Genomic DNA, 72089 nt, shown 5'->3' on the forward strand with positions numbered 1-72089 from the left:
ATATATGGGGAAATATACGTGAATCAATACCCAACGAGTTGACAATTCTTTTAGCTTTGCCCCTTTACGCTTAGACAGAACCCGGTCGCTAAAATGGCCACGAAAGGGGCACGAGTCGCTATTCGGCTTTTATTAGCTATTCTAACACGAGCTGGTGACGAATGACCGTTTACGACTGAGCACACACAGTGTGTATAAGATATATTGGTAGGAATTTTTCTAATGTTGGACTAATGTATTTGTTAGACTTGAACTGTTATATTTGTTGGACTTCTTGATCTGATGTATATTTATAGGACAGGGTGTAATGAGGTGAGGTGAAATTGGGTTTAACGTCGCGTCTTTGATTATTGCACTTATATAGCGACGTGCATGCACGTGTGTGTGTGTGTGTGTGTGTGTGTGTGTTAGTGTGTTAGTGTTAGTGTTATGCCTAGCGCCAGACAGGTGGACGCTCTCCTGGGTGTATTTTGGTAGGTATACATAGTCGAAACACTAACGAAGTGAAAAATGAAAACAATACGAAATCTCTAATGTTCTTAATAACATATATTGTTTTTATTACAACACCCTAACAACGATGCCCCAATTCCCCGTGAAAAAGATAGTTGCCACACATAGGTTTGTCCAATACCACATACCACATACCACGGGCCACAGGCCACAGGTCACAGTGAATACTGTGCAGTGACGTTTTGTAGATAGCGAGTTAATAACACAACAGCTTCAATTCCTGACTAGTTTCACGTCTCCACTCCTCAGATCACAACCATACAGTCGCCAGCCACTGACACAACTCACTGTCTTAGGTGTGATTCTTTTTTCCAGGGGGGCACGGGTGGCCCAGTCGTCTAAGGCGCCGCGATTCGCTGTGCAGAGTTGCGTCCCTTGGGCACGCCAGAAACCTATGATTGTGGGTTCGAATCCCGGTTCGCCCCAATTATGTTTCTAGGTTTGTCAGCACCATACCCGTGCTCGTGGGTTTCACCGAAGTGGTAAACGTCTGAGACCTGCATCACTTCGGGCTTTCCTCCCACATTAAGCTGACACGCCGGGATATAACTGGAATAATGTTAAAAGCGGCGTTAAAACCAACTCACTCACTCACTCTTTTTTCCAATTTCGAATTATACCAATCTAAAATGTTTTGTCCTGTTCCTGATCCTACATGTTCGTAACCCTGCAAAATCATGACCTCATTTGTGATAATTGATCTTAATAAGCTTGACCGTCACCCTATTCATGATATTCACATATGTCACGTTGTCTGAAGCATAGACATGACCTTATTCGTGCCGTGGGAGTACATGAGCTTGACCCTGTTCGTTAACCCCACGTCAAACGTGACCTAATGTGTGAATCGCGACCTTGGACGTTAATGACCTTGACCGTAACCCTGTACATGATCTTGTCCGTACACCTATTCATGACCTTGTACCAGTTCAGTCACACAAGAACCTCCATGATCAGTTTCTGACTTTCCCCCTCTGATGCAGTCCTTCTCTGCTCCCCCATCCCCGGGGTTGCCTCCCTTTTCCGGAACACACTATCAACGGACTGTGACCGGCGGGCCCTAGGGGGTAAAGGTGGGGGGTCGGAACTCTCTCTTGACATAGGTAGGGTTTTCCTTCCAACCCATGACTTTGGGGGTCTCTCCGGTGGTTTGTCAGTCGGTTGTCTGGGTGGTCTACCCCTGGGGGGCAGAGCTGGCGGCTCGTCACTACAGGCATTTGGCTGCTTTGCGTTATTCGTGAAGGATATTCCGTCGGGGGAACTACTATGGCTGGGAGATTGAAGCTTAAGGGGTTTGGGTGGACGCGCTGGAGGTTTGTCCGGGGAGTTCTTTGGAGGGGGTTTAGGGGGACGGCTGCAGAGTGGGGTTGAAGAGGTTTCAGGCAGAAATGATTGTTCATATGTGGATTTACTTATTGTCAAATGTGATGGGCGTGATGGTGCTGACAGAGAACTTGTGCGAGGACGATGCTCGGAGAGAGAAGCCTCCAGTGACTGGTCATTCCTGACACTTGGAATGGGTTCTACTGGACAGGGTTGTGCTCTGATTGGAGACGATGTCCGTTGCAGGTGATACCTCTTGGCTGGCGGTGTGTTAAGTATTAATGACTGTTCTTCTGTGTGGCTATGTTCTTGGCCGTGGTTAACGGCGCATTCCATTGCACGAGGCTGTGCTGATGGAGAAGGGGTTCGATGAGGATGGTACGGCTGCGTGTTTCTCTCCAGCCAGTGTTCATTTGATGGGGTGATGATGCAGAGTTCTGTTCGAGGCAACGATGCTGCGGCTGGAGCAGGTGTCCCCTGATGAGTATTTTCCTTCACCTTTCCTCCTGGCAAATACATAGAATTGGGATGTTTTGCGACACTTTGCCATTGTAGTGATCTATCTGACGATCCTGACTTCCACGGAGACTGCTCGCGTACTGTTCGAGAAAGGTTCGTTGAATGTTCTGTAAAGCCTGGCTTGCGAGGAGGTCTTGACGACCATTGGCTACCTTCACTTGCGTAATCACGTGCCTGTTTTAAGAACACGTCTTTTGGCCTATCCTGTGGCCTCTCGTGATTGTCAACAGCGATTTTAAATGAAACACCTCGTTCAAAATGTGATCGGTTTATGGCAGGATCACACTCATTCGGTCGCCTGCGACTCCTGGATCGTTCTTCCGGAATGTAGCTTGGCATTAATTCTATGGGAATATCAGTGTCATTAGCGCTGTGGGGTTCATTCGCCAACTGATCTTGTGTCCAACACGGGGAGTGAGCGGGACGTTCCTGCTCATCAGGTCCATGACTAGAAGTTAGGATGGAATCCGGAACAACGTTTGAAGGATTATGTGCGTCAGGGTATTGTTGGACTTGGACGCAGGGATTTCTTTCTTTCTGCAAAACCTGCGGCATGACATCGGCAACGGTGAGGGGAGAGGGTTCCTGTTGACGATGTGCATGGCTCAGTTGTGGCTTATGACGTCGTTGTGAGGACGTTTGTGGTGCAGGAGGTGGTCGACCCGGATGACGTGTCTGTCGTCGTCCTCGCCATCGTCGATCTCCGTCGCTGACAACATCTGAAGCAGGAAAACAAACTCGTAGGTGTGTGTGATCAGTAATGAAATAATATCCCTACGTGTCAACATCACATTGGAGTTAAAGTAAATTTCAAAGGACGCGGACACGATCTCTCTCTCTCTCTCTCTCTGTCTCTCTCTCTGTCTCTCTCTCTCTCTCTCACACACATACAAACACACACACACAAACACTATTACTAACACACACTAACGCTAACACACACTAACACTAACACACACGTGGAACGTCATTAAGTGCATTAATTGTGAAGGCGACGTTAAACCACATTTCACCTCGCTTAGGCGAAAACTACCACCACCATTACTGATCATAATCGTGTTTTCATCGGGATTTCATCTCACGGTCAGGGGATCCTGCCACGGCAAAGGGGCATAATTATGCTCTGCGCATTGTGGTCCATTAGATAATGTATCAAATTGATACTGTTTTATGGATCCCGTAATTCTGGACATGATTTTGTTTATGATTATATGGCATTAGTGATATTTGGATGATTGGAACACAATCCAACAAAACAAAACACGGCAGTCGATACAGCCGATGATAGTGGGTTCGAATCCCAGATTTGCTCTGATTATGTTTCTAGTCTTGTCAGCACCATACCCATACTCATGGGCTTCACCAAAGTGGTAAACGCCTTAGTCCCGCATCACTCCGAGTTCTACTCTAACGTCGTGATATAACTCGAATACTGTTCAAAGAAGCGTTAAATCCAACTCAGACAAGTTGAATTTGAGTTTTGTTGGTCTGGCAACACGGCACATTTTGATTTGTTTCTCTTCAAAATAATTATTTCGATTAGAAACCGCCTCGCGTTGGAATGTTTATAAGGAGCAACTGCACCAAATATTGCAAAGTCAAATCGCCAATGATGAAAAACCCCAAGTTGGTAAACAGATAATCGACATATTATGAGTCAACATATCGCACGTATGAAGCTGCGCAGCCGAGGATCATAACCATCACATTGTCAATTGTACGGCATTATTGGTCAAACGAAAAGTGAATTAATTCCTAGTTCAATACAGATTGTGCATTGTTTAACAGCATGAGAGTAGCGCCGTAAACTTGGCTCCTGTCTAGTATACACTGTTAACAGGGTGGGTGTCCTCAGGTGTGAATTTGACACGGAAGATAACGAGTGCGCTCAGCGCTATAGATTGAACACTAACCTCTTTCTTGATTTGAAAGTTCGATAAAAAAACTGAGATTTTGAAAAGGAATCTTAGAAAAAGTTCAATACAGACCAAAAGACATCCTTAAGGGCGATATAAACTATTCGCGAGATATGAATTCATTTTTATGTATTTACCTTGTAGGGATAAGGTAAACACCACGCATACGTTACTCTATTGATAACGATCACTATAGTTTATTGAATTCAACGCCTCTGACCCACGTACAATTGTATATTACCTATATGTGTCAAAATGAGGTCAACAGTGCTTTTTACCTCAACAGTAGACATTGAAAAATGTACATTGGAAAGTTCAACTTAAATAAATGAAGTATCTGACGATAGAAATCTCACCAAACAATACTTTCGTAAGTGTGAAAAAAGTAAGCAGGCGGTTACTTTTGCTAAAGTTATCAAAGGATCCACACACAGAACAAGCAGAATATGATATTCATCTTCTACAAATGACACACACAGAAGGGATATATTAAATTTACTCTGTTAGGGGTGGTCGGGTAGCCTAGTGGTTCAAGCGTTGGCTCATCACGCCGAAGACCCGGTTTCGATTCCCTACATGGGTACAATGAAGCCCATTTTCCGGTGTCCCCCGCTGTGATATTGCTGGAATATTGCTAAAAGCGGCGTAAAACCATACTCACTCACTTACTTATTTCTGTTAACCTAGTCGAAACCTAACCATTGTATTTCTTATTTTTTTTACTATTCAAGTTTGACAGATATGTCTTTTAAATGATGATGCGGTGCATATCTTCAACTACTGAATCGGGCAGACTTCCAATTTTAGGGAATGACATATTGTAACTGCTTGCCATACCTTTGAAAGAGTCGACTAACATGTGACTCGGTTGTTCATCATTTGTTTGTTTGTTTATTGTTTAACGCCGCAATATTCCAGCTTTATGAAGGCGTTCTGTTTGTTTTTCGGACCAGACAATCCAATGGTGGACATCATGAGCATCGATCTACGCAACTGGAATACGATGACATGCATCACCCAAGTCAGCGAACCTGACCACCCGATTACGTTAGTCACCTCTTACTGGTCAGTCTGACTCACATAACACGATGCCATATATAAACGTATGTCTTACCTTCATATCTAGGGAGGGCAGATGTTTGTCTCCGTGCCAAGAACTCAGTGTCGGAAACCGTATGTCCGGGTTTTATCACAGCTTGAAAATTATCCCTATTTCTAATACTCGGATCACACGATCCGGACCGTCGTGGTATAATTTTAGTTTCACATCCTCTGGGTAATTTTGGATTTTCTTTTTCCTCAGGTGTGTCGTCATCGCCGACGTCATCCGAAAACGACACCTTCGCCTTTTTCAATAATCCACAACATCTACAATGTATGTACTCCGGTTTTCCAGCGTGCCCCCTGGTGTCACACGAGCTGCTTCGGAAGCGGTCACGTGATTTAGGAATGAACATCCTATCTGTTGAACTCCTTCCATCACTTGAGGAGCTCTCATGCCGTCGACGATGCTCGGCGATAATTGGGGAACGTAGTTTCGAGATGGCAACGTCGTCGATTTCCGATTCCGAATCCGACAGAAGGTTTCGGTGAAGGGTTTGCAAAGTTGAACACAAGTTCGTCATTATGATAAAAAATGAAAAATGAGACACACAAACAATCTATATCAACTTATAAGACTTCTATTAAAGGAGTAATGCAGGCATCAAATTCTGAATAGGTCAACACACGCTCAGAACATGTCTCCGTAACGCATCCAGATTGTTTACGAGCCATTCCATAGTATTGTCCCGCAACCTAACAACGACAAAACATCCACACTTCATAATCCGACGAAGATAAGCGAATTCCTTGAACTCAACACCCATCATTTGACAAATACACGTTCATAACAAAATATCACGTCCTTCCTGCGTTTACATTCGGGGTCAGTGGCGTATTTCGTGTGCCAAGTCAACCACAAATCTTAACAACGGGCTGGGTGATCAGCGTGGTTCATGTCGGCCGTATACCTGCATTCAATCAATTGTGATTAGGTCGATCGTGTCTAAATCGTTGAAATACGTATCTGAAGCGATTTGGAATAAATCAGACTGGACAAAGACGGATTAACATTAAGCGCTATATACAGGGCATCGTATGTATGAATGCTCCGATACTTGGTAAGAATTAGTGTTAAGCCGATTTAAAATGTTGTTCGTAACCGCCATTATGAAGTTGGATAGGACTTCTGTTGTTAAATGGCACTCATTCCAACTTGTTATTAGACGCTAGATTCAGAACAATTTGCCGGCCCTTCCCGGATCTCCGTATATCCAGCTCGCATTGTAGTGTTTAATGTATTAATGTGCGTTCTGGTGGTTATAGGTATACGGTGGCGGTATCAACAGCAACAGCGGCAATAGTAGTAGTTGCAGCCGGTGAAGTAGTAGTTTTAGTAGTAGCAACAACGTAGTATTAGTAGTAATGGTGATAATTGTGGCAATAGTAGTTGTAGATATAGTTGCAGCAACACTCGCAATAGTGGTAGTAGTTGTTGCAGTTGCGGCAATGGTAGTAGTTGTAGTAGTAGCAGCCGCCGTAATAGTAGTGGCAATTGCGACAACAGTAGTAGTAGATGTAGTTGCAGCAATAGTAGTAGTAGATGTAGTTGCAGCAACACTCGCAATAGTGGACGTAGAAGTTGTTGCAGTTGCGGCAATAGCAGTAATTGCAGTAGTAGCAGCCGCCGTAATAGTAGTGGCAATTGCGACAATAGTAGTAGTAGATGTAGTTGCAGCAACACTCGCAATAGTGGTAGTAGTTGTAGTAGTAGCAGCCGCCGCAATAGTAGTAGTAGATGTAGCAACAATCGCGATAGTGGTTGTAGCAGTTGTAGCAGTAGAAGTAGTAGTAGTAGTAGTAGTAGTGGCAATTGCGGCAATAGTAGTAGTAGTAGTTTTGTTTGTTTGCTTGTTGTTTAATGTCGCACTCAGCAATATTCCAGCTATATGGCGGCGGTCAAGTCTGGACCAGACAATCCAGGGATTGCACTAGTAGTAATAGTAGTAGTGGTAGTAGTGGTGGTAGTAGTAGTAGTAATAGTCGTAGTAGCAGTAGCAATAACAGAAGTAGTAGTGTTAGTACTAGTAGCAGTAGTAATGGTAGTGGTAGTAGAGGCATTTGTGGCAATAGTAGTAGTAGTAGTAGTAGTAGTAGTAGTAGTAGTAGCAGTAGCAGTAGTAGTAGTAGCAGCAGCAATAGTAGTAGTTATAAAAGTAGTAATGGCAATTGCGCCAATAGTAATAGCAGCAGCCGCAATGGTAGCAGTAGTTGTTGCAATTGCGGCAATAGTAATAGCAGCAGCAGCAGCAGCAGCAGGAGCAGCAGCAGCAGCAGCAGCAGCAGTAGTAGTAGTAGTAGTAGTAGTAGTAGTAGTAGTAGTAGTAGTAGTAGTAGTGTACTACTACTACTACCTGCTCTACAGGACGATATCCTCCCCCATTCACTACTGAGATGATCGCTTGTAAGAGGTGACTGCAGGGGTCGGGTGGTCAGGCTCGGAGGTTTGATTGACGAATATCATCGTACCTATGATGTGGGGCGTTATTCATAATAACAATCATTAGTTCTGTTTTGTATGACCAGACTCCATTACTTACAGATCGCCGACATCTTCTGGATTATCGCTGAGTGTTGTTAAACAACAAACAAAGCTAAAAAAACGTATTGTCGATTAAGGGAAAACGTATATGTTTTACTTCGCTTTCTTTACCCTATTTTTCCTACTTTGTTGTATTTTTGTAGATCGACAGTGTCGGTGAGTACATAAGAGTTATATATATAGTGTTCGGGGTGTATCGTATGGAATACTGTACGGGACATTCTTGCATTGCGTTCAGGCATTCTCGCGATTTCGACCTTTGGAAACAAGCTAAATATGCAAAAGAATGGGAGAATGTGATATTTTAATCTTGTCTAAATGTCACATTCCTTCGTTTTTTACTTTCGAAAAATATTACTACGTACAAAAAACACAAGATTGTGAGAACGCGATATCTCGCCATATCTCGTGTTCACGCGATCTCGCATGCTCGCACTTTTCACAACTTCAGAATGTCCCATATTGCTCAATACTCTCTTACAGCTTTGCTTTGGGAGCCTGGCGCCTTTTCTCCTTGTATCCACTCATCCTTTCCATTCATTGTGATGCTCATCCCTACCCTGAGGTCACCCTGGATGTAGGCCCATACAATTTCAGTGACAGTAGAGCTACCATATAGTCTTTGAGTATACATTAACACTACTATTTCTTAATTGCAATAGACCGCCTCCGTGGTCTAGTGGTAGAGCGTCCGCCCGGAGAGCAAAAGGCCCGGGGTTCGATCCCCGGCCGCGTCATACCAAAAGACGTTGAAAGATGGTACTTGTTGTTACCCTGTCTTGCGCTCGGCATCAAGGGGCTAAAATAAGGGCTGGTCGGGTTGAAGTCTTCTGCAGTATTCTGTGTCTGGGTGGGGTATATATGTTAAACTGCGGCATGGTATCTCAGTGAGCTAGCACTCTAAATCGGCATCAGTCCGGACTAGTACAAGCAGCCACACATGCACGTCGCTATATAAGTGCAATAATCTTGGATGCGACGGTAAACCTCATTTCAACTCACCTTAATTGCATTACATGTAAAACGAACATTCCCTACAGCCAGTTGACGCCGGACGTTCAAACGATAGCGAAAGCCACCATATAGTCTAATACAGTCATTGACAGAGTGTTCAGATTGTTCAGAAGCAGTTGGGGCGGTCGGGTAGCCGAAGACCCGGGTTCGAATCCCGACATGGGTACATTGTGTGAAGCCCATTTCCGGTGTCCCCCGCCGTGATATTGCTGGAATATTGCTAAAAGCGGCGTAAAACCAAACTCACCCAGAAGCAGTTCTTTTATCTTTTGTGCAGTGAGATGTTTGAATGTAATGAATATTGAACCAGTGTTAACAGTCTGAGAACCTGTGATCACAAAACAATTTTTTTTACTGTGAGATAAAGCTGTATGAACAATCAGTTTCGGTAGTCTTATCTACTGTAAAATGTTTTAATGACATGCCTGGACAGTCTATTTTTGACATAGGGGTGTGCCCAATCGCCTACATAAAATATGTAGGCGTATCGAAGCGTAGGCGAATTGGCGTGTAAGCGATTTGGGAGTAACCCAACAATGAGTGAGTGAGTGAGTTGGGTTTAAAGCCGCTTTAAACGGTATTCCAGTTATATCACGGCGTGTCAGCTTAATGTGGGAGGAAAGACCGAGGTGATGCAGATCCCAGACGTTTTAGAAGTAAAAGAAAATATGTCAAGAATGATTTTTTTATGCAATTGAAACTTGAAATCCCAGTTATATTTGATTATATCTATTTCATCATCGCTCATTCCTGCTCATTTTGTGTAAAAATAAATTGGTTCAATGACGACTGGGGTATAAAATGAATTTGCAACCACATGACCCCTACTATGTTGAAAATTTGTGCCGAAAAAAGTACATTTACTGATTTGCAAAGACAAGAAGTCTAAGTTACCCACAAGCAGTTGTGCATTATTTGTTTTTTCTCCATTTTGTAAAGAAATTATATATTTTAAAATAAAACCATGTAGAAGTATTCTGTGAGTGCTGTTTTATAAATATATCGCCAAATTAGGTTACTTTCGATTGAAAATTAAAACATATGATAAAAACACATGTACGTCTCAGTAAATTAACTGGGGATTTAAATTACGATCAATTTGATGTCGCGCAGCACAACGGGGGCAGTTAGGAGGCTTTATGGTTAAAGCTTTCGCTCGTCACGCCGAAGACCCGGGTTCGATTCCCCCGTGAGTACAGTGTCCCTCACTGTGATATTACTGGATTATTGCCAAGAGCGCCGTAAAACCATATTCAATCGCGTGACCCAATTGACATGATTCACTGAAACGGACATAAAATATTCATGAATTGCTCTTAAACCAATAGAGTATGTCAATTTTGTCCCCTTCAGTTGAGGATGTGGAACATTGTGTCGTAACCCGCCTTTTCTATGACGAACAACGACATTACTTTCTCAGTTTTATTAAAATAATGTGTAACAATTGAATAATTTAATAAAAAACCGGTTTTATTATGAAAAACTGTGCCATGTTTATATTTTACTCTGATTTGATTGTGTATCGGCCAATATACCCATGTTTACGGTCAAGTAAGGCCTTAGGTCGTCTAAAGCACCGCAATTCGCTGTGAAGAAGGTTTGTTTGTTGGTTTGTTGTTTAACCCCGCACTCAGCAATATTACAGCTATATGACGGCGGTCTATAAATCATCGAGTCTGGACCAGACAATCCAGTGATTGACATCATGAACATCGATCCACGCAATTGGGATCGATGACATTCATCAACCAAGTCAGCGAGTCTGACCACCCGATCCCGTTAGTCGCCTTTTACGACAAGCATAGTCGCCTTTTACGACAAGCATGGGTTGCTGCAGACCTATTCTACCCCGGATCTTCGCGGGTCTCGCCGTGAAGAACCGCGTCCATCACCCGTGCCAAAAACCTACGATCGTTGGCTGGAATGCTAGATTTCCCTGATTATTATTTCTATGTGTTTCCGCACCATACCCATGCTTGTGGGTTTCACCGAAGTGGTAAACGTCTGAGACCTGCATCACTTCGGGCTTTCCCCCCACATTAAGCTGACACGCCGAGATATAACTGGAATACTTTAAAAGCGGCGTTAAACCAAACTCACTCACTCACTCTCCATTTCTGCTATTTTGGTTTACTACAAAGTATTTGTTTGAATTTATAAAGATTAGGCCATAAAGAACATTTTTCGGGTATATATCTTCTTCTTCTTCTTCTTTTCTTTTGTTTGTTGTTTAACGCCGCGCTCAGCAATAATCCAGCTATATGACGGCGGTCTGTAAATATTGGAGTCTGGACCAGACAATCCAGTACTACATACTGAGCATCTATCCACGCAATTGGGATACGATGACATGCATCAACCAAGTCAGCGAGTCTGACCACCCGATCCGGTTAGTCGCCTTTAACGACAAGCATAGTCGCCTTTTACGGCAAGCATGGGTTGCTGAAGACCAATTCTAACCCGGATCGTTACGGGTCTTGCAGGTTGTGGAAAGGGGCGATTTTGACCTTTGAATTTGACACATTGGTCAAAAATAACAAAAATAACTCATCTCCATATTTTTTTTATAAACCCTGAGCTTATTAGTTGGGTATAACGCCGCTTTTTAACAGTATTCCAGTTATATCACGGCGTGTCAGCTTAATGTGGGAGGTAAGCCCGAAGTGATGCAGGCCTCAGACGTTTACCACTTTGGTGAAACCCACGAGCACGGGTATGGTGCTCACAAACCTAGAAACATAATCGAGGCGAACCGGGACTCGAACCCACAATCATAGGTTTCTGGCGTGCCCAAGGGACGCAACTCTGCACAGCGAATCGCGATTGGGCCACCCGTGCCCCCGCAGAAATGAAGAATTTGTCAAAGGTTATTTCCAATGTCTAGAAATGATACTTAAATGTACTCTTCCTGTCTGAATCATCACTTTTGTTGAACTTATATATATGTTTGTAAAACACGCTTTGGTACAACCGTGGGTAGTTCCATGAGCATAAAAAGGACTGAAAACAAAGAATTGAGGAATCGAGAAAGTTACTGTTGGTGTAAACGAAAGACGTGCTCCACGGCTCTAGGCTAATAATAAATCGCTGAAGACCCAGTTTAGGTCATAATTTCCGAAAAGTACTGACACGTCTGTTGTCAACATGTGTCCACTCTCATTGGGATTGGCGAGTTATAGCATAACCTCGATCTGGGCCGTGCAGTCCAGCATACCAGCCCGTATCAAGCGTAATCCTGGCCAGTTATGAATATCCCATGCCCTCCAGTTGTTTTAGACAGTCTGTTACTGTTTAGGAAAACGTAGAACACGTAGGATGAAGCTGCTACTGCTTGCCGTTACTGTCGCTGTCGTGGTTTGTGTGCGGGGTAAGACGTTGATGTCGTTGCTGTAGCATTTAGATTATGTTATCGCCCTTGCTCATACGATTTTGTTTTTTTTGTTCAATTATGACGCCGCCTTCGGGTGGTAAGGCTCGCTGACTTGACTGATGCATGTCATCGTGTCCCATTTGCGTGGATCGATGCTCATGGTGTCAATCACTACACTGTCTGGTCCAGACTCGATTATTAAGACACCGCCGTCATATAGCTGGAATATTGCTGAGTGCAACGTTAAACAAGAAACAAACAAATAAACAATTTGAGCTGGATCAAGGCGGTCTGGAGAAGACGAACCAGTGATTGATATCATGAGCAACGATCAACGTTGAAGGCGCTAGGGGTACGATGAAACGCAGTCGCCTCATACGACCAGAATCGGTTGCTGGGGACCTATCGGAAACCGAAATCAGACATAGAACCAATCGGAAACCGAAATCAGACATAGAACCAATCGGAAACCGAAATCAGACATAGAACCAATGTTCACACGTACGACCCCACGAAGATGCGGGTTTGACTTTGTCTTCAGCAATCCATGGTTGTCGTAAGAGGCGACTAAAGGGGTCGGGAGGTCAAACTCGCTGACTTTGTTAATCCATGTCATCGTATCCCCTTTGCGTAGATTGATGCTCATGATGTCAATCACTAGTTTATCATGTCTAGACTCGATTAGTTACAGACCGCTGTGAATGCGGCGTTAAACAACAAACAAACAAATATTTTGTCTTATAACGTATTTATGAATCTAGGCTAATAGAGGAAATCCCTTTTTTCTGTCGTCTAATTAATTCTTCAATTTTTTAACCGATTATCAATACTTAAAGAGATGACTAACTTCGTTTCGACTAAAGACCTCCAAAACAATTCAAGTTTTGTTTTTGTTTGTTTGTTTGTTTGTTTAACACCACACTCAGCAGTATTCCAGCTACATGAAGGCGGTCTGTAAATAATCGAGTCTGGACCAGACAATCCAGTGATTGACATCATGAGCATTTCAAGTCTCCATTGGTGCGTGGAAGACCCGAATGGATGAGGATCGCCGATGATTTATTTCATCAAAAGCACTGTGGGTCAGATGAAATAAGCAAAACACGTCCTTGGGTTCCTTTCTCACATTGACCTATTTTTTGAAAAAATAAAAAATATTAATTTCATTTTTGTAACAAGTAATTAAAGTTAAAAAGCCTCACATCTTTTACCATGTCCACAGTTATCTTTGATGTTTTTATGTTGGAACTTTTCTTTTACAGGTGACATAAACCAGATGTGTTTGACATGTTGCGGTGCCCCCCCTTGCTGTAACTACTGCGGCATGAATCCAGGTACGTTGTATCATGAGTACCAGTCAGTACTTTTGAGCTATTGAGCTACTGAGATATTGAAATATACCAGATCTACAAGAGATAGAAAACATGTGTTTTGAACGTTTCAATGAAGTAATGGGCACGACCCAAGCGTCTAAGCCTCCACAATATATACCTTCACCTGAAAATTAAAACGGCGTTAAATGAAGTAAAAGGCGGTTGTTTGCAGATCTGTTCAAGCCATTGACCGCGGTCCGCCGTGACGTGACCAACCCACTCCTTGGGGGACTTGTGAAGTTCTGCCCAGAGTGTTGCGGCCCACCACCCTGCTGTAGTACCTGTGGCATGGACTTCAGCAAACTTAAAGGTGAGTTCAACTCTGCCCGAGTCCTTCCCAAGACGGGTGCTTTTTTATCTTCCCGAGGCAAGAGAGTTAACTGACTTTAAAAGTCCAGTTTCCACCCTTGCCGAACTAGGCTGGAATTCCTGGGCTCGATCGTAGCGCCACCAGTGGCTATTACTGGTTATGTTATGTCCTTTCTATGCCTCTCCTATTGACCAATCAGATTCAACCTCTCGTATCACTTGCATTTGTTTTAAACAAAACGGCGGCGCCCAGTCAAGACGATCTGATCGATAATCAAGATCTATATTGTGATAAAACGAGTCTTACGTCGCGAAGTGCATCACATCACGTGAGCACCTTGATTAAAAACATGAAAAGATTTAGAAATATCTGTTGACAACGAGTTCGCGGTGCACATGCTTTGCAAATCATGCAGTCGACCGAACTCTGCATGACAGTTTACGAACCGGATTTCGATTTCGGTGCGCGATTTTGATTGGACTATGCATAGACTCGTTAGTCCAGCCAAAATGTAACTCCATAATACCAGCCTAGTTCGGCAAGGGTGGAAACTGGACTTTTATAGTCAGTTAACTCACTTGCCTCGGGAAGATGGGTGCTTTTAGGGGCTGGCTCAATTTTAGGCACGGTGGGTCACGGGAAACGAGAACTCCAATGAAACCTTGCAGGCCTCCGTTGTGTAGCTGTAAGATTGATGACTGCGTGGTGAAACAGCATTCACTCACTGTCTACGTATTATATGGGAACGCTTCCGAAAGTGTTCAATGCAGACTGAACTGTATTCGATGCGGACTGAACTGTATTCAATGCGGACCGAACTGTATTCAATGCAGACTGAACTGTATTCAAAGCAGAATGAACTGTATTCAATGCGGACTGAACTGTATTCAATGCAGACTGAACTGTGGGGCAAAAGAAAGTATACCGACTTTGTTTTTTATGTAAAAGAAAATTGAAAGAACTTTTGTTAAATTTGGTTACGTCTATTTAACCACCACTCATTCCTGCGACAGTTTGTCAAGACTAATTTGTGACTTGGTAATTTTGTGTAAAAATAAATTGGTTCAATGAAGTCTGGGGTAGGAAATAAAAATTGCAACCAAATGACGCCTTCCATGTTTGAAATGTAGTTAGTTTGTGCCTAGAAAAGCAAACATATTGATTTTCAAAGATCCGATGTCTAAGATACCCACTGACAGATATGTACATGTATTTATTTTTTAAATTTTTAAAAGATTTGTGCGAACCCTTCCGTTGCCTGACATTGAAGCAATGTGTGGAGTAGATTGTTCCAAGGTTATGGCACATGTTGCGCGAAAACATTATTGACGATGGGATCCTGTAGTTCACTGATGGCATTGTTGGCGTTAGTACATGCACACACGTTTTCGGGAATTTGATCGCCTCCGTGTTCTAGTGGAAGGTTCGGGGTTCGATCCCCGGCCGCTTCATACCAAAAGACGTTAAACTATGGTACTTGTTGTTACCCTGTCTGGCTCTCGGCAGTAAGGGGCTAAAACAAGGACTGGTCGGCTCGGAGTCAGTATACTGTGTCTGAGTGGGGTATTCATGTTAAAATGCGGCATGGTATCTCAGTGAGCTAGCACTATAAATCGTCATCAGTCCGGACTAGTACAAGCAGCCACACACACAGAGACACACACGAGCAGCACGTCGCTAAATAACTGCAATAATGTTGAACGCGACATTAAATCCCATTTCACCTCAACTGTTCAGGAATTTGATCTCCATACCTGGCTCTACGTTTTTAAAGCTTTGAGCCCGTCAGATCAGGATATACTGAGTAATTTGAACTGCAGTTGGGTTTTCCTTCAATTTTTCTCATTTCTTTTTCAGATTTTCTCGCAACGGTCCCCCCAGTCCTGTAGTGGAACTCAGAAAGTGATATTTGAAAATAAAAACGACTTACCGAGTTGGGGTTATGTCATTGATTCATAAGACCGCCTCAGTGGTTTAGTAGTAGAGCGTCCGCCCGGAGAGCGGAAGGTCCGGGGTTCGATCCCCGACCGCGTCATACCAAAAGACGTTAAAAGATGGTACTTGTTGTTACCCTGTCTTGCGCTCGGCATTAAGGGGCTAAAACAAGGACTCGTCGGCTCGGAGTCAGTATACTGTGTCTTAGTGGGGTATTCATGTTAAACTGCGGCATGGTATCTCAGTGTGCTAGCACTATAAATCGGCATAACTCCGGACTAAAGTAAAACCTGTTTTTTTCGATTTCAGATTTTAGATAAATGCAGTTAATATACAAAATATATAAATATTCAAACAACTCAATTAGTACTAATTGGGCCTTGGAACAAATACAGCGTATCAAAGGTTTTTATGTCTTTTTACACGTAAAAGTGTGTAAAAATATGAACAAAACAGACTTTTGTGAAACTGAGCATAACAGGTGTTAGTAGATCAAGGTGAATGTCCATGACCTATGGCACCTTGACGACAGGTGAAAACAGGTGCTTGAAACCCACGTGCCTGTGATTTGTCAGTGGTTAGTGATTTGTGAGTGGCATTGTGGGATATTGAATCATCGTCAAAATATCAGAACGTAAAGTAACATATTCCCTTCTCAAACAACAACTTACATGTCATTATCATTATGTACATAAACATAGCTGTTATTTTTATTGTTGTTTTGATAACTTTTTCCAGGCTAATTTGCATAATGCCTATAGCCTGTTTCTGCCATGTCAATTTGGACTTAGTTTTATTTTTGAATGTTGAAAGTGTCTACAAATTACCTCCTGTAAAGTACATTTTGTATTGAGCACTGAGATAAAACTAGCAAATCCAGGCTAGTACTTTTCCAGTTGTTTTTTTTTTTTCGTATTTACATCTACGTAATGCTTTGTGTCGATTATTAAACAGTTTTTTTTCATTTCCATGAATACTTCAGTACAAGCAGCCACACACACACACACACACACACGCACACACACACACACACACACATACACGTCGCTATATAAGTGCAATAATCTTGGACGCGATGTTAAACCCCATTTCACCTCACCTATTCGGACATTATCGACTACCAGATAGTCGGGCACACTCTGTTGATTATGATACCTGTAAGAAAGACAAGAGTGCTCTGAGAGCACAACATCCCCTGCATGAACTTTTGTAATGAGTCAAATGAAGCTCCGTAAGACAGGGGCAGTAACTCTGTCAAAATTAGTCGAAATGAAACGGGACTGATATGCGTATCATCAACATGTCGACATCTTGTGTTTAGAGTGTCAGGGATATTCTCTGGAAACTGTAGGAGGAGTTGATTTCACAAGCTTAGTACCCTCTCTCACAATTATGCAAAATAATGAAGCTCCGTAAAACAGGGCCAGTAACTCTGTCAAAATTAGTCGAAATGAAACGGGACTGTGATATGCGTATCATCAACATATCGACATCTTGTGTGTAGAGTGTCAGGGATATTCTCTGGAAACTGTAGGAGGAGTTGATTTCACAAGCTTAGTACCCTCTGTGGGACGGACAGACGGACGGACTGCGCCACGACATAATCCCCCTTCGGCCATTCTGGCCCAGCGGGGGATAAAAATGTTTAACGATGCAGTACACGTGAGAGATAGGAATCCAATACAATACCTGTCTTTACAATTTGAAGAGATACGTTCTGTAACTAGTCTTATAAGAGACGACCTTGGGCATCCCGTGTCATATCAACATATTACTGAGGGAAGGCGCCAGGGCTGCTGCGGGCGTGGTCGGCGATGTCGTGACCGGCAGTTCGAATGTGACAGAAAGTATAAGGCGGCGAAGTAAGAGGGCCCTTAAAAGCAATATCGCCGACGGTTTGGGACCATTTCCGAGCGCCGAGCGGTAAACGCAGAAAAATTAGTATTGGAACTTAGGCACCCATAAAAAATATAAGCAGGGAAAAAGAGAGGACTCTGGCAGTTATAAACGGGAGAAGATGTAGCGTGCTACTGAAAAGAAACGTAGGATAAAGCTTAAGAGACGTTTGGTATTTTAGTAGAGACAATATATATTTTTTCATTATGATGTCTTAGGATATGGGTCACATACAATGTGGTAAAAGCGAGTTGGATTTATTTTCGCTACCAGGCATAGTTTCCACAATGACCGATTCACACTGGACCAAGTATAGTGCCGTGACCGGTGTGGGCCAGTTGGACGGAACCATAAGATTTGACATTAACAATCCTATAAACAGTTGATACAGATCTGGCCGAAAGTTATTTAAGAATTGTGTACGAATTTAAGACAGTAGACGGTCACGCCATCATCGCTGAAGACAGTGACCAGACATAGAGGCGTGTGCGCACCCGTGACAAATACTCTACATTCTCTATTTCGGGAAGTAAGGGTGATAGCGGGGTCAAATCAGCTAGAATTATTTGATAGTCTAGGTACCTACCCATACAGAGCGTTCGTCGAAACGTTTTCTCTGTTGGTGAAGTAAATTCAAACATGGACATGTTCTTCAAGATCTCATTTGTTGTGTCCCCGCCGTGATATTGCTGGAATATTGCTAAAAGCGGCGTAAAACCATACTCACTCACTCTACAAGATCCCTTTTCCTTGGATGTTGGATGGATTAGGGAGGAGAAAGACATCAACATGTGGCCGTCAGAGTACATTACAGACATAGCAAGTTACTTGAATGAGAGAATCTCAGAGGATCTTGTAAGACAGATCATCAATGAATACAAAATTGGTAAAGCTTGTAGGTATTATTCATATGACTGGGTGAAAGAGATCTTGTACCACAACATAAGGGACAACAGTTCATGTTGCCATCAATGTCCTTGAGTTCACCTGCATATGCTGTCTGGGCTGCCGTTGCAAAGGACTCTGTAACTCAAGCTGGTGGGAGGGTCCTCAGTGCATACTGTACGTGCACTGCAGGTATGTTGGGTTTATGCAACCACATTGCCGGACTTCTCTTTCGTGTCGATGCAGCAGTTGTCACTGGCGAGAAGACATATACAGGCAAGCAAATTTAAATGGACCATTCCCAAACAGAGGGTCCCTCAACCCTGCGCCTGCTGTCGACCTTTCATGGACGAATGACCATTTCTACAAGCATGGCAAGACAACAAAACTTCCTGTGAAAAAAGACAAGCTTTACTCCATTGAGCAGAAAGCAACAAAATCTTGTCAAGGACAAAGTCCAGATCCGAAACAAGCTGTCAGCAATTGCAGGAAGACGTGCACCAGAAGCCCGGTTCCATCAGCTGATGAAGAAAGAAGCCCCAGCTTCATTGCCTGTATGCGCTTTAAGCTTGCCTGCCATGGTAGAGCATTTTTGTGCCACAGCTCCTGCAACATCAAACAAGACCACTGGAGAATTCTTTAAGCAGCTTAGTTTTTCTGTCAACCAATGTGACCAGCTAACATGGGCTACAGTTTGGTTGGTTGGTTTGTTGTTTAACGCCGCACTCAGCAATATTCCAGCTATATGACGGCGGTCTGTAAAAAAATCGAGTCTGGACCAGACAATCCAGTGATTGATATCATGAGCATCTATCCACGCAATTGGGATCGATGACATGTATCAACCATGTCAGCGAGCCTGACCACCCGATCCCGTTAGTCGCCTTTTACGACAAGCATAGTCGCCTTTTACGGCAAGTATGGGTTGCTGAAGACCTATTCTACCCCGGAATCTTCACTGGTCTCGGCTACAGAGAATCAGGGTGGTGTTGAGTGGAAGATGCAGAGGAAGGGTCGAATAACAAGCAATTTCCGGCGCGTCTATACCAGGATGGATACTCTTGACAGGGACGATTCTGCCGATCCATCAGCACTGATCAGTCATGTCATGGTATAAAGAGAGAGTATATAAAAGAACGGCATGCAACAAAGTGTTTCCTGTGAGCCCCGTGCAAAGTTCCGATATGTACAAGCAATGAAAAAGAGCCACACCAAATTAAATCAAATATTGGTTACACCTACTTGGGTTGTCAGTCCAGATTTGAAGAGGTCATTATGCGCTGATGTATTGGCCATTCGAGATATACCCATGAGTATTTGTTAAAGGGTGAGGATCCTCCGTTTTGTATCCCTTGTGATGAAAGAATCACGGTCAAGCATGTCCTGCTTGACTATTGATGTTTCCATCACAAGGGATAAATATTTCAGTGTACAAACAGTGAAGGACTTTTTTAGTAAAATTATTTCTCATTTAACTACTGTTTTCAAAGAAATAGAACTTATTCATAAATTTTGATGTATTCACTGTAAGGGTAAAACGATACACCGATATTCCGATGCATCGCGATACGATATACGATAAACGTGGGCCCATTTATCGATACGCCACGATACGGAACGCAAAACTCAAGTACAGCTTTTCCTCGCTATTGTACCTTTCGATAAACCGCAAACTTGGTTATAGCGCGCGGTAACGCATGGCTCCCCAAAACGTACTTACATTTTTAATAAGCTGAGGTTTTACACCGACAGATGTTTTTCCCCATCTCATAAAATATCATCAGCTGATCACCGCAAGCACAAAACACCGGTAATACCAGTCAGCAAATCTGAACTGAAGTACGCAATTCAATACCATTATCATACTATCTTGTTATAAAAACGTGTTCATTGTATATCTGGACTTGTGTTTGTAATATATTTTATTAATTTTATTCAAAATTTCATTTAATATTTTTTTCATTAAGTTATGTGAAATCGTGTGTGAAGAGATACGTCAACCACGGTCAGATTACCTGTTTTGACGCATTGAAACGAACTTTAGTTGCTAGAGAATGGATACATATTATATTAGAAATGCCATACTTTGACTCGTTAAAAGTCATATTTGTGGCAATTTAGCTAATATGTGTCAACGTAACGTTTTCACAATCGAAATACGAGTACATGTAGCGCGGGAAGTCCCTACGGTGACTGGTCAAATTGTTAAATACGTAAAAATATCCTGCAACAGCAATCACCAGTACCAAAATGCTACACTTGTGGTTCTTATAATTTTATATATACATATAGTAAAAGCTGCAACTAAGGTAACACGATATTGGAATATATTATTCCTGATAAAACAATAATTTCAGATACGATTTCCTCGTCCATTGTTTTGAAGGAAAGTTAGAGAAAGTTCCACTTTGAAGCTGAACAACTTCAGTAGTCTTGTTATTATAAAATAAAATAATTAAGTCTTGTTTTTTTATCATTGCGTATCGAGATACGTATCGTATCGTGACCAGAATATCGAGATGCGTATCGTATCGTGACCTTCCTGTATCGTTGCAGCCCTAATTTACTGTATTGTTTTAAAAATTGGTAGTGCTAATAAAAAAACTTATATTGTTAGTGGGTGTATCCTCAAGGGGGGGGGGGGGGGGGGGGGGGGGGGGAGGGGTGTGTTGAAGTAGAGTTAAATTATTGTCCCCCTAAGACGGTATGTAAGTCCCACATCATTCGAAGTATTTTTATGCATGCCAGTATTTTAAAACGTAGAATTCTCGTCATTTTGATATATGGCGTAACTGGTAAAATATCGCCAGTGACTGAAGGGATGATATAAATCCAGCCAGAGTCCATGCAGGAAGCAAAGGCACTGTAAGTCCCCATGGTCCCTGGTATGGTGATCTTCCTGTATTTACTGACGTTCTCTAGCCCCTTTTTATATTGTGTTGTTAATTCTTTCTGCTTTTAAATGTTCCTCAACTAGTTTTGAATATACTCTGTGATATTCTAGTTATTGTACTGTCCTTTGATGACAGGTTTGTATAAAGTCTACATATATGTGTTATTAATGTATTAGTTCTCGTCACGATATGGCTAAAATATTGCCGATGTGACGTTAAATATTAACTCACTCACTCACCCATCTATGACATAAAAGCAAAAATGACACTGTGGTGCTTCTGAATGTTGTAGCGAAGGGAACCAGGTCAAAGAGAAAACAGAAGAGGGGTGAGGTTGCAAGTCAGACAAACAGGGCAAAACGTGCCGTGAGGACACCACTGTCCTCTGCCCTGTCTGTGGACAGCAGTGCATCATCGACGAGCCATCCAGTCGACGAGCCATCAAGTCGACTTGAGGAGTCCACCCAGTTGCACTGTGTGGTGCCATTTTAGGTGTGGTGGTGTTGTAGATGTGCCAAAGGATAGTTCCTGGTTTTGCCCAAAGTGTGTGAATTAAATATCACATTGTGAATTTGTATTCTACCATGAATTTGGAATTTACTCGATTCTGATTGGTCAGTCAGAGGCTATTAAATCACAATAAACCCCCTCTGATTGAAATAGCTGGTTTGGCGGCCGCATCACCGCGGAAGCTAAGATTCATAGAATAGTACTATTTTCAGTCATTGTCGGTAGGCATATTTAGATAATTATATCTACAATTACAGGTTACAAAATGCACAGATGCGGTTACTACAATATTCAAAGGATGTGTGGCAATACATTTCGTGCAGAAAAACACGACAGAAATCAACAAAGGGAATGTATTTACGTTTTGGAGACAACAGAGAGCTTGGAATTTAGGCGCTTTTCTATATACGACTGTGACGTCATATCTTTTGCGTCACAATGTGCGATATGACGTCATAATGGTGACGTGCGATGTAGAGCGAAAGCCTTGAAAAGCTCGCTTTGTTTTCTTCAGGGATGCCCACCTCATGCTACCTTACCAAGTTGCCGTCTTTATATGCTTTCAATGCCTGTCATATGTTCGAGTGAAGTATTACGGTGTAAACAAACTGCTTGAGTATTACGTACAGCACCATATTTTGTTCGGTGATTCCGTAATTCAGATCGATTACCCACTCAAAACACTGAACTCAACCCATGCCGCTTCACTCAGTATATTTGCTAACACCAAAGAGTTCGCGTTTTATTTAGTCATGGTAGAATGGAGATGAACATACTGTGTTTTCAATGTAAAGCTAGGTTACCTGTAGATTTAACCGCGCTAAACTTAACATTTGAAACCTCACGCTGCGCGTTCGGTTTCAAATTCAATTTAGCGGGGTTAAATCTACAGGTAACCTAGATTTACATTGAAAACACAGAATGTTTATCTCCTAATTAATTGCATTGTTTGCATTGTAGCCATTGCTATACTATCAGTTAAGGAGTATTTTCAATATATGCTAATAATCAATTTGTTGATTGTATGTTACATGTCTGTTTGTATACGACATTCTACCATGACATTGATGAATGCTTGATTCTGATTGGTTAAAAAGAGGTTTCCTTTTTGCTACTGAAACCCCTTTCAAATATATTAAGCCTTTTCACAAAAAAACGTGCGTATGAATACATAGATAGCCTACATATCGATTCACAGAAAATGGCTGCCGATCGATCACCCCCATATGAAGTATAAAACATATCTATATTTCCTCTAATACACGCTCTGTCTCTAATACCAGACAGGTCTCTAATACACGCCGAGTCAAGGGCTCTCGCGAAATTAATAGACGGCGTATAGTGTCAAATAGAGGAAATACGGTAGTTTGATATCGGATGTTTGGGGCGTTCTAGGCCGCAACCCTGACTGCTTCGATGATGACATTAAAAGATTTAACGAAGGCATATCTTTTGCATACACATGAAATGTTTATGAAACAGTTAGAGAAATGTTCTATGGTGACCAGAATCGGAACAATTTAAGCTATTTCCTCATTGAAACAACCGACAATGAAAGTAAAATATAACATTATAAAAATTGTTTGAAAAAACAACATCACATCAGCAGGTATAGTTAGTCAACGTGTTAATGTTGAACAGCATCACACTCTGCATCAGTACTGGGTTGTCTTCTGGTTTCCTGCAATTTTTTAACAGCACTGTTACTGTTAACAATTTCTTTGGCAGCCATAACTGAGAGTGTAGTGCAGATACAGTGACAACCGGGACACGTTAGGACGGTTCTCATTTCAGGGTGGGGATCGAGGTATATTTCAAAGATTCACACATTCAAAATAAGTGAAAGAGTGATATCTAATAAATTTTGTTGAGAAAATAATAATTGTTCATTTTTTTGGTAACTTTTTCTGAAACCCCAAAACAGGTAATTTCATTATTGAAACAACCGACAATGAAAGTGAAATATAACATAATAAAATGTGTTTGAAGACATTTTATTCATGACAACATGGTGTTTACAAACCTTTTTCTGATCGATATCCATTACCATCTCCGTCAACCACCACTGATCAACAACTGGTTCGTTGGTTGGTTGGTTTGTTGTTTAACGCCGCACTCAGCAATATTCCAGCTATATGACGGCGGTCTGTAAATAATCGAGTCTGGACCAGACAATCCAGTGATTAATATCATGAGCATCGATTCATGCAATTGGGATCGATGACATGTATCAACCAAGTCAGCGAGCCTGACCACCCGATCCCGTTAGTCGCCTAATACGACAAGCATAGTCGCCTTTTACGGCAAGCATGGGTTGCAGAAGACCTATTCAACAACTGATGATAACTTTCCGTTTTTACCCAAGTGGTAGTTTCCTTCAAGTGATCGGCGATACGATGGGAGTGGACAAAAGTGCAGTTTCACGTGTCATAGTAGATGTGACTGATGCCTTGGTTAAAAGAAAGAATGAATTCATAAAATGGCCAACACAAGAATGCTACATACGTCAGGTTCATGATGGATTTTTCGCCCTTGGTGGTTTTCCGAGTGTCCTAGGTTGCATTGATGGTACGCACATACGTATTCAGGCACAGACCACAGACGAACCAGCTTACGTTTATCAGAAACGATACCACAGTATGTGTGTGACTACGAAGGTACGTCTTGTGAGATTAGAGTACTGTCCCTTTTTGCAATTTGAGTAGCTTCCCTTCCAAGGTCTAAACAAATCTGCATTAAAAAGATTCGGAATCAGATAAATAATGGAAGGTTTGCGTAAATTCTCTCATTACTCAATATAAATACAAATGGGATATTCTAGACACCTAACATGGGATCGTAGTAATGTTTTTAAAGTTCTTTTCAGCTCTAAACTGTGTAAAGAGACTGTAATTTTAAGAAAATATAGCTGAAATAAATTTGTAATATATACTACATATGCCTATAATAGAAATACAGTAAACTACGGTTATAACGAACTCATCGGGACAACTAATTTTAGTTCGGTATAACCGTAGTTTGTTATAAGCATATATACAGCCTAACTACAGCAAATAGTCGGGACCAAAAACGTATGTACGTTATATCCGTCAGTTCGTTATAAGCGTACTCGCTATAATCGTAGTTTATTGTGTAATTAACCCAATACGAACATTGCTTAATTTTCTGAATGATTTGTTTGATTTGTAGGTAAATTTACGAATGTGTGTGCTAAATAGCCGGGATCAACTCATGATAGCCACATATTTAGAACCTCCACTTTGTGTGAATACTTAGAGAGATCGCACACTTCAGTATCAGATGGCTTTCTACTGGGAGACAGTGGATATCCTTGCAGACCTTTCCTCCAAACTCCATACATGACTCCACGAGGCAATGCTCAGCACAGATACAATGACAGCTTGTGTGCTACAAGAGTTACAACAGAAAGAACATTTGGTCGATGGAAAAGACGGTTTCATGTACTTCATTCTGAGTTAAATATGCATAGTATACTATGTACTTAATTTGACCAATGTTTTACTTTTCTACATCTAATCTTGATTCTTTTCACCACTTTACCGTTTGGACTCATGGTCTTGTGTGTTCCAATGCTTAACGTTTTACATCGATCACATAGCAGAAACAAATAACATACAAAGAATCCTAACTAACGTATCCAATTACAATTGAAAAAATAAACTCAACATTCTGGAGATAAGCAGTCATTTTTTGACAACGCTTATATACCACAGCAAACGTACTCTCAATACAATTGGTTGAAATTGGTTTATTTAAATACTTTAGGTACATTCATGCTTCAACCTTTACTCGGTTTTAAACCAATTCGGTATTTCCCGGAACAGTGTAAGTATAAGCAAACCTGCTTCTTCACCGATTCAGGTTTCTTAAGAAACAAACCAATCTTAAGTTAATTAATATAATCTTTTACTCAGTTTCCATCAGTCTTTCCAAATGTCAATCCAGCTTATATTTACTTGGTTCATCCTTTACTCTCATGGATTAATTTGTCTTTGGGACTGTTCCATTATAAGTAGGTGATTTTTTGTTTAAACCAAGTGTAGGGGTACTGGGCTGGGTAACTTCTCAGTCTGCCTACATCTCAATCTGCCTACACTTTTTTGGTAGGCAGACTGAGTATAAATTAGTAATTAGTGTAGGCAGACTGAGAGTAGTGAAATGCTACAGTTTGCACAATTAAGATCTATTTATTGTCTTTGGTGGTAATTTATACAGCCCATGCGTGCTAGGTTTGTGAGCACCATACCCGTGCTCGTGGGTTTCACCAAAGTGGTAAACGTCTGTTACCTGCATCACTTTGGGCTTTCCTCCCACATTAAGCTGACATGCCGTGATATAACTGGAATACTGTTAAATGGCGGTAAGCCCAACTCACTCACTCACTCGAAAGTAAAAAACATGATGACTGATATTTCTGTCTATTTCTGGCGGGATGCCATACGAAACACTGAAAATGAGTCATGAGAACTGTCAGCCACATTCCGGACGTTAGAGGGAGCAACCCATGCATGTCAGTTTATGAGGAGTGCAAGCTATTCACCACTGGCTGAGCATTGTGTTTGCTCGTAATTATACGATCATGTTACCAAGTACAAGGACTCTGCCATTCACTATAGCGCTCAAATGAATTCTTTATTTGGATCTTCCTGTGACGCTAATAATTTTAGCAAACAAAATTGTTTTTGCATCCGGTCCAGGGATTTTATAATTACTTTCATAGTTGTTAATATATCCACTTCGTACTGCCATTGATAGGAAGCCTCAGAGCGTTGTCATTTCATTTAGTATCATTATGAAGTTAGGTTGGAGTGGAAGGGATGTCGACTTAAGACCTAATTCATCATTAGATCTACCTCACCAGAGAAGAGAAGGGCTGAGAAAAAAACATTTTTTTATTGTGGCCTTAGACGGCTTTGATTACATGCCATGACTCATGAAATGAACACCTGTCACCGAGTATTGAAACCAAGTTGTCATATGACATAATGATCTATAGAACGCCTAATACATACGTGTATAAAGGCCCGGGCGAGGCGTCAGTCATACAGTCAGTAACGTCGGCGATCTGCTCAGAAGCAAGATGAAATCGGCTACGTTGTTGATGCTGCTGTTCGTCTGTATTGTTCCTATAACAGGTAGGCAAAGGTTCATCAACATCACATTACGAGATCACCACGTTCTTAAGCTTTTGATCGCTGAATGAATAAGAAGAGAGTCATGAAATGTAGTACAACATTTCATAAAGTGAAGCTCTCTCCTCACTAATTGAAGTTTTATTGCATATTTCTGTTATTGCTAAATTATATGACGCTTCTGTATAGACCTCTGTAATTGTATTTTTTTTCTATCTGCATTTTACAAATTTTAATCATATGTACAATTTTATTACCGTTATATAATTGAAAATATCTTCAATCAGTTTCCAAATGTCCACAATTTTTCACCATAGAATATACATGTATTTATCAATAAACAAACAGGGGAACGGTAAAGTCGTTTTCTAATTTGACGATCAATGAGGTTTCAAAGATGTTTACTTGGCGAGCTGGCCAAGGCAAAACTTTGACATTACTGACCTAAAGGGCACCGTCAATACTTCACGAGTTGTATACACTAGGTTCCCCCATCTGCTATAGGGGCACCGTCAATACTTCACGGGTTTTGTACACTAGGTTCCCCCATCTGCTATAGGGGCACCGTCAATACTTCACGAGTTGTATACACTAGGTCCCTTCATCTGCTGTAGGGACACCATCAATACTTCACGGGTTGTGTACAGTAGGTTCCCTCATCTGCTATAGGGGCACCGTCAATACTTCACGGGCTGTGTACACTAGGTCCCTTCATCTGCTGTAGGGACACCGTCAATACTTCACGGGTTGTGTACACTAGGTCCCTTTATCTGCTGTAGGGACACAGTCAATACTTCACGGGTTGTGTACAGTAGGTTCCCCCATCTGCTATAGGGGCACCGTCAATACTTCACGGGTTGTGTACACTAGGTTCCCCCATCTGCTATAGGGGCACCGTCAATACTTCACGGGTTGTGTACACTAGGTCCCTTCATCTGCTGTAGGGACACCATCAATACTTCACGGGTTGTGTACACTAGGCCCCTTCATCTGCTGTAGGGACACCGTCAATACTTCACGGGTTGTGTACACTAGGTTCACCCATCGGTTGTAGGGACACCGTATTGTCATTAATTCACAAGTTGTAAACACAAACTCCCCCCATCTTTGAACTGTAGTGTATACAAACCCGGAAAATATCTACGATGCTATTGGGGAAGCCTTCGGAGATTTAAGATTTATCTTTTATGTCCATTGTTTTCAGCAGGACGAGTCAAGAAAGAATCAGGTAAGTATACATTTCCATTTATAGTGCATTCTGATCGCGCTCGGCTCGAATGGACTCTCGGCGCAGATAGGAACCCATTTTGAAACGTGCACGTGTTGTGCACGATCAGTGCAAGTGACAATCATATGACAAGATCCAAACGTGCTACACAACATTATATAACTTTAAAAAAACGACCGTCATATTTCAAGGTCTCTCCTATTTTGGAAGTAAACAAAACATTAGTAGTAGGAATCTAATTTATATAAGGACATGGCTCCATTATGACAGGCTCCGCTATCATTCAAATTAAGACAAGAGATAGTATTGGATGAAATGGTCGCGGATGTAGAGGTACTGGTGGACTGCAGAAATGAGCTTAACCCCTGTTAAGCGACCCTAACTGCAGCAACCGCTGCCCTGCAACAACCGTTGCCAAGCAACCCATGCTGCTTACCGATGCAGCATCCGCTGCCCCGCAACTACCGTTGCCAAGCAACCCATGTTGCTTACCAATGTAGCGCCCGCTGCCCTGCAACTAACGTTGCCAAGCAACCCATGTTGATATGCAGCTAGTGCTGCCAGGCAAGTACATTGCCAAACCATGAGCGAGGGCAACTATTGTTGCCAAGCTGACCATCCGCTGTAAAGCGGACACTAAGCCATCTGCTGTAAAGCCGAATGGATAAATTGGTTCCTGTTGTAAAGCGGGCAACCCTATCCTAAATAATTTATAATTTTGGATGTATCCCAAGACGCCAAATGTAACTTGTAATGCAGTCCACCAGCACCAGCACCAGCACATTTCATTCATGACAACATCATTATATACAAACATTCTGCTCCAGTAAAGTTCCGCCAAATTGACAACTGCAAAGCTTGAATAACTTGGAATTAAGGATAACGGGATGGGTGGGTGGGTGCAACAAACTATAGATGAATGCCCGAAATTAACTATGTGTTGTACGGCTGAAAGCTGGAGAGCAAGTGCTGCGTGAGCTGATGTCACGCTACAAAAGGTCATAGAAAATATAAACAAACGCTCCTTTACCGGACGTGCCAAGAGCGAATCTAGGCCAGAGACGTTGGCACCATGCAAATCAGCACGTAGCCGCACGGAATGAAGGTATTTAGCGATAATAATATTAGCAACTGTGCCAAGCCTAACATAAAGGCATTTAGTTCTAATCTCTAAATGCTATTAATTTAATGCCCGATGAATATTCATGAGCCTAGTGTTATGCTAATACACATGCATGACGTCACAATGTGAACGGATTCATTATGCATGAATGGTAAGGATGCAAAGAATGCAACCTTTGTTAAAATGGCCCAGACAAGGATTTTTTTAGGAATGCCAGCTATTTGGAGCACGTATCCCTTATTCCACACGACTTCAGAACTTGTCTGACTCGTTGATAGTATGATAAAGTTTACTTCAATTTACTTGCCTCAACCCTATACTGTGATATACCACCGCTAATGGTCTTATAGAAATAACCGCCCCCTTACGGTAACCCACATATAAGTTACAGTACCCTGTTTAGAGATATTAGGTTAGTATGTACTTTGAAAATAAATGTGGGCCCCCGACCGACATCCGGCTGTATGAATGGACGGGTCACTCCTTGTGCTGACTGACCTAGATGGGAGCATTACCTCAGATATCCATTATCCTTGCGTGAATATTGGCTGCCACTTTGTGAGACTTTTTCACGATGCGGGTCACCTGTGTTGAAAAAATGTTTTAACATTTTGAAACTTGTTTCGATGTAAACTATTCACTTCGCTTGAATGAATTGGAATGTCGCTCTGAATAGTTTATCCCAAATTCCAAGTTTTCTCTTTATGTTGAATGGCTGAGCGAAGTGGAATGTCACTCTGAATAGATTATCTGAAACACATTCTCTGAGGGGCTGAGGGGCGGTCAGATAGCCTAGTTGTTAAAGCGTTCGCTCGTCACGCCGAAGACCCGACATGGGTACAATGTGTGAAGATCATTTCTGGTGTCCCCCGCCGTGATATTGCTGGAATATTGCTAAAGGCGGCGTAAAACCATACTCACTCACTCTCTAGATTGAAGTGGTAACCAGCCATGCACGAAGCCGTTTCACCATTTTGTAAATTTTCGTTTCTAAATAGCCCTGCGGCATAGTATTTCACACATTTACAAATTTCTATATAACATATAGACATAACAAACAAACAAATGTGTGTTCCATAACAAAAGTAGTTGTTTTCAAAGCACATGTTTTAAAACTAATATGTGTTAAAGTTGGTTGATGACGTGTTGTCACAAAAGATTGAGAGTACAGTGTGTCAGTCACAACTAATAAAGACTAACAACGTCCAACAATTCAATGTTTTTCTCCTATTGGTAGTCTTGGTCACTCATTTCATCACCAGCTTTATCACATTCAGTGTCACTTTCTTCCTTTGTCATATCGACATGGGATAGAATGTCTTTCATGACTGGCTACATGAGAACTTGAATTTTGTCTTTGATCACTGTTTGATCTGTGGTAGGATTCATGTCACTCAGTCTATCTAGTTTTGAACGAAACAACGGTGCCTCTGAGAAATAGGCAGTAAATTTGAGGATAGATTTCATTGTATTGGAAAACATGTCTTCCCAAGTTTTTTCAATTTCTTATTAGTCTCTGATTTTCCTTGCTCTCGATACTTTTGCCGTTTAAGTTTCATGTCCTCTCGATATATATTATACACACGAGCCCACACACGTTGTAGGCCGACTTCTTGCCATTCATTTCCAGTTGGGTTATGTGCAGTTTGGTCTCTGCCTCCTTTCTGGATAGGTACGTCTTCATTGTCGACGTTGCTGTCCTCGTCATACGTTTTCTTAACGACTTCCATTTCTTCTCGGGGCGCCACATCCTGATATGATGCTGTAGGTCTTGCATGTTGCCTACTAAGACTCCACAATCGGTACAAGCAGTAGCCATGACGTGGGAACAAGTGTCGTCGTCAGAAGAGTCGCTTGTTATGTCATCAAAATTATCACCCTTGAAGTTCTGTCTTGTATGAACGTTTGCCTCACGTGCCGATGTGGTGGTGTTATGTTGGCGAGATTTTCCATACATCTGAGTGCTACTTGGTTGAAAATCAGCGCTTTTACAGCACTGTTGTTGCGGGTGAAATCGGGTTGTGTTGACGGGTTTGTCTCCTTTTTGTTCAGTCATTGTGAAATTATTAGGTTGTAGTCATTCCTTTTCACTAGTGTAAGGTCTTAGGTCTACAGTTAGATTTCCATAAGTGCTTTGCACTGCTTCGTTGTGTACTGACATGAAGTTATCTGAGTTTTGAGGATAAATGCGTCTGGCAAATAAGTTCACCTGTTGTCTATTGACTGGAGAATTGAATAAAGTGACATGAGAGTTCACAGCAATGTCACATGGTTCTTTACCTCTAGGAAACAGGTTTTGCAATAACAGAACATTAATCACATTTTTGTAATGGGAGGTTCGTGTAAACAGTTGAGATTTATCATGTTTTGTTTCGGGTTTCAAGTCATCTAAAACAATCATGTTGTTCCGGGCATAAAAAAAATGTTCATCCTGTAGATTGGAAGGAATGCCTTTGATAAAAGTTACATATGGTATAGTTTTACTAATAGTATTTATGATAAAGAGGGTGCTACTCAGTGTAACGTCATATGATGTTGTTAGGTATTGGTTTGAGGAGTCCTCTTTTCAGTATCTGATAAGGGTTAAACGATACACCGATATTCCGATGCATCGCGATACTTGACCCACGACACAATATACGATAAACGTGGGCCCATTTATTGATACGCCACGATACGGAACGCAAATCTCAAGTACAGGGTTTCCTCGCTATTGTGCCTTTCAATAAACCGCTAACTTGGTTATAGCGCGCTCTATCACATGGCTCCCAAAAACGTACTTACATTTTTAATAAGCTCAGGTTTTACACTGACTGATGTTTTTCCCCATCTTATAAAACATTATCAGCTGATCACCACAAGCACATAGCACCGAAAATACCTGTCAGCAAATCCGAACTGAAGTACGCAATTCAATACCAATTTTATACTATCTTGTTATTAAAACGTGTTCATTGTATATCTGGACTTGTGTTTGTAATATATTTTATTAATTGTATTCAAAATTTCATTTAATATTGTTTTCATTAAGCTATGTGAAATCATGTGCGAAGAACTTCAACAAAGGTAACACGATATTGGAAATATTATTCCTGATAAAACAATAATTTCAGATACAATTTCTTCGACCATTGCATTAAAATTCTTTGAAGTTGTACATTAATTATTTTCTTGTGTTTCAACTTTGAATTGTTTTGAAGGAAAGTTAGAGAAAGTTCAGCTTCAGTAGTCTTGTTATTATAAAATAATTTTGACTGTTCCAAAATCATGAAAGGTTCAATCTTGACATGCTGTAAGTCTTATTTTTTTTATCATTGCGTATCGCGACCTTCCAATATCGTTGCAGCCCTAGTATCTGATAAACAAACATGGTCTTTCTACAACCACTTGGCCCAACCAAGACCACATTAGAAGGAATAGAAACATTGAATGGCATAGCAGTATTATGTATCTGGTGAAGGGGTATGTGAGGGGGGGGGGGGTAGTTAGGGGGGGGGGGGGGGGGTTGAGGAAGAGGAGGAGGAGGGTAAAGGGCCTGATGCATCTGTCTTCTGTGTGTCATCCTATTATCATATCTGGAAAAGTGTTTCCTACATTCTGGACAAGATGTTGACTCCATGGTGACTACTGTGACATTGCGTCGCAATAAGATGTGTCTACTATTTAGGATGGTGCTGGTTGTGGTAGTGGCAGATGAACAGTTGTCTTATGTCTGAGCATGGCATGGGAACTCAAAATTAACTTCTACACGCAGAGCATGGTACCTCCTACTCTTTGTTGCCTTTCAGATGGTTTCCCCCAGTATTATTACGTCTTTTCATCTGATCATTGATCCTCTGAAGGACAGACTGCATCAAAGATTTTACTTTAATTGTAGCTTATTCTCAGGTTGTATTCACTTCTTCTTTGTTTGGTCTTCTTCGTGGTATTTCTATTCTGTTTAACATTTTCATTTGCTTGTCTTTTTAGTTTGGGCGTACACTAGTTGCAAATATATATATCTCGGGGCAGATAACTGCACTTGTCAGCCATGTCAATCTTAAGACGTCCTCCCCTCACAGCATCTTCCGCTGAAAATATTTTGAATTTTGTTTTCCATGTTTTAAAGCCTGTAGTCGTTAGAAAACATGAGTATGTGTAAGCAGATGAAATAGTTTATATCTCAATACATGACAGAAACACAGGAATTTATGCTAACAGTTTATTGAATACAATGGGCATTTGAAATAAGGTGGCGTCTCAAATACGTCCAAACACGATGGTTAAGCTTCCTTAAGTCTTTCTCAGTCTGTACAGACATTATGGATCAACAAATATATGATAAGCAACAATCACAAAACAATCAGACACTGATCAGAAGAGTATTTTATTCATGTAAACATTTGTTCTAATTGCAGCATTTATACAACACACGTCTTTAACTGGTCAATTCATTTTGCTGTCTTAAATTGTTCATTACGATAATCTGTACATTGATATTGACATATGGTGAATATTGACAGGTGTGTTGAAGAGGGGTTGTCTCGAACCAGTTAAATCCAATTTTCAATCACGTGTTTATGATTTACCTCAGACATGCCCATGTTAAAGAACTGATAGACTTTGTCTTGTTCAGACAAGTCATGATAAGTGTGAACTTGTTCTCCTTCTCCGTCAAACATACAACCAACGCAGAATTCAGTAGACAAACGCTTGAGGATTTTACTGAGTTCCAAACTGTAACACAATGTGAGCAAGGATTTAGTATACTGGATCACACAAACAGCTTCCACTTCATCCGCTACAACTTTCTCAGGACGTATTTTCTTGACGATGATCCGCTTGGTTGCTTCCACGTCGTCATGGAACTTGGTCTTCGCATCTAGCACACATTGGTCTCTGTCTTTAAACTATTGGGGGAATTGTACAACAACTGTTTCGTTGAGGTGGTCGGCTGCTCGCAACACATATTTCCACGTAGAAAAGGTGACCTAACACTGTCCCACTTCCATTGGTTAAACTGTCTAACATGTTTACCCTGTCGTTTCTGCTCTGCAGGTGATGAACTTCTTAAAATCTCCTCGGCTGCGTCCCAATCTTCAAATGTCACTGCTTTGCTGTACATGTAAAAATGTTCAGCACAGTTATTTTTTTTATCATCGATATGAATGACAGTAGCGTAGTGTTGACTGAATGGAGATAAGTTAAAACAATACGAACCTATCTGCTATCATTGTTGCCATGATGAGACGTTCACACACACACACACACCATACCACACCACACCACACCACACCACACCGCACCACACCACACACCACACACCACACCACACACACACACACACTCTCTCTCTCTCTCTCTCACACAAACACACACACACACACAGACAGACCTTTTCCCAACTCAACTCGGCAGTTGAAAATGGAAAGACAAACGAATGTACGCATGCATTATATCAAGAAGAAGTTATATATTCATTGGCTGTTGAAAGGGAAAAGTGAGCTGATTGATTAGATAACCTTTTGGCATCATGTCTATAATTGATAGAATGATTGGTTCTGTTTTATTAAGGTGAACAGAGATAGGCTACGCTAAGTAGAGAAGGGTGTTAACACATGTCCACGTTCTTCCATGAAAAGGTGACATTTCATTTGCTGACGACCATTCTAGTATGTATCTGAAGGAATCTACCCCGACTACATTTCAAAAAGCTGGCATTCCTAAAGTATTCCTCCCCTGAGCCATTTTAACAAAGGCCGCATTTTTCACATTCTTAACATGCACGCATGATGACTCCGTTCTCATTGTGACGTCATGCATGTCTATTAGCATAACACTTGGCTCATGAATATTCATAGGGCGCCTTCCACGGAAGGCACTGAAGGTATTAAAATCCTACTACTAACATTTATTTATAAGGAAGCATTATAAATATGTTATAATAACTAACTTATTTCATGATATGGTTTCAACAGAAATCTTATTCTGCATTAAACTTATCACAGAAAGCATCCTCCGTTTACAAAGACTTACCCGTCGCTTTGGCGATGCATCTATTTTCAACGCACCACATGTGCTATCGCGTGGGAAATTCATTTCATGACGTCATACTTTTCACGTAAGGTAAAGTCTTTCCCACGTCCCATGCATGTATGTAAGTTTTCTGGGTGTGTATGTAACTACACTTTCCTCCATGTCAGAATGTTGAGGTCTGATTGGTTCACGTGATCTTGATAAACACTGGGTGAGCCAGAAAATGAATCGATTATACCCCGCCACGAAGAAAACAGGATGCATGTGGCAGCCAGTTCTAAGACTGTGGAGAAGAGGGATAGGTGAGGCAGCGCCCACAGTTATAGCCTATAGTGGAACGGTCCGAATTGGATTGCTCTCGTCACAGGCCGCAGAGATTGCCAGTATTTCATGCGGGACTTAGTAGTTTTCGTACATAACGCAAAAAGCAACGGCTGCACGTTGTTTTCGAGTCAATGAAAGTCACGTGACACAGCAAAAGTTAACATTAGCTAAATCGAAAATTTTCAATCCGTTTCAATTCCCTATAATGACAGATTAAAAGATGTCGGCAAGATAAATTCGTTGTAGCAGTATCACTCGGGACATCTGTGCTTCTAAGCATGCCCCGTGAGGTTCCGGCTCGTGGTAAAAAACCTAACACGGGACGCATAAAACCACAAATACCCAGAGCGATACTGCTGCATCTCATAATGCGTGTACTTGTGCGTTTCTGCGTGATTTTGGTAGCTAGGATTAGTCACTGATTCTAAAAATAATTATGGTAGTCTATTTTCTTCGTGCATCCATTCTCATTGTTACACTGAATTGTATTTTTTAATTTCTTTATTTCTATGACAAAAGTATTTGATGTTTTAAGATATCGATGTTTTTAATATTGTATTTGTTTCGGTCTACCTGTTTATGTCCCGATGTATGCTGCTGCCTCCTCATCTGACGTGTGTTGGAGGAATCGCAGTTTACACTTAAAGAACGTCCGTACATTGAATCCATTGCGCTTTTATCAGCAACAAGAATATTATATGAATACACTATGCTATTTAGAAAGCGGTCAAATGTGACAAATGTTATATTTGGGATAACACTTTCTGAGTAAAGTACAGATTCTAGTACTTTGTTGGGTTGAGTCCAGTCCGGGATTCGAACCCATACTGCAAGAGTGAGGCACCTAATCGTCAGCGATCTAACCCACTCAGCCATCAAGGCTTCAACAAAATGAAAGTTCGACAACTAGTAGTCTAGATCACGTACTTCGTGTACCCTTCTGACAAGTGAAAATTGGCACGGTTCCCATGGCCGAAAGCTGTGAATACACTATGCCATTTAAATGTGACAAATGTGACAAATGTTATATTTGGGATAACACGTTCTGAGTAAAGTACAGATTCTAGTACTTTTTGGGGTTGAGTCCCTTCCGGGATTCGAACGCACATTGCAAGAGTGAGGCACCTAATTACAAATGCGAATGACAAAGCAGCAGTGTTTTGTTATCATTTAGTAATTTAGTAAGTTAAGTAAATAAAGTCTGGTAGAGGACATGGACGATTTCGTTCAAACGAGCTTTTCCTTCAGCAATCAATACGTGGCAAAATTCTTCTTTCTACCGGGGGCACGGGTGGCCCAGTCGCTGTGCCACAGATTCGCTATGCAGAGTTGCGTCCCTTGGGCACGCCAGAAACCTATGATTGTGGGTTCGAATCCCGGTTCGCCCCAATTATGTTTCTTGGTTTGTCAGCACCATACCCGTGCTCGTGGGTTTCATCGAAGTGGTAAACGTCTGAGACCTGCATCACTTCGGGCTTTCCTCCCACATTAAGCTGACACGGCCTAATATAACTGTAATAGTGTTAAAAGCGGCGTTAAATCCAACTCACTCACTCACTCAAACATTGGGTATGTAAATGGTGGTGGAATACACCTATAAGCACCCCTCATACACAGAGGCCGTGGTAAAGTGCTCACGCTATCAACCTCATCGCCACTGACCGCTGTGATGTGGTAAGTGAGTCAGTGACTATGGTTTTATGCCGTCTTTAGCAATACTTCGGCAATATCAGGCTGGACGTATCAAGGGCTTAATCACCTTGTATCCGTGTGGATAATATTCGGCCTGTTGAACCACTAGTCTGTCCCACTTCTCAGCTGTTATAGCGGAATAAATATTTATATTAAAAAATATATATGTATTTTGAATAGGGCGACAATGCTGCAAAATGCATTCTACCAGGTCACATGGATAACCTAGTGGTTAAAGCCTTCGCTCTTCACGCTGAAGGCCCAGGTTCGAATCTTTACATGTATAAAATGTATGAAGCCCATTTGTGGTGCCCCCGCCGTGACACCGAAGGAATATGATTAAAGCGGCGAAAAAACATACTCACTCAGTTCACGGGAAGCCCATTCGCCTAAGGGGCCTCGATTCGCTGTGCAGAGTTGCGTCCCTTGGGTACGCCGGAAACCTATGATTGTGGGTTCGAATCCCGGTTCGCCCCGATTATGTTTCTAGGTTTGTCAGCACCACACCCGTGCTCGTGGGTTTCATCGAAGTGGTAAACGTCTTGCACCTGCATCACTTCCGGCTTTCCTCCCACATTAAGCTGACACGCCCTGATATAATTGTAATAGTGTTAAAAACGGCGTTAAACCCTACTCACTCACTGACTCAGTGTTGGGCCAACTCAGTAGTATGTCTTAATGTGGGAAAAGTATTCAACCAAATACCAAATCAAAATTCAAATCAACATTTAAAACAGTAGTTTCACCGCTGTCACTGTCCAATGTTGAAATGTGTAATGTTCTCCCCAGGACTGTTCTGCGTGAATTGCTGCGGACCGCCGCCATGTTGCAACTACTGCGGTAAGAATTTATGTGCTGTTTATTTACCCATCACATCTACTTACACGCGGGAATCGTGTTGAGGTTATTTGTCTGCTTGACTTCAGATTACCCTATCTGCATAAACATTGTTTCCCGTCACCAAACATATTTGTTCGCTGGATTTCTTAAATGATTATGAGGGAAACAATTGTATGTCTTGAAGCAAAGTCCGAATACATATTCTATTTCGAACAATAATCTCACCAAGTAAGAGTATGAATACAGTGACCACTCCTTGTCTATATGACGGCGGTCTGTAAATAAACGAGTCTGGACCAGACAATCCAGTGATTGACATCATGAGCATCGATCCACGCAATTGGGATAAGATGACATGCATCAACCATGTCAGCGAGTCTGACCACCCGATCCCTTTAGTCGCCTCATACGACAAGCAAAGTCACCTTTTACGGCAAGCACGGGTTGCTGAAGACCTATTCTACCCCGCATCTTCACGGGTCCCAAGTTATGTATGAATACAGAAACCTCTCCTCGTCTGGGGACAGATCCTAAGATACAAACTGAACTGCCGGGCAAAAGAAGGTATACACTGCGTTTGGTGGTGACTAAAAATGAACCAAACAAGAAATGGTTATTCGATGGAGATGTATTTTATACGGGTATCATAGGCGAACTTACATGCATCATATCATTGAGTACCCACAACAGCTGACGAGGACATGACGTCTCAGAGAACACGAGGGATGAAATTTCACAGTCATGGTTGTTTGTTGTGACGCCGCACTCTGCAATATTCAAGCTATACGACGGCTGTAAATAATCTAGTCTGGACCAGGCAATCCAGTGATTGACATCATGAGCATCGATCTACGATCCCGTTGGTCGCCTCTTACGACAAGCACAGTCGCCTTTTACAACAAGCATGGATTGCTGAAGACCTATTCTAATCCAGATCTTCACGTTGTTCACAGTAATGAGAAGAGTGCAGCAAGTATTGTCATGATCAGTTTGGGTTGGTCCACAGACAACATATATCATCAATATATCACCACGAGCACCAGCGCACGCCGTCTCATCGATGTCGTCAGCCGCCTGATGATTGTCCATGGGAATCCGTTGCCACTCGTCCTCCGCGCAGCTTCCAGCTGTTGATGGTTCTGTGGTGGATGAGGGCGCCTCCTGATCCGACGATCCAGATGATGCCACAATTGTTCAATTGGGTTTAAGTCTGACGAGCGAAATGGCCCTGGAAGAACGGCGACGTTGCGCGCAACCAAGATGTCCTGGACGCCCCTTGCATCTTTTGGCCAAGCGGCCAAGGACTGTTTTCTGTTTTTATTGGCGAGGAAATGGTAACATCACGGACGGTGAGGTTGCCACTGATGATGACAAGCCCTGTCCTTTAGTTGAAATAAATCCCTGCCACCATATGAATGCACGTCCTTGTCGCGGCCTAATACCATCCGTTACCCCCTGCGCCTCGAGAACGATTTGAATCGTAATGGAAAAAGCAGTTAAAAGCACTCTCTGTCAGCATTGTATTGTCCTTGCCAAGTGTTGTCTTGTGTGCTTCCAGTACAATCGCCTCACGATGGTTGCATGTGTACGGTTTTACTCTGGGAATGGTTGGCACCTATCTGCCGCATGCCTACGACCGTCTCTCTCTGTTGTGCAGTTTAAACATGGCATATCCTGTGTGATTTTTCATTACCTGTGATGTTTTGGCAACGATCAATTACATGTTATACCATTTCTGCACGTGCATTTGTTCAGAGCCCGAAAATGGATTTTAGCTATTTTTTACTGTTTCGTGTGCATCTGTCAAACTATTTAAAATCCATATTTTTAGTGTATACTTTCTTTTCCTCGGAGGTTTATATTAAATTTACCTACTTTAAAACGTGGTACATCCCGTCACAGTTCAAAGTTGTATTTCTACCTCTTCTTCCTCTCAGGTCGGAAGAAGAGGTCCTCCCAGTCTTTACTGGCTGACGCGCTTTTGGGGAAGAGAGCCAAAGCCTTGCAGCAGCCCGAGGGAATGGACAAATTCTAAGAAAAACCGTAAGTCATCCCAGCTGGAACCTTATCTGAAATATTACAATGAGCGCTTATGCGAATATTTTTTTCGCCAGGCCTTCCAACAAGGCGCTTTTTTCTGAATCTCCATCAAACCCACTTCAATCTCATCATTTGCACAAATCTACATCTATCAACTACCATATCTACCCACTACCACATCCTACCAATCTACCCACTACCACATTCTCCCTATCTACATAAATGTACCCACATCACATCCTCCTCATCTACCCACTACCACATCCTCCCCATCTACCCACTACCACATCCTCCCTATCTACCCACTACCACATACCCCCCATCTACTCACTAACACAATCTCCCAATCTATCCAATACCACAATCTCCCTATATACCCACAATCACAATCTACCCACTTCAATCTCATCGTTTGCACAAATCTACCCACTACAATAATCTCGCTCATCCACCCAAACCCCATTCTCCTCATCTACCAACTACCATATCCTCCTCACCTACCTGCTACCACATCCTCCTCACCTACCTGCTACCACATCCTCCTCACCTACCCACTACCGCATCCTCCTCACCTACCTGCTACCACATCCTCCTCACCTACCCACTACCACATCCTCCTCACCTACCTGCTACCACATCCTCTTCACCTACCTGCTACCACATCCTCCTCACCTACCCACTACCGCATCCTCCTCACCTACCCACTACCACATCCTCCTCACCTACCCACTACCACATCCTCCTCACCTACCCACTACCGCATCCTCCTCACCTACCCACTACCACATCCTCCTCACCTACCTGCTACCACATCCTCCTCATCTACCCACTGCCACATCCTCCTCATCTACCTGCTACCACATCCTCCTCACCTACCTGCTACCACATCCTCCTCACCTACCCACTACCACATCCTCCTCATCTACCCACTGCCACATCCCCCTCACCTACCCACTGCCACATCCTCCTCACCTACCCACTACCACACCCTCCTCACCTACCCACTACCACATCCTCTTCACCTACCTGCTACCACATCATCCTCACCTACCTGCTACCACATCCTCCTCACCTACCCACTACCACATCATCCTCACCTACCTGCTACCACATCTTCCTCACCTACCCACTGCCACATCCTCCTCACCTACCTGCTACCGCATCCTCCTCACTTACCCACTACCACATCCTCCTCACCTACCTGCTACCACATCCTCCTCACCTAACACTACCACATCATCCTCACCTACCTGCTACCACATCCTCCTCACCTACCCACTACCACATCCTCCTCACCTACCTGCTACCACATCCTCCTCACCTACCCGCTACCACATCCTCTTCACCTACCTGCTACCACATCCTCCTCACCTACCCACTACCGCATCCTCCTCACCTACCCACTACCACATCCTCCTCACCTACCTGCTACCACATCCTCCTCACCTACCTGCTACCACATCCTCCCCATCTACCCACCACCACATCCTCTTCACCTACCCACTACCACATCCACCACATCTACCCACTACCACATCCTCCCCACCTACTAACTACCACAATCTTCCCCATCTTCTGACTACCAGATTCTCCCTCATCTACCCACTACTACCACTTCCTCCCCATCTGTCTTTTCTTATTGATTGATAATGTTTCATCGTTATCACTTTTTTATGAATAACAATAACATTACAATAATCGTTACTTCTAAACATTTGTAAAACCATCTTATGGTTACAGTTCGAGATCTTACAAGAAACGTAACTAAATATTTAGCTTTATTTTTTTGTTTTCAGGTCAAGCTGTACACTAAATATGCACGGCCCAGACTCCTGACTGTATCTGTACTGAACATCATCAGATGAAATACACATGGTCAGCATTGTGTACCTCTAGCAGTCATCAAAGGTGTTTCGGTTATTTAGCAAATAATGAGTGAATGAGTGAGCTAGCTTAGTTGGGGGGATGCACTTCAAGGGTATATGCACACGAGGGAGGATATTCTCCCCCATACTCTCCTGGCAATAATTCCACTCAACAGCCAAATGCAGCCAGCCAAGGCAGCCAGCCTGACAGAACCCACCAGAATCCGAACACACTTGGTATGCTATGCTAAAGTATGGTATGGTATATGGGTTTAACGGCGACTTGGACCGTGAAAGGCATATTCGCGCCCAACACATCAATATTGTTTAAACAAGATTGGTTGGTTGGTTTGTTTTTAAACGCCGCACTCAGCAATAGTCGAGCTATATAACGGCGGTCTGTAAATAATCGAATCTGGACCATACAAGCCAGTGATTGTTATCATGAGCATCGATCCACGCAATTGGGATCGATGACATGCATCAACCAAGTCAGCGAGTCTGACCACCCGATTCCGTTACGGTAAGCATGGCTTGCTGAAGACCTATTCTACCCCGGATCTCCACGGGTAGTGGAAAAGAAGTGGAAACTGAGTAGTGGAAAAGAAGAGATGAAATAATCTGCGTCGTGATCTTATTTATATATATTAGCCACATTAAGAAACTGTGCACTGAGAAAATATAGATATAAGGGCACACCGTTCATATATGAAATATAGGTTTGAACACAGCAATTATTGGAGACATTCAAACGCTCATGCACGTGCCATGCGATATGACGTCATTGATGGGGGCCTGTGGACGTGCAATGTGTTACTGCACGTGCATCCAATGCAGCTGTACACAGCATGTGCAACTCAAAATTCGTTGTCACTTTGGAAAGCATGATCTGTGGTCATTCAAAAATTCAAAACTTCTCAGGCGCAGACACAAGCATATCACAAGCAAATCATGCCAAGATTGACAGCTGCACAGCGTCATGAAGCCATTGGAATGATCCGAGCGGTAATGTGTCAACAACAGGTGGCAACACATTTCCAATGCCATCGTAACACGACATCGGCATTGGTGAGGCGTTATCAGAACACAAATGACGTTGCCGACCACCCACGTTCAGGACGTCCCCGAGTAACGACGCCAAGACAGGACAGATGGATTCGAGTTACACATCTCCGACACAGGTTCCAAACGGCAGTAACGACGTCCCAGACAATTCCTTGACTGCGCCGTATCCATCCCAACACTGTCAGGAATCGTTTACGTCAGTACGGGATTCGACCACGACGCCCTGCCATACGTCCCATCCTGACACACCGACATCGAGTCAACCGTCTAAGATGGTGTCGAAATCATGTTCGCCAACCTCGAATATGGTTGAGAAATGTCTTTACAGATGAATCGAGGTTCAACATTTCTCACAGTGACGGGCGCCAACGTGTCTACCGGCGTTTGGGAGAACGTTATGCACGCAACTGTATTGTGGAGAGGAATCGTTTTGGAGGTGGCTCTGTGATGATATGGGGTGGGATAACAGCACGGCACCGAACCCCTTTGGTGGTTGTTCAGGGCAATCTCACCGGTGTTGGCTACAGAGATCAGATTCTGAGGCCTGTGGTCATTCCTTTCCTGCAACGTTATGGCCCGGGATTGACATTTCAACAGGACAACGCTCGTCCTCACACGGCTAGGGTCGCAGTGGATTTCCTTCACCATAACAATGTCATGTTACTGCCATGGCCTGCAATTTGTCCAGGGTGCCGTTTCACGAAAGCCTCTTAGCGCTACGACCTCCTAAGCGCTACGACGCGGTTTACGACCCTCTTTAGGATCTCCTTACGACCGTTTCACGAAAGCATCTTAACAACATCGTAAAGTCAGTCTTACACTAGGACGTCGCAAGACCTTACGACATCGTATTTAACATAGCAACGGGACCCGGAAGTGAAAGGGCACCTGTCAATTTGATCGGCTGATGATCGATCGGCATCGTTTTCACATGGAGACAGTTCCCTATACAGAGATTTAAAAGGTAAGCATGGCCTGAAAGCATACTACTATTCAGAAATTGGTCGTAATCATATATTTCCAGAATAAAAGATCAATATTCGGGAGATTATTTGAAGATTAATCTATTTAACTCTTCTTCCTTGAAAATAAGAACGAAGCATGATTAGAGTTACTCCCCCTTTCGGCCAAGCAGACGTCAATCTTGTCCTGCGAGAATATTTAGCATATTATGGACGCATCAACCAATAGCAAAAAGCGGAAAAGAAATTTTGGACCCGGCGAAATTGAAGTACTCTTAACCGGCGTGGAAGCGAATATTGACACACTAAATTCGTCATTCACGAATTCTGTCACAAATGCCTCTAAGAAGAAAATATGGTCAGACATCAATCAAAAGTAAGTCCATGTTTCTCGTGAGACGTTGACAATTGAGTGTACATAAAGCGTCCCTAAAATGTAAATATCAATACCAATAATTGAAAAAGATTTATGTAATAAAACATTATTTCACAAATAATGAAATAGAAAAAGAATCCCACACGATGCTTAGATTTCAAGTAATGCTATGATGAAGCATCAGACCAGGAAACACATGTAAGAGAAAAAGACACAAATAGGAAAATACTTATTCAGATTTGTTTGTCAAAAAAGGCAAATTTAACTGTTTTAGAATCAATGCAAGTGGCACTGCGGCAAGAAACGAGGAGGAGATACGAAAAAAGTGGACAGATCTTAAGGCAGCAGTTAAAAAGGCAGAAAGTGGAAGGAGGGAAAACCAAAGAAAAACCGGTGGGGGGCCACCCCCTGATGAACTCTCCTCAATGGAAAAAAGGGTAAATAAAATATTTCAGTGATACACTTTTTCAGTACATAATGATATGTACTATCATGAAATCACACAAAAGACATAATTTTCTTAGGAATAAATTATCATTTGCTTTTATTCTAGATCCTACAGTTGATTCCTCGATGTGCAGTGGAGGGGATTCCTGGAGGCATTGAATCACCAGGTAATATTGAATATTCAAATGGAAATTGATTTTTCCTGATATCTCACCCAGATCTTCACGGGTCCCATGATATGTACATTCACAAGTATCACATTTGTAACATTTACATAAAGAAACAAAATATTTATTTTCATACAATACATAGGAATTACAAATCATATTACTCAGCTAAAGTCAATGTGGTTGAAGAAGAAAAATTATTAACTAAACATAAATGTGTTTTCTTCAAATATTTCACACATATTGATACTATTTCCAATCAATAATATATCCTGCAATTGTTTCAGTTCCAGATTTTAGGGAGGAATCCAACTGTACTTTTGGCTCAGGGACACAGGCCAAGGAAATAGGTAAAATAAATCATTCACCTGAAAATTTTAAATTTGCACTTGATATTTTTTCATTTACACAGTGGAATAAATAGAGAATCTCACCCAAGTGTCTTTTGATATCAAATATATCCACACGAGTTGATAAAAGTGGGAAAACTTCGAGGCTCGCCGAGGATTTTTTCCACTGTTATCAATGAGTGTTGATATATTTGATATCAAAAGATACAGTGTAGATATCGCTTGATCTCACCCAAGCGATATCTCCTGTGGGAGCCAGTTTTGGGCCATAAAGGTAACTATAGCATTTCTTCACTAAACATACTGAAAACAAAATAAATAAAGCACGTTGCTTAAATGTATACTCTGTTGCATTATTTACATCCTGAGTTAATTACAACTGAATCTCTATTTCAGAAGTAGATATGTGTCTTGGCATGGCTGTTGATGCCTTCGAAAATGACAGCCAAACTGCCCTAACACCAAACTCAGGTAAAATTTATAAATAATAGTAAAACCTTAAAAAGAACTTGTTGTTTATTCTAGATGTACACATTAACATGAAACTAATATAGAAATTAGTGACAATAAATGTCAGAGTTCTGTCAAGTAGGAAATTTTTAACGAATTGGGTAGAAAGAGTGAGCTCAGATTCCTATAAATGTTTCCATGACTAAAAATTTTATAACAAACAAATGCATTATTATTAACGAAATATTCCTATGCTAACATCAATCCAGAAATCCTCACTATCTTTTAATATGTACTGAATTACATGTAAGCCTATCCAATATATCTTACAGAGGCACAGAGCTGTCTTCCAGAACCAGCTTGTAAGTACACTTAAGTTTCCATATTTCTGAAGAAACTTATAATCACATTTATTACATCATGTTTTTTTTATTGTAATACATCAATTGTTAAATGGCTCAGCGATTACTGTTATCCCAACTCTCAATCAGTTCATAGACCATTTACCAGTCATGTTAAAATGCGAAAATATTCATTCACTGTAATCAGTAACAGGAAGTTGTGTTTTGTGAACAGCACTCTCTTTCAGTCATCCTTTCAATGTATATATACATAATGTATAATTATGTTACAGCAGCATCAAACAACCAAGCCACCCCATCCCATAGAGCTACTTGTGGAAATATAAGGAAGAGATTATCACAATCAGTTCAAGGTAAATAATAATATGAACCTTCACTTAACAATTATATTTTAATTAAATAATTCCTTAAATTTTGATATGAAATATCCTTAAGACATAGCTTTATGGTGTCCAAGAGTGAATGACCCAATTAACAAAGTTGTCACACTGAATGGAATAAATAATCTTTGTTTGACAGATAAAGGGGATGACTACATGAAGACCCTGTCCGGGTATGAAGACAGGAAAGGGCAGCTCCTTGAGGGCATTCTGTGTGAGCTGAAGTCCCTCAGAGAGATTCAGCAGGAGAGGCTCAACCTGGAACGAGAAAAAATTCAGTTCATGCAAACCATGGACAGTAACAGCTTGCTGTCTTCAATCATTAAATTTTAAATACATGAACCATAATAATTATTGAAATAAAAGCAGCTTTAATCATTCTAAATAGATCGTGTGTTTTATGTCATACCTGAAAATCTAGACTGGATGAGAAGTCTCCTGATTTGATTTCCATCATCACTAGGGGCCTGCTGATGAGCTGTGTGGTTCTCATCACCTCCTATACCAGTGTCAGGTGTGTCGTGGGGAACTGGAAGTCTTAGGCTTACTGCCAGGTTGTGAAGCTGCATACATGCAGTGATGACAGCTATGCATTTTTCGGGTTCAAATAACAGGCATCCCGAGGATTTGTGCAAGCACCTGTAAAATAAGTTGTGTCTCAGAATCTGACATCACTGGCTACATTAGTAATTACTGTAAATTAACATTAGTCATTCAAGAATACTTTCTTATAGAACCCCAAAATAACATGTATATACTTACCTAAATCTTGATTTGCATACTCCAAAGGCCCTCTCTATGGTGTTGCGGGTACCAATGTGGGCCTCTCCTCACTGGAGTTAGCTGGGTTCAGTACTGGGGTCAGTAGATGCGGTTTACATGCATATCTGTAACAGCATGATGTATTATTTATTTTCAGAGCATGTTTAATTTTCATATAACAAACCTATTCAGAACCATTGTTTTACTTCTTACATGTCATTGTAAACATATACAGGGGAATGATAGTAATTCTTTGACATCTTTATTTTTTTCCTGTTTTCTCTTGCAGTCACCACTCACATATGTTCTACAAAAAATTCAATTTGATCTACTATATAAGCAAAATGGTTGATTGGAAAGGTTTCAGGGTGAGATAATATGTAAGGAATCAGATTTATGGATTGCTTACTTTGATACAGACAAGTCATTATCCATATATAGGCAAGAGAACTCATGTTGAATATCATCAATGTTTTTACCCTGAATCACCAAGCAGCCATCCGTCTGGTTTTTCTTCCTCCAAAGCTCTCTTTAGTGAACAGTTGTTGTAGATGTGGGCATCATGGGTTGCCCCTGGCCACAAGACAACAACATTGGTGAAACTGGAAAACAAATTTAACAATTATCTCTAGCTACTCTTTGCTTATAATAAGGTTTATCGAGATAAGAAATCCCCTTCCTTAGTTATTATTTTAAAAAAGAACATATTATTCATGTTTATTAATTATTATTTTAAAAAAATAATTCAGAATTAGTTTCTACATTATTTCTTTAAACATTGACATGATTATAGAGTAAACCGTTATAAATTTATTACCAAAGTACATAAGGTATGGATTACATTAAGTAGTTAAACTCTATTATCGAGCGCCGCCAATTATTACTTCATAAAGTCTTGGCAAGGCTATGAACAACATTTCCGGTAAAGGGGTCAAGGACGTGTTATTTATAGTTACCGAAGTTTCGCGTCGCACACTGCCTGAACATTGACAGCGTGGTATCCTTTTCGTGATACATAGGCGACCTCGTCTACTTTAGGCCTCTGTATAGGGATGAGAGTGCAGTCAATACATCCAAGAACCTTTGGGAAACCACAGATTTGGTGGAATTCTTCCATAAGTTGTCTGTGCTTGGCCAGTGCTGGAAAATGTATCAGTCGGACGGTACGGAGAATGGCGGACATGGTATCGGCAAGTACTCTGGAAACGCTTGACTTGCTAACTCCGTGAATGTCGCCGATCTCGCTGTAAAGGCCCCCTTTAGCAAAGTATCTCAAGGTACACAACACTTGGACCTCAGTAGATAGTGCACGTGAACGCTGAGTCGGTCGAGACAGTTGTTCATCAACTCGATTCACCAGTTCAATGATGACATGTCTCGGGAATCGATATCGCGAAATCAAATCAATATCATCTAAAACATCTAGTGCCCGACTTCTGTCCCTGAAAACACGTTCTCTCCTGATACCATTTCTGTTAATAATTTCTAAAAGGAATGCATGTGTCGCCATGATGGTTTGAATTTGCGAGGTCCTAACTACATTAGGAGAGCCCTAGGGCTGTCGTAGATTTAGGGTGAATTTACGACGTGGTGTAAACTAAGAGGTTTTTGTGAAACGGCCTTAAAAGTTATGACATGGTTTACGACGTTGTTTAGGAGGTCGTAGCGCTAAGAGGCTTTTGTGAAACGGCACCCAGATCTCTCCCCAATAGAGCACGTGTGGGATGAAATGGAGCGCCGTCTGCGTCGTCTTCCACATCCTCCAGATAACGTCCGTGACTTGGCACAGGATTTGAGGAGGATATGGCAGGCCATTCCCCAGGCCTTCCATGCCCATTTGGTGGACTCCATGCGTCGCCGATGCACTGCTGTGATTCACGCACAGGGTGGTCATACCCGTTATTGACTTTGTGACTTTGTCGTATGACCCCCTGCTCCATTTTGATCTTCTGACGTCATCGTAGCAGATGTTGTTCAGGTCCCGTTGACATTTTCTTATGGTCCGATCATTCAGCTGCTACAGCGTCTTCATCATTTTGTTCTTGCCGTGTTGTACTTCAATCCAGAATATATTTTCTCCGTGCACAGTTTCTTTATGTGGTTAGTATATATATATATATTAAAACAGCAAGTACTCACTATTTCATTTATGAAAAGTAAGAACTAAGTCCATAAGATAACCAGATCAGACAAAAAAGGAAAACTGTTCAAATGGTTTAAAAGTCAGTACACCGTGTGTACAAACAGGGGAGACATCTTTATTAATGACACTGCGGTTAGCTTGTAACCCACAGTGTCCAAGGTGCAGTCTTATAATAATGACTTTCTCACGTTTCTTTCATCGACGAATTGTCCTATTTGTTTTTACAGAAGGACAAATTGAATTCATATGTTTGCCAGTTGAACTGTTGCCAGCTTGTGGTGAATGATTTTGATAAAAGAAACTCGAAGTCGTTTGGTTGGGGTCTGAACTCTGATATTGTTACCTCAGGAAATTGCAAGCCAGTTTTCGAAAGTTGGTCTGCTGTCGCATTTTTCATGCAGCCAAACATAAACTTGAATCCACACAATATCACACGTAATATACATGGAATTCAACAATGTATTCAACTTTAATATTTCATAAACACTGTTGCTTCGTGAACCATTGATACCAGATTCAGTTGCTTTAACAGACGCCATGGAGTCACAAAATATTACTCATGATCATTTTCATTAACCCACCTTAGAGCTTGAAAAATAGATACAGGTTCAGAAGCAGATACTGAGAGATGGTTATTTAGTCTGAACACACTTGAAATGGAAAAATCCGAAATCCAATATGCCCCAGATGTACGTACCATGGCCGAATCCTTTGAGGCATCGGTAAATATGTCTGTGAAGGTGGCCTAATGTTCAGTTATAAAGTCCTGAGATACGGCTTTTGAGACATTCGGGCTCCTTCGTTTGCTAGTGATTGAATTCAGACAAAAACAAAGCCCTGGTTTCAGAAGTGGGTAGAAGAAGGAAATTCTGGTAGCAGGGAGGTGAGGAGGATGTTGTAGTGGGTAGATGAAGGATATTCTGGTAGCAGGGAGATGAGGAGGATGTGGTAGTGGGTAGATGAAGGATATTCTGGTAGCAGGGAGATGAGGAGGATGTGGTAGTGGGTAGATGGGGAGGATGTTGTAGTGGGTAGATGAAGGAGATTCTGGTAGCAGGGAGATTAGGAGGATGTGGTAGTGGGTAGATAGGGAGGATGTGGTAGTGGGTAGATGAAGGAGATTCTGGTAGCAGGGAGATGAGGAGGATGTGGTAGTGGGTAGATGGGGAGGATGTTGTAGTGGGTAGATGAAGGAGATTCTGGTAGCAGGTAGGTGAGGAGCATGTTGTAGTGGGTAGATGAAGGATATTCTGGTAGCAGGGAGATGAGGAGGATGTGGTAGTGGGTAGATGAAGGATATTCTGGTAGCAGGGAGATGAGGAGGATGTGGTAGTGGGTAGATGGGGAGGATGTTGTAGTGTGTAAATGAAGGAGATTCTGGTAGCAGGGAGGTGAGGAGGATGTGGTAGTGGGTAGAAGGGGAGGATGTTGTAGTGGGTAGATGAAGGATATTCTGGTAGCAGGTAGGTGAGGAGATGCAGATCTGGAGGTGAAGAGGAATCAACTGGGTCGCACTGTATTACTCCATGTTTAGACTCAAGTTTCTGAATGCTCAATCCGATAGAGACCTTGCCATGTGAGTTATCGCAAATCGCATCAGCTGAATTATAGTTGGTTACAGATTTGAGTTTCAGAACATATTTGAGAGACATACGTTCACGACTGAGGCCTAGTGGCATTTCTGCACATTCAACCTGGAGAGCTGACAATGGGGTAGCCGCAAATGCCACAAAGCAAATTCGCAAAGCCTCTGACTGAAAGCGGTCAAATTTAGAAAGATGACACTCTGAGGCCGACAATACCTGGCAGCCAAAGTCAATCCTTGATAGTATTAGTGCTTTATATAGCAACAACACTGAGGATTTATCAGCACCACATTTCGTTTTGGCAATGCACTTAAGCATATTTATAACCTTATTACATTTGTTCACAACATGAGATGTGTGAGAATCCCACGTTAGCCTCTGGTCGAAATAAACACCAAGAAATTTAAACTCACGAACATTTTCTATTTTGTGGTCACAAAGACTTAGCTCTAAATAAGTGAAGGAAATTTACGTCTGGTCATCATCATTGCAACATGTTTGAACTGAGAAACCTTAAAACACCACTAAGAACACCAGAGTAATGATGTCTAAGCATTTCTGAATTGATTCAGTAACACATTTGAAATTACCAAAGCGTCTCCAAAAATGATCGATCAATCACCAGCAAACTGTGCTGTATCTATATGTAATGGAAAGTATGTGCTAAAAGACATTTATCATAATATTGAAACATACAGGGCTTATGACACTACCTTGCTGGGTACCATTTTCAATAAAATGTATACGAGAAACGTCCTGTCCAATGCGAACTTGAATAGACCTTTCAGAAAGAAACGGGTGAATCCATCTGAACATGTTGCCTTTTATCCCCAGCTTCTGTTATTTGAAAAGAAGTCCTTGTCTCCAGATCATATCATATGCTTTCTCAATATCAAGGAAGACGAACAACTTGCACTCTTGAATGTATAACGCTTTTCGCGATTCTGTATGGAGCCGGACATGATGATCTGTACATTAACGTCCCTTTCTAAAGCCTCACTGTATACTTGACAGAAGCCTATTCTTCTCAAGAAAATAATGTAGTCGATTTGTGACTAATGTTTGCATAGATTTGAAGTTAGAGAAATTGGTCTACATGTAGCGGGTATTGCTGGACCCTTCCCTGGATTAGGTACTGGGACAATGATGGCATGTGTCTAGGCTTTAGGAATAGTCCCAGAACTCTAACAAACATTGAGCAGATCCAAGATAATGATTACAGCAGAATTAAGCATATGCTTAAATATATCATAAATAAATCATCTGCTCAGTCCAACATAGACGCAGAAATGGCAGGTAAAAATGCGGTTTCATGGGAGTCTTTGACTTCTCGGACCTCCCTCTGGAATTTATCAAAGCTAGTAACTGTTTTAAGTTTTTCGGCAAGTGCATTATCCTATTGAAAGTCGGTCACTATACTGCCCTTTACACCTAAAACAGGCATAGGTCACCGGAGATACTTTAATTCTGGACCAAATAGAAGAAGATACCTTTATAGGAATAGATCTACTTACACTTGAAATATAGTTACGCCAACTACAGCGTTTTCCAGTACGAACGACTCGTTTAAACTCGGCACGTTTCTTTGCGAACACAGCCAGATCACAAGGAAGAGAAGTAACTCTACTCTAGAATTTTTTCCTTGCATTGTTTGCCTTTTCACATTCATCGTTCTACCACCTTTTAGGAATGAAAGAAGACTGCTTATCTGACAATTTGCCAATGGCAGCCTGGGGTATTTCAATAATGTGTGAAATGATGTTGTCATTTGAAACATCAACATCTTCGTTTATTAGTTCAGAAGTAATATGTTGAGACATCAATCAGGAGATGAGTGTGAGCAGCTGACACAATTCGATCTATTTGATCTTCTTTGCTCTTTGCTTTGAAGCCACCAGCAATGACCTCGAACAAAGGTCATTATTATTTGAGGGGAAGTGCCAAGGATAGAAGTCTGAACCAATGGTGGAGCAGCTTTAGCAGCTAGGGGAGTTGACTGGGATTTTTCACTGTTTGATAGATGTATTTGATAGCTACATGAAAAACCAGGAACAACGGGTGGACCAGCAGACGGAACAGCAGATGGAACCTTAGGTGGGTTGGGTGAACGTGTGGACAGTTTCTCCAATGGAACCTTACTAGGTGGAGGAGTGACAACACTGTTGCCTGCTAAAGTAGATGCGTAAGATGTGGGTTGAGTGACCTTGACAAAACGAGTGGCTTTCAGCATATGATACTTCTTTTGCAACTCAAAGTCGCTGAACAGATACTGACTCCTTATATTTCTCACATCCTCGGTAAGCAGCACTTTGATTACCCCACTGTGATGACATATTGAGACACCGTCAGCCTTACAATTTTCAACGTTATGGTCTCCACTGCACCTTGTACATACTGGTGAGGTGAAATGGGGTTTAACGTCGCGTCCAATATTATTGCACTTATAAAGCGACGTGCATGTACGTGTGTGTGTTTATGTGGCTGCTTGTACTAGTCCGGACTGACGCCGATTTATAGTGCTAGCCCACTGAGATACCATGCCGCAGTTTAACATGAATATCCCACTCACAAAAAGCATACTGACTCCGAGCCGACCAGTCCTTGTTTTAGCCCCTTAATGCTGAGCGCCAGACAGGGTAACAAGTACCATCTTTTTAACGTCTTTTGGTATGACGCGGCCGGGGATCGAACCCCGGACCTTCCGCTCTCCGGGCGGACGCTCTACCACTAGACCCCGGAGGCGGTCTTGTACAAACTGGAGTTTCTTCTGCTGCTAAAGAACACGGAATGATTGGAAATACATTTTGACCGTTCAGGAAAAACAAAACAAATAATCTGTAGTGACATTTTGTTCTTTTCCTCGCAATAAACGCTTGGCATGTATTACCTTTTGATTTCAAAACTGCTCAACTCTTTCATTTACATTAACGTCACAGTCAACGTTATATGTAAGCCCTTTGCTGTGGAACAAAGCCCTTGACACGGATCGTGGATACTATCAAATGATTGACAATGAATCACAAAATCACCTTTTTCAAGTTTTTTTCATGAACTCAACATCTCCAATACTTTTCTGAATACCACGATCTAAGGATATGGGACTTAATTGTTTGAAGTCCAATTCCCGGGCCAAATGCAGTAAATAGAACCACAATTTTGATGGGATGATCCGAAATGGTCGTTTCACTTTGAGTCATGTCTTGATGTTTGCGTTTTTTTAAACCATGGTATAATAATTTTTAGTAGACGTTTCTTTAATGTCAATTGTATTTGAATCATCTTCATGGCCAACCCCGTCATCGCTGCCCATATTGAAGCGATTTAAAACTAACGGCGAGCTTGCCAAAAGACAGTCAACGAAAACTGACACCAGCCGCTTTGGGCGAGAAGTACGTGCTACAACGATAATATATTTCCTGTCTTTCATTCTGACAGTTATATCAACTTACCTTGGTGATATAAAACTCATTTCAAAACCACACACACACACACACACACACACACACACACACACACACGCACACGCACACACACACACACACACACACACACACACACACACACACACAGACACACACACACACACACAGACACACACACACACACACACACACAGACACACACACACACACACACACACACATTTGTCGTGATTGTCTTGACAACTTGCTATTTTTAATTACCGAAAACAAACAGTAAATATGTTCAAGCGCACTTCGCTTTGAACGAAAGCCATTCTGTACTTCATTTAAAATATCAATATGTTCTAGCCATTGCCTCAGCCGCACATTTAAAATATATGAATATATGACTTTACATGGGCCAGACAATAAAGAGATACCCCTGTACCCTATCGGGTCACGTGGATTCCTATCAGGCTTTATAATGGGATTAACAATACATCTCTGCCATAAATCAGAAGCTGTATACATATTGGGTTCTTAAGAGAATCAGCAGGACGTAAATCACGCCGTGATATAACTGGAATACTGTTAAAAGCGGCGTTAAACCCAACTCACCCACCCACCCTGGGGGTGGGGTGGGTGGGTGGTGACGTCAGGTACCGGTGTTGGCTTGAAGGTGACAACTTCCTGACACGTTTTAATAACTATTTACATATCTCGTTAATATATACGAGACTGCATGCTTGTAGTTGGGTATACCTTCTACATGTTACCCGGTATTGCTTGTGGGACAGTTTAAAAAATAAAATGGCAATGAAGTGGCAGCTTAGTTTATCAGTGCACCAATTTGTCACATTATTAAATTGTATCATTAACATGTCTTGTGTGAGAGATTTTATAGCTATGAAGCATATATTTTGAAATATACCTTGCCTTCCCTTTCGATTAATAACGAAAATGTATCACCGAATGTTTTTTAAATGTATCTAATCGCAGACTGACAATGATTTAGGTGAAGGAGCTTCCGGGGAAGACCTAATGATGGGAGCAAGCGAAGACGAGGAGAGTGATACAACGGTATGGAAGACCTTGTTCCTTGTATTCGGTCCTTAGATTTTGCACAGAACCTTGTACTTTATGTCTCTATTACATAAATAAATTGCATGCTTAATCACTGTCCTACTATAATAGTAACGGCTGGTATCTCAAGTAGGTTGCAGAATTCAAATATTTTAGTTAATTTCATTACCTGGAATGGTGCGTAACAGCACCAGCAGGTAATTTGACACCTCTACTTACTACAGTTGATATGTTTATTCTAATGAATGTTACATTTTGACAGTATCTACACGGGACAAGATCACAAGATAATGCAAACCACTACCACACGACAAATCACTGGGCCCGTGAAGATCCGGGGTAGAATAGGTCTTCAGCAACCCATGCTTGCCGTAAAAGGCGACTATGCCAGTCGTAAAAGGTTACTGACGGGATCGGCTGGTCAGACTCGATGACTTGGTTGATGCAAGTCATCGATCCCAAGTGAGTGGATCGATGCTCATGGTATTAATCACTGGATTGTCTGGTCCAGACTCGATTATTTACAGACCGCGGTCGTATAGCTGGAATATTGCTGAGTGCGGCGTTAAACAACAAACCAACCAACCAACCAACAAATCACTGATCCAATATTTCATATTTGTACCAAGCCAATGAAAACATATATATATATATTTAATTTATTTAGGTGTTTTATTAAAGACTCTTGTCTTTTAGGTTCAACCTTTTTTTAGAACCAATTGCAACGAGATAGGGAGGAATTTGGTGCAGTGAGTCTTTGCTTTGTGACTTCATTGAATGGATATAGCGTCGTTCTTCTCATGTGTATGTTGTCACACTCATACAATTATCATTATTTATCCGCTGATGCACATAGGAATACCTGCTCTACCTCCATTATTATAACATTTGGTTTCGTTCAGACTCAACAATCATTCTCAGCTCCCTAGGGAGTATAAACCCCAAGCTGCCTGTTGGGCGTTAGAAGGTTAACCACCACATTGCCGTCTCATCCTACCGGGTACCCATTCACTGCTGGGTGAACAGAGGCACATTTCGAACAGAGCCACTTGCCCAAGGAGACGCCACAGGTGTTATATTTGCTTCAGTGTGAAGCAGGACCGAAGCCCTAAAACAATCTGCCGAATGTGGTTACTCACCCAAGGACTTTCCGCGACCGACGATGTTTAACCTCAACTGATTTGTTACCTGTGCGCTGTGCATAGGACCACGAAATTATTTCCAATTGTCGATTCTGTGATAAAAATTTTTTTGCAAACATAAGACGTATGTAAGTGAGGAGAAAAAGAAACTAAAACTCTCAGTTTATTTTTCATATGTTTGATTTTCATTTGAAATAGCGATATTATATCAATAAAAATGAACTATACTGGCGCTTGTCATTCAGAGAATATTTCCACATGGTTTTACTTTTTAAATAAAATTTGATTTAAAACATTGAAACTGTATCTTTTTGGCATTATACACAACTGCTGATTGAAAAACCATAAATTTGCTTTCTTCGGCATAAATTTACTTCTCAAACACGATAGGTATCATATGGTTGCAAATTAATCCATTACTCCAAAAGTACTCAGCCACAGATTATTTTTTCACAAACTGTTGCAGGAAAAAAGGATGGTTTTAAATAGACATACTCCAATTTATGAACAGTTATTTCAATTTTCAATTACATAAAACACAAACTGGGTATACTTGTTTTTGGACCTCAGAACAGAACTTTATTACGCTCAGGCCGAGATCCTCAGCATATGAGGTACAAAATGACAGCAAAATACACATTATAATAGCGGATATGTGGTTAGCCGGAAGATTTTACAATTTGCATTACATATTTACAGAATTTACTAAGGTTTTTTAATACAGATATCTCTTTACAAGTGAAAAGTCTTTGAAATTTAATCATATTAGGTCTTTTAGAATATGTAGGTGGGATATACAAAATTCTTTCTTTAGTAAAATATGGACATTTAAAAATATAGTGAAATTCATCTCCAATATCATCAATAAAACACAGTTTACATTTTCTTTCACAAATAGGTATCCCATTCCATCTTCCTTTTTCAATTGGTAAGTAGTGGCATGAAGTACGAAATAAAAGTAGAGGGATAGCTTTATTTAGGGGTAGGAACGTCAGATAATTTTCTCAGTTGACACTATTTAACGTGGGCAACGACAACAATGTTGACAACAACAAACAAATCGTTTCCATTATAAACCATTAGGACACATGTACTGAGTCTGTGTGAAGTATCCATGATAAACTGCGGCACGGTATCTGAGGGGGCTGGCACAATAAAACCGGCATAATGTCCGTAGTAGAAGCAGCCACGCACGCACCCACGCACAGACACACGCACGCACGCACGCACGCACACAGAGTATAAGCGCAAAAACCGTGAACCCGACTTTAAACTCCATTTTATCTCCTCTCCTCACCTCGACTTACCTTATCCTCGACCGACCCCACCAAACGGCCCCACCCTTAACTTTTTACCAAAGATGGTTTGCATTCTGGTATCTTATAATTATTTTTTTCAATTGTTTATTTATACCACCCACCTCCCCAAAACTCACATCCCCCATCTACCAACCACATCCCGTACTATCATTGTTAGGATGCATCAGAGTGGTGTCCTTCCATTTAGAGGGGCGGTCGGGTAGCCTAGTGGTTAAAGCGTTCGATCGTCACGGCGAAGACCCGAGTTCGATTTCCGACATGGGTACGTTATGTGAAGCCAGTTTGTGGTGTCCCCGCCGTGATATTGACGGAATATTGCTGAAAGCGGCGTAAAACCATCTGCTTAACTAATATAATCATTGTGGCCTTGGACGGCGGTACATCAAGCGGCTAGGACAAGGTGACGAGTCATAAATCATGAACTGCACATCTGTCCTTGATTAGTTACACCAAGTTGTCATGTAACATAATGATCGATAGAACACTTGCTACATATGATAAATAGACCCGGGCGAGGCCTCAGTCATAAATAGACAATAACATCTGCGATTTGCTCAGACGCAAGATGAGGTCGGCGACGTTGTTGATGCTGCTGTTCGCCTGTATTGTTCCTACAGCAGGTAAGTAAAAGTTTATAAACATCGGATTACAAGATGCTCACTTTCTTTAGCTTTTGACTGCTGAATATATTTGAAGAGAGTAATGAAACAGCACAGTTCCCTTCTAACGGATTGATTTTTAAAAAAATATTTCTGAAATCATATGATGCTTCTGTAATTCCGAAATTCCTAATTTATATTATGCTACTGTATAATTAAAATGTTTCTAAACCTATTAGCATTTTACAAATTTGAATTATATTTAATTCTTTTCACAGTTCTCGCTTTTACAGCCTTTCCTAAAAATCGTTTAACATTTGAAAAGATATTAAATCACATTACAAATGTCCACAATTTTTCACCTTTCACGAGACCTTTTAAAAAATAAAAAATGAAATACGACTGTCAAGAAAATACGACGGGGGAATATATATCCAAATAAGATCAATTGAATTATGTTCTGCGCAAATGGACTTTTAAGAGATTATCAAACATACCAGAAAACAGATAGAAATGGCGTGTCAAGTAAAAACAGTGCATCCCCAACAAAATGAAGATACCTGAAAACGTAAGTACACTGATGAGTGAAAGATACCAACTATGACATCATTGAAATGCACAAGGTAACGAGCGATGCTATCGTATGTGTTCTTCCGTTCCCAAGTTAAAACAAGATATGTGAGTTCTGTTGTAGGTTCCCAATCTCATGTCGGGGTACCTTGAATACTTCACGGGTTGTGTACACTAGGTTCCCCCATCTGCTGTAGGGACACCGTCAATACTTCACGGGTTGTGTACACTAGGTTCCCCCATCTGCTGTAGGGACACCGTCAATACTTCACGGGTTGTGTACACTAGGTTCCCCCATCTGCTATAGGGACACCGTCAATACTTCACGGGTTGTGTACACTAGGTTCCCCCATCTGCTGTAGGGACACCGTCAATATTTCACGGGTTGTGTACACTAGGTTCCCCCATCTGCTGTAGGGGCACCATCAATACTTCAGGGGTTGTCTATACTAGGTTCCCCCATCTGCTGTAGGGACACCCACAATACTTCACGGGTTGTGTACACTAGGTTCCCCCATCTGCTGTAGGGACACCCTCAATACTTCACGGGTTGTCTATACTAGGTTCCCCCATCTGCTGTAGGGACACCCTCAATACTTCACGGGTTGTGTACACTAGGTTCCCCCATCTGCTTTAGGGACACCATCAATGCTTCACGGGTTGTGTACACTAGGTTCCCCCATCTGCTGTAGGGGCACCGTCAATACTTCACGGGTTGTGTACACTAGGTTCTCCAATCTGCCTTAAGGGACCGTCAATACTTGTATAAACTAAAACCTGGACTTTAGTCTATACCACCCCTCGACGTATTGACGATGCTGTAGGGGAAGCATTCGGAGATATCAGATATGATTAACCTTGGTTGGATAAGTTTAACGCTCCCAAACAATATGTCATCTTTAATGTCCATTGTTTTCAGGACGAATCGCATTCAAGCGAAAATCATGTAAGTATACATTTACGTTAATAGTGCATTCTGATCGTGCTCCGCTCGGCTCGGCTCGGCTCGGCTCGGCTCGGCTCGACCAGCACTGGTTGGGATCCATTTTGAAACGTCCATTTCGTGCATGTGCACGTGACTATCACATGACACGATCCAAACTTGCAGCAGAACTTTGTATACCTTTAAAAAAACGACCGTTGTGTTATAAGACGGATGGTCACTCCTATTTTGGAAGCATACTAAACATTTATTTATTGGGAAGCATGAACGTTGAGATCTGATTGGTTCACGTGATCTTGATAAAATACTGCGTATCCCACATGAGCCAGGGAATGAATCCCTTATACCCCGTCACGAAGAAATCAGGCTGCATTTGGATTTCTGAGCGAGACAATGAATCTCTTGCAGGTTCTCTCCCATTTGCTACACAGACAGTTCTAAGACTGTGGAGAAGGGGGTAGGTAAGACAGCACCCGCAGTTACAACCTGTAGCGGGACAAACCTAATTGTATTGCTCTAGTGAGAGGAGAGATTGCCAGTAATTGATGCGGGACTTAGGAGTTTTCGTACATAACGCAAAAAGCAACAGCTGCACGTTGTTTACGAGTCAGTGAAAGTCACGTCACACAGCAAAAGTTATCATCAGCTCAATCGAACAGCTGTTTTCTATCAATTTTCAATTTCTTTTAATTCTTTTACAATGGTAGATTGAAACATGTCGGCAAAATAAATTCGTTATAGCAGTATCACTCGGGACATCTGTGCTTCTAGGCATCCCCCGTGAAGTTTTATACCATGAGCCGGAACCTAACGCGGGACGCATCTAACCACAAATACCCCGAGAGACACTGCTACGACATATAATTTGTGAATTTTGTGCGTTTGTACGTGATATCGGTAGCTATTAATTGCCACTGATTCTAAAAATAATTATGTAAGTGTATTTTCTTCGTGCACCCATTCTTATTGTTGCTTAATTGTTTATTTATTATTTCCATGAAAAAGTATTTGATGTTTTCAGATGTTTTTAGTGTTGTATTTCTCTCGGTCTGCCTTTTTATGTCATGTTTATCGTTAATGTATTCTGTAGCTTACAGTGTGTTGGGTAAAGTAAGTGAGTGAGTTGGGTTTAACGCCGCTTTTAACAGTATTCCAGTTATATCGCGGCGTGTCAGCTTAATGTGAGAGGGAAGCCCGAAGTGATGTAGGTCTCAGACGGTTACCACTTCGATGAAACCCACGAGCACGGGTGTGGTGCTGACAAACCTAGAAACATAATCGGCGCGAACCGGGATTCGAACCCACAATCATAGGTTTCCGGCGTGCCCAAGGGCCGCAACTCTGCACAGCGAATCGCAGCGCCTTAGACGACTGGGCCACCCTTGCCCCCTCCATAAAGTGAATGCATTACAGTGAAATAAGCAAGAAGAATATTACACCCCTTAAAGTAATCAACATTTAAAATAAAAACGATCTATATATCACAGTCAATGAGATGAAAGTTAGTCCCTAAAGCGATCCATACAATCAGCCAATCGGAAGCTGCCACCACACTCGGTATCCAATTACAATAAAGAAAAATAGATTTCCTTCTGGAGTTATACACCTCCTGTGAAAACAGCGTTGGGTGATAAAGATAAGGAAAATACAATTAACAATGTATTATTGCCAGAGTGGGTCCGGCTGATATATGTCCTACTGCTACCAGGATCTGTCGCCGTGAGTGGTGTGATTCTACGAGGTGTTGAGCTGTGGTAGGGTGTGAACACGAGGTGTTGTCGACATATGGCACTCTTTTGTCATTCACGAAAGTCAAAAGTGACACAAATGACAAATCAGCAGTGTTTTGTTATCATTTAGTAATTTAAGTTCTTAAATAAAGTCTGATAGAGATATTGACGATTTTGTTTAAACGGGAAGTTTTTCCTTCATCCAATTAAAATGTGATAAAATTCTTCCTTCCGGTATTCGGTCTGTTTCAACACTAGCTTCCCTTCCCTCTCAGCCGCTATAACGGAAGAAATATTTATATTAAAAACATACATATATGTATTTTGAAAAGTGCGACAATAGTGCGACAATAGTGCGACAATCCCCATTCTGCCAGGTCAGTGGGGTAACCTAGTGGTTAAAGCGTTCGATCTTCACGCCAGAGACCCAGGTTCGAATTCTCATATGGATCAAATGTGTGAAGCCCATTTGTGGTGCCCCCGCCGTGATATTGAAGGAATATGATTACAACGGCGTAAAACCATACTCACTCATTTCATTCTGCTATGGGGTTCACAGGGGCTCAGTCGTTTAAGGCGGCGCATTTTCCAAAGGCAACGGGTATAACCGGCTATAGTTAGTGTTGTATCAAGTGTCATGACAACAATTAACTGCCGTGCCTGTGTTTGATCAGTGCATGGCGAATGTTGGAACAACGTTGGGTCAGTTTTTGACAAGCGCTTGGATAGTGTTGTTATCGTATTGGACCAGTGTTGGACTTACGTTGGACCACTGTGGACTTGCGTTGATCAAGCGTTGGACCAGCGGTGGACCAGCGCTGGCTAGTGCTTCTCTAGTGTTGGACTAGTGTTGGATCATGCCTTGGACCAACGGTGGCTAGTGTTTCTCTAGTGTTGGATCATGCGTTGGGCCAACGCTGGCTAGTGTTTCTCTAGTGCTGGACTAGTGTTGGATCATGCGTTGGACCAACGCTGGCTAGTGTTTCTCTAGTGTTGGACTAGTGTTGGATCATGCGTTGGACCAACGCTGGCTAGTGTTTCTCTAAAGTTGGACTAGTGTCAGATCATGCGTTGGACCAACGCTGCCTAGTGTTTCTCTAGTGTTGGACTAGTGTCAGATCATGCGTTGGACCAACGCTGCCTAGTGTTTCTCTAGTGTTGGACTAGTGTTGGATCATGCGTTGGACCAGCGCTGGGCAGAAATTAGTCAAGTGTTGGACCACTGTTGGACAAGTCTCAGTTTCAGTGTTGGGCCAACTCACTGGTGTATCTTAATGGGGAAAAATTATTCAACCAAAATCCAAATCATATTTCAAATCTACATTTAAAACAGTAGCTTCACATCCGACGTCAACTGTAAAGCAGAACCGCTGTCGCTGTTAAATCTGAAATGTCCAATGTTGAAATGTGTAATGTTCTCCCCAGTACCGTACTGCCTATATTGCTGCGGACCGCCGCCATGTTGCAACTACTGCGGGATGAATCCAGGTGATGTATATTTACACTTCATTATAGACGACTTCAGATTTTGCCCTAGCTTGGTAAACATTGTTTCCTGTCACAAAAACATATTTGTTCGCTGGTTGTCTTAAAAAATATAAGAGAAACAATTGTATGTCTTGAAGCAAAGTCCGATTAGATATTCTGTTTCGAACAATAATTCAACCCAAGTTATGTCGATGTTGATGTTGATGTTGATGTTGATGTTTGTTGTTTAACGCTGCACCCGGCAATATTCTAGCTATATGACGGCGGTCTGTAAATAATCGAGTCTGGACCAGACAGTCCAGTGATTGACATCATGAGCATCGATCCACGCAATTGGGATACGATGACATGCATCAACCAAGTCAGCGAGCCTGACCACCCGATCCCGTTAGTCGCCTTTTACGACAAGCATAGTCGCCTTTTACGGCAAGCCAGGATTGCTGAAGACCTATTCTACCCCGGATCTTCACGGGTCCCAAGTTATGTATGAAGAGTACGAATACAGTGACACCTCCTCGTCTGGGGACAGATCCTAAGATACAAACTGAACTGCCGGGCAAAAGAAGGTATACACTGTGTTTGATCGTGACTAAAAATGAACCACACAAATATAATATAAGGCGGCAGAAGAAGTACTCTACACCTAACGTATTGATAACGTATGCGTAACTTCTAACGTATGTCTAACGTATACATCCAAAGTATATGGCGTATTAGACGTATGTCTGACGACAAAATAACTTAGTAAACGTGTTTCTAACGTTTAGCTTGGGTATTTGCTCAGTAGTACCAGCGTTTTGGGGGGTTTCTGTACATATTGGGTCCCGGTCAGTACCTCCTCATCACATCGGATGGAGACATCATAGAAGATGGAGGTGAAGGACCCTGAGAGGCTGCACCAAGAAGAAGCCATTCTCCAACATCAGCATGACATCCTCCAACTGACACTTTACCAGATCCTGCTCAGCCCCTGGTAGGTTTCTTCTTGGGAGGCATCTTGATGATGTTGACAGAGCGACTACTGCTTGAATGAAGTTGTTGGTTGGTTGGATTGTTGTTTAACGCCAAATTCTCAGAAATATTCCAGTCATATGACGGTGGTCTGTAAATAATCGAGTCTGGACCAGACAATCCAGTGATTGATACCATGAATATCGATCCACGCAATTGGGATCGATGACATGCATCAACCAAGTCAGCGAGCCTGACCACCCGATCTCGTTAGCCGTCTCCTACGACAAGCAGAGTCACCTTTTACGGCAAGCATTGGTTGCTGAAGACCTATTCTACCCCGGATTCGCTTGAATGAAGTAATTTGATAAATGGTTGTACACTACTAGTTATTATAACGAGGGGCCCGTTTTAGGCACCTTTCCCCTACGCTAAGCGCGCGTCATACGTTACTCATACGTTGGGCATACGCTGACCATACGTTGAACACTCCAGACACAATCCAGACACACACCAGACACAAGCTGGCAATACGCTTTTATACGCTGTCATAAGTTATGTATAAATCAGTGATTCGCTGACATGCGTTACATTTATGGTGAACCCGTTATGTATGCGCTATGGATACACCAAAATCATGGTTTTTCGATGAAAGCTCGACGTATGACAGCGTACTAACCGTCTTTAACACGCTAGGTGCAAGTTACTCTAAACCGTTGACATGGCCATACAGCAAGCATGGATTGCTGAAGACCTATTCTAATCCAGATCTTCACGTTGTTCACATTAATGAGAAGAGTGCAGCAGGTATTGTCATGATCAGTTTGGGTTGGTCCACAGACAACAGATATCATCAATATATCACCACGAGCACCAGCGCACGCCGTCTCATCGATGTCGTCATCTACCTGATAATTGTCCATGGGAATCCGTTGCCACTCGTCCTCCGCGCAGCTTCCAGCTGTTGATGGTTCTGTGGTGGATGAGGGCGCCTCCTGATCCGACGATCCAGATGATGCCACAATTGTTCAATTGGGTTTAAGTCTGACGAGCGAAATGGCCTGGAAGAACGGCGACGTTGTGCGCAACCAAGAAGTCCTGGACGACCCTTGCATATTTTGGCCAAGCGTTGTCGTGCTGCAACAGTGTTGTCTGTTATTGGCGAAGTAATGGTAACACGACGGGTGGTCTGGCAGTTGAGGTTGCCACGGATGATGACAAATCCCGTCCGTTGGTTAAAAAAGAATTCCTTCCCAAACCATCACCCTATCGCCACCATGTTAATGCGAGTCCTGAATACGGCCTCGAGAACGATTAGAATAATTATGGAATAAGCAGCTAAAAGCACGGTCTGTCAGCACTGTACTGTCCTTGCCAAGTGCTGTCTTCGACGTTGATGTCCATGGGTCAAGGAAGGTGGGGTAGGCTCGAATAACAATGTGTCAACTGAATCGGCGTCCTTGACGCTGCTGCTGTCGTTTCCGTCGGTGTGACGAACCTGGTGCATGCCAGCATGTCTGTAACGTTCAAACAGCCTCATCGTATGGTTAGCACCCATCGTGCATTCCTACGACTTTCTCTCTCTATTGTGCAGTTAAACGTGGCATAAATGTGATGTTTTGGCAAAGATCCATTACATTTTACAACATTTCTGCACGTGTATTTGTATGGAGCCTCAAAATGGAGTTTGGCGATTTTTTTAATGCTGCATATGCATCTCTCAAACCATTTGTGGGGGGTAAAATCAAATTTTTAAGTGTATACGTTCTTTTCCTCGGAAGTTTATATTAAATTTACCTACATGTAAAACGTGGAACATCCATCACAGTTCAAAGTTCTATTTCTAATGCTACTTCCCGTTTTAGAGCTGGAGGTCCGCCGGAAGCAGAGTCCGACCCAGTCTTTACTGGTTAGCAAGCTTTTGGGGCCTGATGGTCCTTGCTACAACTGTTATGTTTGTGGGCCAAAGCCCTGCTGCATCCAGTGTCGTAAGTGTCTCCCAGCTGGAACCTATATTACAAAGAACGCCTATGTGAACATTTCTTCCAACAAGGCGCTTTATGAGAATCTCCATCTACTCACAACCTCACCTATTTGTCTAAATATACCCACAACCGCATCCTCCCCATCTACCCACTACCAAAATGTCCCTCATCTACCCACTACCACATCCTCCCCATCAACCCACTACCACATCCTCCTAATCTACCAACTACCAGACCCTACTCATCTACCAACTACAACATCCTCCCCATCAACCCACTTCCACATCCTCCTAATCTGCCTAATACCACATCCTCCTGATCTACCCACTACCACATCCTCCTAATCTGCCTAACACCACATCCCCCTGATCTACCCACTACCACATCCTCCTGATCTACCCACTACCACATCCTCCTAATCTGCCTAATACCACATCCCCCTGATCTACCCACTACCACATCCTCCTGATCTACCCACTACCACATCCTCCTAATCTGCCTAATACCACATCCTCCTGATCTACCCACTACCACATCCTCCTAATCTGCCTAATACCACATCCCCCTTATCTACCCACTACCACATCCTCCTGATCTACCCACTACCACATCCTCCTAATCTGCCTAACACCACATCCCCCTTATCTACCCACCTACCTTTTGGTGTTTTCTTACTGATTGATGTGTTTCATCGTTATCATTTTTTAATGAATAACACTAACATTACAATAATCTTTACCTCTAAACATTTGTAAAACCGTCTTTTGGTTTCAGTTCGAGATCTTGCAAGAAACGTACACTTAATATTTAGCTTTATGTTGTTTTGCTTTTTTCAGCTGAAGCTGCTGCAAGAAAAGTACAGTAAAAATATGCACTGCCCAGACTCTTGACTGTATCTGTACTCAAAATCATCAGATGAAATAAACAAGGTCACCATCGTGTACCTCTTGCAGTCACCAAAGGTGTTCTGTTTATTTCGCAAATAATGAGTGAATGGATGAGCTCCAAAAATAAAAAAAAATTGTCGGGTAGCCTAGTGGTTAAAGCGTTCTCTCGTCACGCCGAAGACCCGGGTTCGATTCCCGACATGGGTACAGTGTGTAAAGCCCATTTGTGTTGTCCCCCGGTTTCTGGAATATTGCTTTTGGCGTTAAACCTCACTCACTCCTTTAATCAGGAGGATGCAATTCAAAGGTGTATGCACACGGGGGAGGATATTCTCTCCCATCCCTCCTGGCAATAATTCCACTCAACAGCCAAATGCAGCCAGGCAAGGGAGACAAGCTGACAGAACCTGAACACACTTGATGTGGTATTTGGGATTAAGGGCGACTTCGACCACAAAAGGTGTATTGTGAAGTAATCTGCTTCATGATCTTATTATATTTCTGAAAAGTAAGAACACATTCCATAAAAAAAAACCAGATCAGAAAAAGAAGAAAACTGGTGAAAGGTACACAATGTATGTATACATTCAATTTGTACAATATTTCAATATTTCTCAAATACTGTATTTCTGAAATTTAATATGAGATGATTGTGGCCAGGGCATTCAATTAAGTAATGCTTCACTGTCTCAGAAGTCTTTTCGTAGGAGTGTGTCCAAACAGAGGAGACCTTCTTCATCAATGGATCGATGTTCATGATATCAATCACTGGATTGTCTGGTCCAGACTCGATTATTTACAGACCGCCGCCATATAGCTGGAATATTGCTTATTGCGGCGTTAAACAACAAACTAACCAAGAAACTAAAAGAAACTCGAAATCTTTTGGTTGGGGTTTGAATTCTGATATCATTACCTCAGGCTATTGCAAGCTAGATTTCGTAAGTTGGTCTGCTGTGTCATTTCCATGCACCTGAAGATGAGTTGGAATGCACACATTGCTACAAGTAATATACTTTGAGTTCAACAATGTGTCCAACATTAATATTTTTAAACACTGTCTCTTCGTGAACCATTCATACCAGATTCGATTGCGTTACTAGCCGCCATGGAGCCAGTAAATATAACCGCCGCATGATCATTTTCATTCACTTAAAAAGCAAAAATTCCCCAAAATCCCACAGCAGTATGTACCATGGGGGAATCCTTTGATGCATCAGTACACGCGTGCGTGAAGTTGACATTAGGTTCAGTTATACGGCTTTTAAGACATTTGGGCTCATTCATTGACTAGTGATTGAATTCAGACCAAAACAAAGCCCTGGTTTCAGAAGCAGCCACAGAGCAGAATCTGGAGGTCAAGAGGAAGGAACTGGGTCGCACTGTATTACTCCATGCTTTGCTGCAAGTTTCTAAATGCTCAATCCGATAGGGACCTTGCCATGTGACCAATCGCAAATCACATATGCAACAGCCATTAACAACATCATAAGCTGAATTATAGTTGGTTTTATATTTGAGTTATGAAAATATTTGAGAGACATTCGTCTTTCCTGCATATTCAACCTGGAGGCTGAAACTGGGATAGTCACAAATGCACCAGTGCAAATTCGCAAAGCCTTTGTTAATTGCGGTTAAATTTAGAAAGATGACATTGTTTAGGCAGACATAAATAGACATAAGTGGCAGCCATAGACAGTCCTTGATAGTATTAATGCTTTGTACAGCAATAACATTGAGGATTTATCAGCACCCCATTTCGTTTTGGCAACGCACTTAAGCAGAGTTATAACCTTACCAATTTGTTCAAACATATGTGAGAACCCCACGCTAGAAATTTAAACTCACGAGCAATTTCTATTTTGGGGTCACAAAGACTTAGCTCTAAATATACTGAACCACAAAAGAAACGTCACCCCAAGTATCATTGCATGAAAAGTTATCTTTAAATATCTGGGTAATTGTTGTCAAAGTTTCTAAAATTTAAAATTACCTTGTCCGGAACAATTTGATGATAAAAAAGAAAGCAGATGACAATAAAACCGATCGCCCAAACGCATCACGGCAACGGCCATGGCAACCCGATGCACGTGAGTTCCATGCAAATTGAAATACACATGCGTTACCCCATTTCTTCCCCTATAAAAATCAATCCAGATCGGATAACATATATTCGTTATTGAATTGCTACCGCATGCCAAGATTGACAAGAAATCAGTGATACCAAGCCCTTGGACGATTGCAAACTGAACAAACCACCCGACGAGTAGCCAATGCATTTCAAGTCCACGTAAGGATCATATACAGGCTACAGCAACGGTACCAGACCACCAAAACTACAGATGACCGACCACATAGTGGAGGGCCAAAGGTGACCACACGGCGTCAGGATCGTCAGATTGTGCGACAACATCATCAAGATTGCTTTGTTACTGCTGCGGAAACTGCTCGACAGACCATGGGGACACACCAGCGACACATTAGTGCGGACACCGTGCGTCGACGATTGACGAGCAGACACTTCATCAAGATATTTTTTTCAAGTTTTTTTCATTAACTAAACATCACCAATACCTTTCTGAATACCACGAGCTGAAAATATGAGACTTAATTGTTGAAGTCCAATCTCACGTTTCACGTTGACTCACGTCTTGATGTTCGCGTTTTTTAAAAATCAAAAACACCTCCAACGAAAACTGATACCAACCACGTGGGGCCAGGAGTCCGTGATGCAACGACAAAACCAAACAATAGTAAATGTTTCAACAAAATAAGCCAATATTTGATTCTGACAAATATATATTTTTACCTTCGTGATATAAAAAACCTATTCAAAAATAAAAACACAATTTTGACCTCATATAACAAAACAGGCAAGACCGTCCGACCTCGCCGACAGTCTAACGCCGTCTCCAACACGGCCTATTCCTTTCTCTACATACGGTGTTTCCTCAAATAAGCGATGGCAATCTAATAGCCGACTCTCTCCAATGGGCGCCGGGCACGGAGCAGCGCCAACACAATAAGCGTCGTGTCTCCAAAAAGCGCTTAATATGTTAGATTTAAATTACTTCTCCCTGGAATAAATAAAAGCTAAGAAATGAAGGGACCCTTTTCAGCGCCGGAGTTAAATTATTGTGAGAGGATAAAAGGTTATTTTGTTTGTTTGTTTGTTGTTTAACGCAATCAGCAATATTCAACCTATCTGACGGAGGTCTGTAAATAATCGATTATGGACCAGACAATAAAGTGATTGACATCATGAGCATCGATCCACGCAATTGGGATACGATGACATGTATCAACCAAGTCAGGGAGCCTAACCACCCGATCCCGTTAGTCGCCTCTTACGACAAGCATAATCGCCTTTTACGGGAAAGCATGGGTTGCTGAAGACCTAATCTACCCCGGATCTTCACGGGATAGGAAATAAGGTAATACCTCTGGCAGCAATGGAGTGGATATATATATTTGTTTTGGAGTGGATATATATATTTGTTTTTTACCGATTGTTTTCCAACCAACTAGTTTGCATGGTTTTGTCAGTGTAAAAATATATAACAAATAAATTGGGTTGTTCAATATTTGTTGATTTTGGGCATGAAGTCGCTTAAGTCGGGTGGTTTAGTTAAAAAATATAAAACCTAAAAATATTTACAGTGCACAATGTTAAATAATGCTACAGTATTATGCACTGTCTTTACTTCCAAGACGGTTTCTTTCTCTTTGTAAGAGGTTTGCAGAGTCCAAAGACGACCTTAAATGTATTAAATCAATTATAAACATTTAGTTGTTAATTTAATTTTTGTAAGAGTTTTGTAGAGATGAAATTAAATTTTGTTATCCATCGTACATGGGGCAGTTGGTCAAGTACAAATATTTTTATTATATTTTCTGATTGTGGATTGTGGCTCTAGAAGGTCGAATCCATAGCTTAAAATTGGCCATTAGCAAGCCACAGATATAACATGATATGTGTCATCTGATTGGCTGTAGCTGTGTGTGAATGCAAGGCAATATGGATTTTAAGTTAATAATGCATTCTATTTTAAAAATAAAGAAATGGAAAAAAAACATCAATTTCAATGGGCGCCCGCCCCTCTCCTAATATACGTAGGAGATACTAAGTCCTTCGTAGGAGATACTAAGTCCTACGTAGAAGATACTAAGTCCTACGTAGGAGATACTTAGACAAAAAAAATCACCGTGGCCCTACAACGCTTCCGTACCACCCGTTTAATGCTCATCCATGAAACAGTCTCTAGATCTGGTCCTGAAATGTCCCATTCATTCTTCACAGCTACAGAGTGTTGCAGGCATTGACGGGTAAACTCTCAGTATGAAGTGATAGGAAAACTATTAAGCTTATGTTGGGAACAGTTAAAATGAGCTGTAGATTGTTCTGATACCTTTTATTCACATATTCCCGAGTGAGGAGTTTCATTATTCTCGAGGGGCGGTCGGGTAGCCTAGTGGTTTAAGCGTTCGCTCTTCACGCCGAAGTCCCAGGTTCGATTCGCGACATGGGTACAATGTGTGAAGCCCATTTCTGGTGTCCCC

General features: G+C 41.8%; 2 protein-coding genes and 2 pseudogenes across 2 annotated transcripts; 3 read left to right on the top strand and 1 right to left on the bottom strand.

Moving 5' to 3' along the window:
• Positions 1–18099: 18099 nt before the first annotated feature.
• LOC139454900 (uncharacterized) lies at positions 18100–22083 on the top strand (annotated as a pseudogene).
• A 5056-nt stretch (positions 22084–27139) lies between these two features.
• LOC139455500 (uncharacterized) lies at positions 27140–42411 on the top strand. The gene is made up of 5 exons (XM_071237049.1): positions 27140–27257; positions 28459–28482; positions 38426–38476; positions 40414–40519; positions 42313–42411. Exons 1-4 carry the CDS (start codon positions 27203–27205, stop codon positions 40509–40511), a joined length of 228 nt encoding a protein of 75 aa, XP_071093150.1. The 5' UTR covers positions 27140–27202; the 3' UTR covers positions 40512–40519; positions 42313–42411.
• A 2403-nt stretch (positions 42412–44814) lies between these two features.
• LOC139454901 (uncharacterized) lies at positions 44815–47273 on the top strand. Its single transcript, XM_071236510.1, has 7 exons — positions 44815–45221; positions 45338–45398; positions 45686–45748; positions 46145–46219; positions 46531–46560; positions 46833–46913; positions 47080–47273. The coding sequence occupies exons 1-7, from the start codon at positions 45210–45212 to the stop codon at positions 47271–47273; spliced, it is 516 nt and encodes a 171-aa protein (XP_071092611.1). The 5' UTR covers positions 44815–45209.
• A 65-nt stretch (positions 47274–47338) lies between these two features.
• On the bottom strand, positions 47339–48829 carry LOC139454902 (putative nuclease HARBI1; annotated as a pseudogene).
• Between the last annotated feature and the right edge of the window lie 23260 nt (positions 48830–72089).

This window comes from Haliotis cracherodii, unplaced genomic scaffold (genome assembly GCF_022045235.1).
Source record: "Haliotis cracherodii isolate W230 unplaced genomic scaffold, xgHalCrac1.p SCAF_11, whole genome shotgun sequence".
Taxonomy (NCBI): Eukaryota; Metazoa; Mollusca; class Gastropoda; order Lepetellida; family Haliotidae; genus Haliotis; species Haliotis cracherodii.

Excerpts from the sequence above, each read along its gene's own strand:
- LOC139455500 (XM_071237049.1), top strand. The coding sequence starts at position 27,203 with ATGAAATCGGCTACGTTGTTGATGCTGCTGTTCGTCTGTATTGTTCCT. Across the intron at positions 28,483-38,425 it reads ACGAGTCAAGAAAGAATCAG|GACTGTTCTGCGTGAATTGC; the intron begins GTAAGTATACAT and ends TGTTCTCCCCAG. Across the intron at positions 38,477-40,413 it reads GCCATGTTGCAACTACTGCG|GTCGGAAGAAGAGGTCCTCC; the intron begins GTAAGAATTTAT and ends TCTTCCTCTCAG.
- LOC139454901 (XM_071236510.1), top strand. Across the intron at positions 46,561-46,832 it reads CTGTCTTCCAGAACCAGCTT|CAGCATCAAACAACCAAGCC; the intron begins GTAAGTACACTT and ends ATTATGTTACAG. Across the intron at positions 46,914-47,079 it reads ATTATCACAATCAGTTCAAG|ATAAAGGGGATGACTACATG; the intron begins GTAAATAATAAT and ends TTTGTTTGACAG.